The following is a 72,089-nucleotide window of genomic DNA, read 5'->3' as shown; positions in this document are numbered from 1 at the left end:
GCCCTTGGGTTTCTCTAAAATGGCAAATCGAGCATGCCCTAAGAAGAGAGTCATGGACCAGCCTATGACAATACTTGTAGACCTCTCAATCGCGAACGTGTCAGCAGCCAAATATTGTTTGCAAGGGAAGTGTGCTCTCATAACTGGGTCTAAAATCCCACTATAATATGCTAAGAGTTTGTACCCCAATGCCTTTTTCTGTGTAAGCACTGCTGTCATGACTGCTCCATTTGTGTGCGAAAACAAATAACATTCCTTAGCATAATTGTGAATTCCTTAAACCAGGGCTGTAAAAATTGCTTTTTTCAACTCCTCAAACCCTTACTCCATCTCTTCATCGATTCTATTTTTTATTTTCTCCACTTGTTCTTTCTTTAAAGCTTGAAGAAGTGGTCTTGTGTACTAACTGTAATCAAACACCAAGGGTCTAACATAGTTGCATAATCCCAAAAACTGTTGCATCTGTTTCACTGTATTTGGTTTTCAGGTTTTCACAATCTCCTCGGGTCTCTCAGGCATCACTTTCTTTCCTTCATATGAAATCAACTGACCTATAAATAACACCTCTTCTTGACACTATTGTAACTTCTGCGTGTCTACCTTATATCCCTTGTCTGCTAAAATGGTCTTTAACTGAATAGAATCTTGTTGGCACACATCTTCTGTGGTGCTTCAAATTAAATGTCATCTATGTACAGTATCACTGCACTCTTGAGATCAATATTGCCTAAATCCATCTATAAAACTCTATTAAAGATCAATGGGGACTCACAATACCCCTGGGGCAGCCTCGTGTGTTTCAGTTGACTTTGGCAGAACATAAAAGAAGTCAAGTCTTGTGACTCCTTGAGCAATGGGATCGAGAAGAATGCATACTTCGAATCAATCACCGTGAAATATCGAGCTTCCACCGGGATACTGCAAAGTATCGTCGCCGGATTAGGAACAAAAGGAGACTCTGCATCAACAATCTGGTTAATTGGTCTCATATCTTGGATACATCTCCATGATCCACCTTTACATTTTTGAATAGGGTACATTGCAGTGTTACATGACAATTCTGAAGGCACCAGAATCCCTTGTTTCATCAGTGCTGAAATAGTCTGAAATAAACCTTCATCATCTTCTCGAGATGTGGGGTACTGTTTTGCTCAAGGTAAAATCGCTCCTGGCTTAAGCTTTATTTTAACCTCTCTTATTCCCTTTAATAAACCTACCTCATAATTTCCGGTGAACCAAAGGATGCTTGGCACTTTTTCCAAGTCTTCCTGAAAAAATTATGGACGATGCTGCATTATCGCCATTCAATGTGGGACTTCCCTCTTTTCTAACCTTACCCAGTATGTGATGCTCATGAAGAACAACACTTCATCATCTGTTTGGTCTTCCCTGAACATGTTATCATCAATTATGTCAGTCAATCTGTACCCTTCCTCGAGAGCTTTTACTGTTCTCCATGGTCTACCCTCCTCATATACTCCTTCGAGCATTGCCATTTTCCTTCGTACTATGGCTGCTTCTAATTATATAGGGATAGTCAGTCCCCCCTTTTTGTGGTCTAAACAGAAACTCATCTAGTATTCTCCCAATTTTTCCCAGCAAGCCAGGTAGCCATGTCAGTACAATGCTCACTCCATATAGAAAAACCTCTGGATCTACTGGAACGCCTTGCAGAGCCACTTTCCCTGTAAACACCAGTATGAACTCTCCTATGTTTAAATAGTGTATTCCTAGAGTGGTGCACACTATTCCTGGAAAATGAAATTGTCATGTTTAGTTTTGTCATTAAATCTCATTTGTGACTATAACAAAGGAATAGACATGTCACATTCTCCTATATAGACTGGTAATTCATTGGTGAAAGCAACTCTACTTGTAGCTCCAGAGAACCCTTGAGCATTCATGGCAATTCCTGGCATCAGATATTTTCCTTCTCGTATAAATGAACTAGTTTCTCCAGTGTCTACAAGAAAAGAAAAGGATTTGCCTCCTATTGTCACATTGACCTTTGGTCCCTCTTGGGAGTCTGGTGTCACAGATAGTACTGAATGCACCAAGGCATCCTGTGAGCTGTCCTATTGTAGGTAGAGGCTCATCCCCGTCCATGTAAAAGGATTTCTTCCAACCACAGTGACACCTCCTTTTCTGGGTGTCAGTACTGCTGTGTCAGCATGGGGTCTTGTTGCTACTGCCCTTCTGGTGGATTCATTTGCACTTGTTCTTGTTACTGTACCTGCTGTGCTCGCAGTGCTCGTGTCTGATAAAATGTGTGATCCTGGCCAAAACCCTCTCTAGTCTGTGTGCTATATGGTGGAGGATAAGATGCCCTCGCCCCGTTGAAAATGTACCTTTTTGTACATTCCCTTGGCTTCCACATACACGTGCAATATGCCCGGTCATCCCACAAGTCCAACATACTGCCCGTTTGGTTATCCCCTCCTTGACTACTCTGTTTCTCATTCTGTGTAACTTGAAACCCTCCTTGATTATTCTGAAATCCATCTCATCTTCCTCTACTGCGGGTGCCTCTGCCTCGCGGCATAAACCCATATCCTCAGTTATGATCCATCGGGTGCAGATTGCTCACCTGAGTTGAACCCATTGCTTCCTGCATTCAAAATCCTTCTCCGCTTGTCAATACCGCCCTCCTATGGCAAATGTTGCCATTTTTTTCTGAACTAACTTGGCTTCCTCGATTTTCCTATTCTCATCGTTCTTCTTATTTTCCTCTTGTAATAAGCGACAATGATAAACTATCTTCATTTGTATCTCAGCCATAGCTTCGCTTCCATCCCTACTTGTTTTTTCATCTGCTTCTGTACCGGCTCAGGCAACCCCTGGCATAAAATGTGGTAAAATAATGCCACTGTCTTTTCCCACGGCTCACGAGTTTCAAGTTGCCATTCCTCCTGAATATCCTGAATTAAGCAATAGGGTCTTCACCTTCCTTCATCTTTTGTGCCATAATTGCACCCAAATCTGATGTACTGGGGTACATCTGCTCTACAATGATTAAACAGCGCTCCATCATGCGCTGAATTCAGTGCTGTCACATTTCAATATCCTGCTCTTCTCCATATGTCATCAGCCCTCTCTCCAAGAATAGTTGCCAGGAGACCATGTTTCCTCCTGTCATTTTTTGTAATTCTTATTTCCATTTCCCAGTACCTGAAGTCAAATTCAGGAGCTTAAACCTTACATTTTCCTTGTCCATCTATGGCCATGGGATATACTGTGGTCTTGCAGCTCCTTTTTCCAATAAGGGAAACTGAGTGTACACCCTCCCAGAGGCGGATGCCATCATTGATCTATCCATGGCAGGGACGATTGTCCCTGTCTGTTTTCTCATGGGTAACACCTTATCCTGTTCTCATATGGTGGTAACTCTCCCTTCTCAATGTACGATCATCCTCGGGGATGCTCCGGATATGCTATGGGATCTGGCGTCCTATCTTTAAGCTGTTCCAGACCCGATCATCTCACTTCTTTATCCATCTGTGGACTTCCTTCAGGGGCGCACGCTCTCCCTCCTGTTACCCCAAGACTGAATTCTCGTTCCTCGTCCGACATGTCTATTGCCCAACTAGTTTGACTATCATCCCCTTCACCCATATCCAGATTCAGTCTACTTAAAGACAATGCTCTACGTCCATGACTAAACAGATTTTCTTCTTCGCTTTATAATTGAAATGCTAGGGATTGGTCACTCTTTCCTTGAATCCCATATTTGCTACCTTCCTTTAACTGTTGATAGACCTTGTCGATCCTTTCTCCACTGCTTGCATATCAAATCTTTCTTCTTCCAACACTTTTCTAGATGCCGCTGGCATTGCTTTCTTTATCGGAAGGAACTCTTCTATTCTATTCCATCATATTTCTGGGCTTTACCATCCTAGTTCATTTTGAACGAGACAGGTATCAAGACCTTGTTGTCTGTCTCCTTTTTCATTCCATTTCTTCATCTATTTCTCTTTGCTTTCTCGCATCCCGTCAAATGTTTTCTTCCTCTTGCCTTCGTTCTTCTCATCTCCTTATTCCATCCTTTATTTCCTCTTCTTCCCTTCCTCTCTGTAATCTTTTGTCCCTTAATCTTTGTGCTTCCTCCTCTTCTCTCTTCATGTCCCTTCTATCCCTATCTTCTATCGCTCTCTGTCTATTGTGATACTTTCTTTGTTCGTCTGCCTGTTCTTCTTTTCTCTCTTGCTCCTCTGGATACATCTGTTCACGTCGCTCCCTGCTCTTTCTTTTCTGTTCGTACTCTTTCGATCTCTTATCTTCTTCCGTGTTTTTTCTTTCGTGTTGGTCCTTCGCCTTGCCTAACTTCCTTGATACATTTCCCATCTATTTTAAGTAATATCTGTCCTCCCATCCATGCGTTCAGCACAATCACTATCGCGTCAGCTTTATCCTTCTCTCCTTTCCATATCCCTGTCTATTTCTGTTGACAGATTCGACTGCTTACTCCTTTCTACTTTGTCTTGTATGATCTTATAGATCTCTTCTTTTCTTTTATTATCCTCTGGGTTATCATAACTACTGTAATTGGGGGTTCGTATATAGGATTACTATACCCTGTTGCCTGTTTAAACTCGTTTAAAGGATATAACCCTATTTCTTCCATACTAGCACCTTTTGCTTCAGGTGAGGTAAGGGGAGCTGATGGCTCAATACCTTTCTCCTGGCACTGACTAAGCATCCACTCTTCACGTGGTGGATCTTCTCTTTCTTCTTGGTACATCTTCCAAAGCTCTAGAATTGCAAATCTTTTCTCTAATGTCTTCCCGTGTATGCAGTGTGCAATATGTGGTCATGTGTTGCAATACCGTTTTTGACAATTATCCTGCTTGTTGCCATGGCATGAATATTTTATCTGCCATACCTTTCACCCATTCTGCACTACGATGTTTGAGCTTGGGCATGTGCGTTGGTAATGTTTTGCATAAGTGCATAAGAGGAGTGTCTCCCATACTGGCAAGTCTCACTTGACTGTCAATACTTATCAGAGTGTTAAATAACCTTTATACTTTTGCTTGAATCACCACTTTTCAACATTTTAAAACAACAAATATGAGCATGCACCATCAATCGCTGCTCAAGCCTCTAATTTCAACATTTTCCCTATGTTCTTATTCAATATATCTATTTCTTTAATTGGCTATATCAATGCTCTTGATTGGCACCAATCACTTCACTAAACTCAAACAATGTTGCTCCTCAACTTTTTCAATTTCTTGAAAAGGTCTTTCGATCTTCGATAATTTTACTCAAAAAACAACATTCAGACTAGTCGACATTGCACATTTATAAACCCTTTGATCACCTTATCTCTCTCGCCTTTATTTGATACCCTATACAGGGTTTGAGATGTCGCCTTACGTAATGCTGATTATGCGTTTTATGTTTCTGGTCTACCCCGTTGGGATTTGAGACTTCTCCTTCTGAAACTCCCTCGAGTCAGGACTTCTCGGCGCTACCTTTTCTGTTCACAATATTTCCCGTTACTCAAATATTATCACAATCCCATCCCCTTTATTTGCCATTCCCTTAGTTTACTCATCATTTGTTAATTGACTCGAGGCCTTTTGGTATCGACTCCTCCTTCAATCTGACCACTTTGCCTTCCGTCTGCAGAACGCCAGTGGAAACCAGGAAGGGATTTCGTCAAAGGGGGGAGCTGCCAACCTTCTCGGTTCTTCTTGCAAGTTTATTTCTATCAGCCATTCTCCACATGTAAACCCGCAATCTTCTGGCTAATGGCAGAGGAGGCCCGATCATCCGAAATACTGGGGACAAACTAGTTTGGATCTTTTTGAACCATCTGCACTGCTACAACGTGAGCATATGGCCCTTTAGAAGCGTGCATGCAATGGATGGGATCACGGAGTCATTCTGAGTCCAAAAATCAAAACCAACCCAGGAAGATGGCAAAGGTACTGTTTTATTAACAGTTATCTAAAACAGGGAAGTTACAACGGACATCAACAGGCGTTCGCTTAGGCTCTCGATGATTTTCCCATAAAAACATCCTTATATGCAAAAACTCTGTCAGAAGTGATGTCCTACTACGTAGCAAATAATAGAAAACATATCAAAGGCTATAAGGGGAACATCTAAGTATACATTGCATAGGGACTATGATTGTGATTAGCTGCCCACTATCAGGTGTACAACTTATGCCTACCTCTAAAAACATGTCCCCTTTAACACTATTAAGTACACAACTTATCAATGGTCTTCCCACTATAATGCCTTTCATTATATAGCCCTCTACAATTGGTTGGCATGTTTGTGCCATGTCTGGAACATTCGGTTCACATGGCAGCATATAAGCACAAACCCAGGTGCCCAGAGGAGGACAAGACTTTACCTCCCCTCCCAATTAGCCCAACATCTCTCATCACCCATGCCTTCTGCCATGAAGATTGTCTTTGAACTTGGCCTTGCAAAGTATCCTTGTCTGTAGGAATATATGGGAGTGCAGGCTCTCACTATCATTGTGCTAGGACTCCAAGCTCAACTCTATGTCCATCCTTGGCTCACGTGACAGGAGACCACAAGTGGATCCATTTTGCAGCATTTAAATATCTTAAATGAATAACATTGGCACTCTTGGTGTTCTTTCTTTGCACCTTAACAAGGGATGATTCATCCTTCACACACTCACTGCTTTCAAGAATAGATAACCAAACTTATCTGCTTTGTTTTGATACCAGGCCAGACAGCCTTTCCAGGCACTTCCACGATCTCAGGATATTATTGCTGCAACACAACTCTCCGCCTTCCCTCTCCATGGGTTCGGGCTTACTAAATTCATGACACTGATGTCCAGTTCCTATACAATGGAGGCTTCGCCTGCAGTCTAATCACCACGTATAGCCAGCTTCTATGATGACTTAGGGCCTCATTACACGGATGGCGTTAGGAATTTACCGGTACCGGTAAAATACCGGTACCGGTAAATCCCTACCGCCTTACTACGATGTCCCTTTGCGGGTTGGTGGATTTAACGCCTGCTTTTTGCAGGCGTTAAAATCCAACCCACTAAGGGACCTCAGAGCTAATTACGGCACCGCAAAATTGCGGTGCCGTAATTAGCGCCTTCCCCATTCCCATAGAGCCCTATGGGGCAGAAATGGGAATGGGGAAGGGGAAGGGCAATGGCGGAAGGGGGATTTACCGCCCCTCCAACCTTGGAATGGGGCGGTAAATCCCCTTTCTGCCAAGGCGGTGCCAGTATTTTACCGGCATGAGCCATGGCGCTAATAGCGCCATGTCTCACCGCCTTCCGTGTAATGAGGCCCTTAGTCTACTTGCATTTCTGCATCTGTACAGTTATTGAATGGTTGATTTTCTGCAGCACTTTGCACAGGTGCAATCTTCTTTTTGCATATAAAAGTTTATTTGATTCTTAACTTCGTCATCAGTTTCATTAAGATCCATGCATGCTCTTCAGCCAGTTTTCTTGGGGCATCACGCATGTCTCTTGTGATGTCACTAGCTTCTTTTCTTTGCTCCTTTTCATAATTCTTCAGGGAGTTCCTCCCTCAGATTGCCTCTTTGGGGATACATTGATAGGGTGTTCTCAGTGGATACCTTAATTTGAATATCCGCTGCAGTATTGGCACAATCTCAGGCCTCCAACATATAGGAGGTAGGGGGGGGATTTCGGGCAGAGGCATGTTACTGCTCCTCTACACACCCATAAATGCAACACGTTACCCTGGGTCTGTTTGTGTCTAATAATCAAGAAATGGGCAGAAGGACTAGGTATGAAATACACTTATTTAAAATTAGTGAGTACAAGTGTTCATGCAAGTGTAAGCATGGAAGCCTAAAAGCAGGCATCCCTGATTGAGATCTTTCACAAAAGTGTCACGTAGTTCAGACTGTGGCATGCAGAGCTCCTCCACCTCATTTTCTCTCACCCCTGACTAGTTACTCCTCAAATCCTTTACTTTACTTAAGGTTTTACAGCATGCTCACTAGACTCAGGAACACGTTAACACAGATTGTAGTTGACATTGCTCTCTGAAGCTAGCATCATATTTCAGAGCTGTGGGGAGGAAGAAAAAATGCTACTTCAGCCTCACCTTAAGACAGACTTGTGCATGCCAACCCAGAAGCAGTATGAATATGGCACTGGTTCCTTGTGGTACCCGGGTAGCACAGACATTATTCCTGCGTGACTGAAGGAAGCTATAGTAGAAGTGGTATAACACTTAAATCATCCGTACTACGTATGAATATCAACATTTAATGATTGTGTTGCCCTTTCACTGATAGAAGACACCTCCCTGTGTTAGATAGGCATCACGCAAAGCACTCTCTTTAGAAGACTACGGCCGAGAGCTTTAGTTCCTCAGATGCAGGATTTCAGATGTGTCAAGCTAAACTGAGCCCTGAATCAGTGGTGCACCTCTCAGAGTAGCAAGACCCCATGATTACGTGCGCGTGGGAAAGGAAGAAATGCGACCACTTCAGATTCTGCAGTGAAATACATAACCAGATCGGGAAACGATCAAAGGAAGGTTGACCTTGAACAAGAGAAGCTATTAAAAAAAGAAAAGGTCGAATGCAATCTAATAATTAAGATTATCACTCAAAGGCTAATAAGTAACAGTGACTAGGTATGACTTCAAAAGAGGACCATCAGAAACATTCTATCATGATAATGCAACAAAAGATGGATTGCATCAAAATCTGAAATTCAACAAGACAAGACCATCTTCAAAAGGTGCTACATGCGTCTGCAGTTTTATTGACAATTAGGGGGTAATTCATAGAAGTGGCGCACGCGGCTGGCACACAGTGTGCGCGTGCGAATCCCTGCGCCAGCCGCGTGCGCTGAAATCCATTTCCGCGCACAGCGTATTCATGGATTCCAGCCACCAAAACCAGCCGTGGCGCACAGTGGCGCAGCGACCCTGCAGGAGCGCCAGTTACGCCCCCAAGAACGCCTCCCGCGCAGGGAAAAGCCATCAACATACCCAATCCAGCGCAAAGGGCTTCGCTAACCCTGTACCAGCACAGCAAGCGGGCTACGTGTATCACTGGGGTGTGCGGGAAGTACCTCACGCGATTGGCCCCGTGCGAGCAGGGTACGCGTATTTCAGGGGTGCGCGGGAAGTTTTACACGCGATTCCAGCACGGTACGTGTATTTCAGGGGTGCGCGGGAAGTTCCACACGCGAATAGCCTGGGCGCGTGTATTTCAGGGGTGCGCGGGAAGTTTTACACGCGATTTCAGCAGGGTACGTATATTTCAGGGGTGCGCGGGAAGTTTTACACGCGATTTCAGCAGGGTACGTGTATTTCAGGGGTGCGCGGGAAGTTTTACACGCGATTTCAGCAGGGTATGTGTATTTCAGGGGTGCCGGGGAGTCCTACATGTGATTTGACAGTGTGGGTCCTCCTAGGTGTTCCCTGTACACCCTCCACGGCCCCTGCAGGCAGCCCACACCACAGGGGACTACCCTGCATCCCTGGTCATGTCCCGCAGGCAGCCCACCCAACATGGGCATGCCCCCCAGCAAAGGCACATGTCTCCTTGAACTAATGCACACCAACTCATGTCCCCCACCACCCCCACCCCCCAGCACTGTGGGGCACCTGTCAGCAGGCCCCCACCCATGTCCAACTCATGTCCCCCACCACCCCCACCCCCAGCACTGTGGGGCACCTGCCAGCAGGCCCCCACCCATGTCCAACTCATGTCCCCCACCACCCCCACCCCCCAGCACTGTGGGGCACCTGCCAGCAGGCCCCCACCCATGTCCAACTCATGTCCCCCACCACCCCCACCCCCCAGCACTGTGGGGCACCTGCCAGCAGGCCCCCACCCATGTCCAACTCATGTCCCCCACCACCCCCACCCCCCAGCATTGCGGGGCACCCTCCACCAGGCCCTCGCCCATGTCCCATCCATGCCCCCCTGCACCTGGGTCCCCACAATCCCCAATCATGTCCGTAATGGCCATCCTCCCCTGCCAAAAGGCCCAACCAACTATCACATCCACCCACATATCAAAGGCAATTACATTTTACACATCCAATGTAAATAATGCAAATGAACACATGTCTGTCACACACAATGGCTGCAAGTGAATGTTAAAACACCCAACATGACATGCATGAAAGTAATGAGATGATACGACCCATTGAAGGATGAAAATAAAAATGTATTGAAAATCAACTAGAATGGAAATGAAATTAGAAAAACCACAAAGCAAAACAACAAAAAGAAGATGAATGTCCATGAAAAAATCCAAAAAATCAAAAAATCCATAGAAGAACTATATACAAGACAATCCCGGATCCATGAGCCCAACCAAATGAAACCTAACTATGTCAACTAACTAAAAACTGAACTATATACAAAAAAGTGGCGCATTGTCCAATCGCAACCAAATAAAAAAAATAATAATTCAAAGGAAACCTACCACTAACTATATAACTATATACAATGGCAGCGGGCAAGTCCTGCGGCTCACTCTTTGATGTTGCCGGCCAGGGCATCATCGAACTCCATGTCGATGTCCTGGAGGCGGGACTCTGTCCTGGCCCCGAGGTCTCGCAGGGATAACCCCATGTTCACCTCAAACTCCCTGCGAGCTTCCTCGAGGCACTCGGCCCGCCTCAACGCCCGACGCATGGAGAACTCCGCCCTGACCATGGTGAGCCGCTCCTCTTCCACCCGCTGCTGCTCCGCACATATCCGCTGGACCAACTGCTCCCACACGGAAGACACTACCATCCCAGGGTTCTCCTGCCCTCCGGCCGATGCCTGCCCCTCTGATCTTGATGGCCCCGAGCCATGATGCCTCCCACGTCGAGCCTGCTGCTGCCTCCGACGCCACTGCCTCTGCCAGCACGACGGCATCCAGGATGATGGAAACCACCGACGTCGTCGTGCACATGCCCTGCCCGATGATGCCGTCACATCCTACATCTGCTGGGGTCCAGTTGCTGTGTTGTCCATCCCCTGCTGGACCTCGGACTCCAGACTGTGGCAGGGATGGGATCCCCACCGAGCTGGCTGCATTGGTCAGGGCAGGTCCACAGGGGGCCCTGGTGGCATCTGGGCCGGAAGACGGCAATGAGAACGACTGGCGTATAGTCTCCACAGAGGAGGAGAGGGCCGCCAGATTGGCCGACACATGCAGGAAACCCCCGAACATGGCCGATCCTAATTGGGCCACGTCGGCACGGTGCTCTTCGTGATGACGTGTGTGCTCCTCCTGGAAAGCACGCACGGCATCACGAATCACAGCCGTGCTCATCACGACCCCAATCAGGACCTTCTCCACACGGCCAGGGGTCCCCTCGTCGGCAGGTGGAGGGGAGTCAGATGACATGGACATCCCCTCTACCTGCGGACGGGCCTGGGACGGGGCATCCCTGCTGGTGCAAGGTGGTGCACCCACAGGTTCAGGGACAGCGACATGCACAGGCCCCTCCACGGTGACCTGTGCTGTCTCCTGCCCCTGCCCCTGGACTGCACCACTTGCACCAGCAGGGATGCCCCCACCAGGCCCCATGTGCGCCTCAGTGGCGGCCTCCTCCTCCTCTGTGGAAACCACGAACCTGGATGGCTCCTCGCCGTCTACCGCCGTAGCAGGCCCCTGTGGGGGCTCACCCACCCCTTCCGCTGCAGCCGTGGGGGCATCCCCGCCGCCTTGCTCCACAGCGCCGTCTCCGCCCTCTCCTTCACTAGCCGCTGCGTAGAGGGAGACATAGAACACAAGCATCAGGGTACTGTACAATGGTCCCCTAGACAGGAAGCAACAGCAGATGAGTGCCACTGTCAAAGTACACTTCCATCATGTCACACCACAACACATGTGTCAGTCCAGGCAAAACACACACAGTGACAGTCATGGTGCGTGCCATGGACATTTCAATGCATGTCCAATGGACTCTCGAATCATACAATGTAATGGGACTCACATGCATCATGGGTCATGCCTATCATATGCACACACTTCACCTCAGTCACATCCATCTGGCCCCGTACACCCCAATCACAGTGCATACAAGGATGACTAGGCTGCATCAGTGAATCTGTACATTGTCACAGACATGTGTCATGCATCCATGGCACTCACAAGTCACAGACACGCAGGTCAGGCACACAGACATGGATACCACATATGTATCTGGCATCAGCACCCATCCCTCGCCCCCACCCATGTCCAGGAACAGAGACTGCCATGCTCTCATGTGTGCAATCTGCACAGGGCTCCCCATGTCGCATTCAAACACATGCAACAACCGTGCGGTTCACACATTACAGGTCGCACATGCATTCCAATGAAGTCCCTGCACACATACATGCGTACATGGCCTATGTCACACATGCAGGCAAGTATCAGACAACCAGCACACTGCAACATGCCCTGTCTCACACAGCAATGCTTGGCCACTTACCGCTCAACTCCAGACGGGTCTCCCTCTCAAGGACCTGGGCGTGGAGCGCTGGGTGTGCGCATTCCAGGACCCTCAACTGGATGGAACTCATGCGGCCCCGGCCCCCCTCCACGAGGCGCCGGGCCTTCATGAGGGTCCTGGACCTCAAGTCCTCCCAGCGCTTCTTGACCTTCTGGATGGTGCGGGTTGCCACCCCCTCCGCGTTGATGGCAACCACACAGTCGGACAAGATCCTATCCCGTCCTTCCCTGTTGGCGCGGGACGATCCGAAGAGGGCATCATACTGCCCCAGGACTTGCTCCACCAGGACACCAACTTCGGTGGCAGTGAAGCTGGTGCCCCTCTGCCCCTCTGGCCGGGGGTTGCCACTGGGGTCAGATGTGGATGTGCCCGACATGGCAACCCCAGGGGCAGGAGTGGGTGGGCAACTGGATCCTGGGGCTGGGTTGTGGAGCAATGTTATTCGAGTCGGGAGTCTTCTGTACCAGCAGGGGTGGACACAGCAACTGGACCCCTGCAGATGGCTGATGTGCAGGCACCAAATGGCAGGGCACGGTGGCAGCAGGCAGGCAGGCAGGCAGGCAGCAGCAGATGGCATGTGGGAGGCTGCTCGGGGCACTGGGGGGCAGTAATTCGGCCTTCTGGGCAGGAGCGTGGTCTTCCATGTGTTTTCGCATGGCCAGCTTGATACGGAGTGATTTGGCACGTGAAAATCCTGCACGTCAGCGTGAAAATCGAGGAAAGGCCCTTAGCGCGTAAGCGCGTCAGCATGCGTACGCGATTTCATTGGACCAAAGGCCCTTACAGCGTAAGCGCGTCTGTGACGTTTTGCGCACGGGCGTTGCCCTGGCAGGGCTTGGAGATCCCGCGTGCCTTTATGTTCTGTACGTGCTTTTCGTGCGGTGCGTGTGTTTTCCATCCATTGGGGTTCACACGCTATTACTTCACAGCGGGTGTTGGCTACGCGTTCTACTACACGCAAGGCAGACGGTGAGTGGTGCCCCGCTCCCCCAGGCCCGATCGCGTGAGAAAGTTCACGCGAACCCCTGGAATGCACGTAGCCCGCTCCCCCAGGCCCGATCGCGTGAGAAAGTTCACGCGAACCCCGCCCGCTCAATCGCGTGTGTAACTTCCCGCGCAACCCCGAAATACACGTGCCCCGCTCGCACAGGCACTATTGATGTATGTTGCCACTTTTGTAATGCGCAGGGACGCTAGCGCCTGCCTTCGTGTGGCGGACGTGTTTGGGCTTGTGCGTGTCTTTCGCTGTGCGTGGCTTTGTCCTATTCGATTCCATGAATACGTGTGGTTCGGATGCGTGTGGGCGTTCCGTCTGCTTCCCTGCAGTACATCCCCAGTTACGCCCTTGTTTTCGCGAGTTGTTCCCCATTCCGCGCGTTACGCCCCGTGTTCCGCCCACTTTCTAGTGTATGCGCAGAGGTTGTGCGCTTTCACTGTGCGCGTCGCGCACGTCTTTCGGGATGTTGCAGTGACGTGTGCGCCATGCACGGGTTTAGCGCACATCCCGAGGAAGACACGCGCAGGGACTTCCATGAATCGCATGCGTGCGCCTGCGCCTCTTTTTTTCCGCTTGCGCCTGCTTGCGCCTGCTTGCGCGTAGATTTTCGGCGCACGTTTGTTCCATGAATCGGCCCCTTAATGTTACGCTCTAATTCAGAACGTGTGCGCATTTAGCAGGGAGAGGATACACTATCACATGTCTCGGCTTCTTGCCTGGCTGTAATACAGTAATTCCAAGCAACCATTCATCGAGAGAGTTAAATCAGGGCTATACTGCTTAACCCCTTTATCAAATACTATAATGGTAAGTATGTAGAGCGGTTTAACAAGATACAAAGGCAATCTCATTTTGAATGAAAGGACAACTGGTTACTTGGCACAGAACAGAGGATAGCTGTCAGTGCAACTGTGCTCCCAAAAAATAAAACTATTACAAAAACAAAATGAATGATTCTTAAGCAATAGGGGACTTAGCTCGTATCTGTGGATACAGGCAAGTAGCCTAACATCGTTGTGATCCAATTTGTGAGTTGTCTTTTTTAGAGAAATAATTGGTGCAACCAATATGTTGCAATCTGTAATCGATTTAGTGGGTGCCATATGCATACCTGCAACCTTTGCTTTGGCCTCGGTTCAAGAGTGAGGTCTTGAGACATGAGGCTGACGAGAGGTGGTGATATCTAGAAGATCCTGGGCAATATTTCCTTTCTACACTCGTAGTGGCTACAATTCTCTCTGATCTATTGTAATGCACTCACTGCATTTGGAACACTTTATGATATGTCTAAACTTTCCATTCGTTCCTGTAATGTCTTTAAGGAGTGTGCGTGTGCAGATGCCTTTTAAAATGTATATGGAATGCACCATTAAGAAGATAGGATAGCAATTGGATTACACCTCTTGAAATTCCCCAGAGTGCTTCAGACTACTACCCTGATACTATTATGGCTGCGATATTGGTCAACTGTTTTTCTGGCCAACAACATTAAATAGTTACTACTTACAAAAGTAACACATTGCAAGTGTCTAATAACAACTTCACACTAATAGCAACACCTTGGGTGTGGACATAAAGAAAGGATGCCATCATAGTGAATCAGGTACTCTCAGAGTCTGATTTACTGAGGATTGTCCAGGAACCTATGCCTGGAAAATGGTGGAACATATGCCAGTGGACGTCACATGAGTTCATAAGACTCCATATGTATGATTCACAATAAGTCAGAGTGTTCTGTGAGTGTACCTCTTGGTGGAAACAACACCAAGTAACTGAAGATGGCACAATTTCCACCAAGATACATATGGTGTTACTTGCAGTGGGTGTGTTAAGAGGTAATGTTAGCAGGTATAACGTAAACCAGATAATGCATTCCTAAGAGAATCACCCTCTGAGTCCATAGCTCGCCTTCCTTCACACCTTGTTCTAAACACTGCTGAAAACAGGAACTGGTGCTTGGTCTCATGAAGCTATATATGTGCAGTGGAGAGGGAAACTCTAGCACGTAGTTTATGGAGAACACATGCCTGTTCCTTGCCTGCGTCCACAGTAGAGTTCCCAAACAGATTTCATTTCCTGTGCGGACTTGTTCATTTCCTGATGCCATCAACTGGGCTGCCTGTATTCTTGGCCCTACTCTCCAGACCTAGCATTCGATGATATGGGCCATGGGCCTGCTTCGGTTTTTCTGTCCACTCTTTTTATCTGAACTTGTTGTTTTCTATATGTTGTATATTTTCTTGCAATTTTACTTGTTGTCTGGTCCATTGTTTGGGCGTGAACACCACAGACCCCCAGGGCGTAAGCAGTAGCCCTGGACCCGGAGATCTCTCGGAGGCGGCAACTGGGAGGACCCTAGGGAGACGGAAACAACAAGAGGCTATTAGAATCCGGTTGTGGAGGTACGTGGAATGTATTGGCGTAAGAAGTAATGAGTACCAATTTTTTGTCTCGTCAGTTCCTCGTGCAGGAGAGGGTCCTGTCCAATGCCAAATGACAACCAGCCAAGCCTGACGACATGAGGATGACCCCTGACTCCTCCAGCACAAGGACATAGTGAACAGAACAACAATCCAGGTCAGAGTTCCGGTTAAGAGTTCAGCAGACGAGGGATCCAGTGTATTCAAGCAACATTGTCGTGATAAGCTTCTAGGTGCTTGCAGTAACCTGCATTTGCACTGACCTATTGAGCTATCTTGTGTCTCTTAGAGCTTATTCGAAGTGTGGAGGAAAATGCTGAAATCAGCCAGGCCTCTCGAACTGGGTGAGCCTGCATGCTTGTAAGGGGTTAACTGCGAAGGCCCTTCTTGAAGACATAAAAATCTAGCCTTTGCAAGAGGCTCTACGCAGCCCTTGGGAGCCAGGCACAGCTTGGCACAGCCTTGCTCGTCTTCGCTCTGCGAGTCAGGTGCACTGATAACACAGGAATGCCAGGCCTTCCCCAAAACAACGTGCACAAAGCCTGGGAGCCAAGACTGGCTGTTTCCACTCTTGTAACTTTCCAGGTGAAAACATGTTTACTGCCCGGAAGGATGAGCCCAGAAGCTTCCCGAAGAGCTGGTACGTCATAGTGATTGACGTGCAGCCCCTAAAAAGAGAACTATACCTGGGCCAGTGAGGGAAGGACTCATCCTGGGCTGTTTGGTGAAACGCGCGCCCGAAGAGGAACAGTGCCTGGACGACCAGCTATGCACTATCTGGGCCGAGACTTCTAGCATCACATCCCCGCTCTGGTGTAGTACTGTGGGGGGCTTGGCCAGTCCTCCCACCTCTCTAGAGGAGTGCCAGGCACCTGTAGCGGCGAGGGTCCCGGGTGTGATCTGATCATCTACATTTTCTAGGAGCGTAAGACAAAATAATTGCATATTCATCTGTGACTGATAATTGGCATTATACAGCTTGCACTTTTATTCCCATATTATTTTAAATTGCTGCATAGTTCTCACTAGACACTATAGAAATAAATGCAAGCATCATGTATTCAGTGTGATTGGCTTTCATCCAGACTGAGTTCATCGTGCTTCGTATAACCTTACTTGTGTGGGAAGGTGATTAGGGGTGATTATAGCACCAAGGGCTGGCCCCAAGGGAGGGTGCGGGATTCCCTTTTCACTACAAACATAAAAGCCAGGCAGTCTTAGGCGCAATAGGATGTATCCAAATAAATTCCAGGAGAGGGCTAGATTCAGGAGAGTAGGGCATAGGGACCAAGCGGGGCATGGGGGAAGGGGAAACTACAAGGGCATGGTAGTGTAGAAGTACGGGGAAGAAGAGGCACAGAGCCTTAGTTATGCACCATAAGCACTGTATAAAGTGGTGTTGAGGAGCACAGTGTTATTAGATAAAGGCACCTTTAGCACTGCAGCACGTGACTTCTGTGAGGGGACAGTGTCATACGAAGCCTCCACTCATGGAAGCAGTATGGCGTGTGACCGTCACAGCAGCAGCGGTACCTGACACTTGTTTATTTATTCTTTCTGTTTCATATTTGCATCCAGTGCAGGCACCAGCTATTCAGGTATGTAGGAACATTGGCTGAATCTCCTCGCATAAGCCTGTGTTCCTTCCTGAAAGCTGCCATGTTCCTTCCTGGGATTCACCCCGACACCTGTCCCTGCCCCATTGCTTCACTGGACCTCCTGTGCCCACTTCCAACACCCTCGCAATATTGTTCCTCGCCCGTCCTAGAGGCAAATGTCCTCGTTGGCCAATCCCGCCTCTGTACTATTATCAGCACCATCTCTCAAGCCATCGAAATGGAAGAGGGCCCCAAGGCAAACATATCCAAAGCAACCTTTATACATGCCATGGTTTGCATTCATTGAAATGAAATACTGTAGAGCCGCTAACAGTCCAGATCTCTGGTTAAGGCCCTCGTGAATCTGGTCAATTACCACCCAGTGAAGCCTGCCACTCTGTGCTTTATTGCTTAACTACATAATGGGCCTCATTATAACCCTGGCGGTAGCCGTGTCTGTAGCCGTGTCTGTAACACAGGCATGGCTGCTGCCGGAGTTGCATTTGTTCCAGCACCCGTCAATGAGGAATTACCGGGTAATTCCAACATTGCCGGACCCGGTAATTCCTGCATTGCCGGGTGCTGGTGCCTGTCAGTCCCGATTCCCTTAGGGCTTAATAGGAATGGGGACGTCGGATGCGCTCACGGGTGCCGCTCTGCCCACCAGGCCAGACCTGGTGGGCTGACAGGCGACCTTGAGCACAGCTCGTAGTGTGGCAGTCTGGGAACTATGGTACTGGCATGCTTACCAGTACCTTAGTTCCCGGACAGGCATGTTTATAATGAGGCCCATTCAGCGCAAAGAAACCCAGTTGTTGGTAGCTCTATGTCGAAGGTGCCTTTTGAACAAATGCAAGGTGCAAGCAAGATGAAAGAGTTTATAGAGTTGTCATGTCACATCTTCAGTTGAAGTGACACGTTTTTGGTGTTTCAAAAGTAATTATGTAAAATAACAGAATGCCAGTGCTATTATCATAGACCGTTAAGGATTATCAGCACTTCTGCGCTTTAATTGTTAGAATGTATTCACTAGCTGCAACCTATTAGAGGCAACTTGCCAGGTTACAAAGGGACTGTTTGCTATAACAACTTCGTGAATAAAATACCGATGCACAGTGTTCCACAATTCAGAGTTACTGTCACAGACCCAATCAGCTGCTTCTATGTAATCACTTCACAAGCAGTGCTAATATACTGCAGATCAAAGATGGGTGGTGATTGTATCTTGTAAGAATATTATAAATTCGACCTTGGGGCAAAATGGAATGCATAAACAATACAAGCAAAGCACATGTAAATACACAGATGTCAAATGAAAAGGGGGGGGCGATGGCTGACAGAGCGCAGATCTTTGTTTGAATTCTTTGTCATTGCTTCCATCTCAGACTACTTTTGTTGCGTGGAATGAGTCTTTGTGAAGAGATGAAGGCTGCCAAGGAACTAGGACACAAAGGAGCCTTGGAATGCATGCGTGCTCAATGGAGGTGCCTCGCACGTGGGTGCTTGAGTGGATGGCGAGCGTGTTCCTAAACGCGCAGCGGACTGGATATGCAACAGTGACTGCACTCGTTTTATGTAGAGGTAACGTTAAAGTACATGTGTTCTCGCAGTGTGATTAGCGTAAATGGTGTCCATTCGTTTGAAGGTTGGAGTGTTTGCATAAATCCAGTCCTAGAATATTTGTGGAAGGGGCTTGATTTTCATCAGGGTGCAAATTTGACATTTTTAATTGCAACATTATCACTGGGTACCCCAAAAAAGATAGTTTAATTAATGTGGTATTGTGTAAGTGTGAATGCACCTGGCTGACTCAGCCTTTCATCCTTCCAAAATCGATAAATTGAGTGCCATTAAATGCTGATGTAATTTCACCTGTTATTGCAGAGAATAAACTTTGGTATAGTCCAGCATTATACATACATATTCAAGGAAAACACTTTAGTTGCAGGGATGTTTAGGTGATAACGCAACAAAACCCCTGAAATTCAGATAAAGCCACCTTAACTTTGCACCCCTGTTGCACAGCCTATGACCACACTGATGACATCACAGATAACATCACTGATGACATCACTAATTACATTCTGTATGAGAACACTTATAACATTACAAATCATATCACTGATACCATCACTGGTGACATCACTAATTAGATTGTATATAACTGATTACATCAATAATGGAATTAGACATAACATCATTTATAAGTTAGATCATGAAAAGTTTGATTACCTTAATAACAATTTAGGTCGTGGATTTTGCCATGACAAAGGCTGGGTCACTGGTCAGTACCAAAGGCCATAGCTAGTGGTCAGTTTGTGTTAATAAATACCAATGTATATGGTTAAAAGCCATGCCAAGTAGCCCATCACTGTTTTAAAATATACAGTGGGCAACATTGAACGATGTAGTCAGTGGACATGGCTAAAGCCATAGCTAGGGCCCATTAATATGTTACAATATACAGTCGGCACAGACAAAGGCTGTGGCCACTGGCTAGTATTGTGTTGAAGACCATGGGTAGTGACTGGTTAGTGTATATAATATACTGTGGGCACAGGCGAAAGCCATAGCTAGTGGCTGGTTAGTGCTGTCTAATACACAGTGGGCACGGCCAAAGGCCATCGCTTATTGCATTTGTTTTTTTTATAAATACAAAATGGACATGGCGAAAAGATGTAAAAACTGCTCATGGTCAAAGGCCATGGCTAGTGGGCCATTTATATGTTAGAATATGTAGTCGGCATAGCCAAAGCTTGTGGCCAGTGGCCAGTATTGTGCTAAACTCTATGGCTAGTGCCTAATCAGTGTATATAATATACAGTGAACACGGTTGAAAGCTGTATCCACTGGTGAAGGGCATTATCTATGATGGTTGGGAGCCTGTTAGTGTTTTAAAATATTCAGTGCACATGGGTGAAGGTTGTCACCACTGTCCATACCTGAAGGCCATGACTAGTACTCATTCATGTGTTAAAATATATTTGGCCATTCACAATGACCATGGCCGAAGGCCATGCTCAATGCCAGTTACTCTTGTAATTAGTGATGCCATCAGTGATGTGATCTGTGATGTCATCATTGTGGTCATAGTGTAGAGGAGCAGCCGAAAGCCTCTGCAGGAAGTCCCACCTCTATGCTGCCTATATGTTAGAAACCGGAAATTGTGACATGCACAATACCAGTAAGAGTACCTATATCACGAGAAGCCTTTAAGACAAGGTATCCACTGAGAAAACCCTACATGATGTATCCCCGAAAGGATGATTGTCTCCTAGGAGAGATGCCTGAGAAAGTGTGAAAAATATGGAAAGGAGAAGCTGGTGACATCACCAGAAATGAGTGTGACACAATAAGAACGCTGACCAGAGAAGAGAATGGATAAATTATATAGAATCTGATGGCGAAGAAAAGAATTGAGAAAATGTTCAATGACGATTGTACAAGTGAAGAAACATTGCAGAAAATGCAAGTAATTTTATAACTGTGCAGATGCCGTAATGCAAGTAGACTAAGGAATCATAAGGCTGGCTATATATAGTGAATAGACCGCAGGTGGTGCTGCCAATATATATATATGTATATAGCATCTGGACATTCAATGCTATAATTTTAGTAAGCTCAACCCATGGAGAAAGGAGAATTGACAGCTGTGTCGCAGTAAGGAATAAAACGTGGCTCGAAGATGGACCAAAGGAAAACTGCTTGGCTTGGCGTCAAAGGCTAAGAGCAGCCAAAACTGGTTATGAGACCCCGAAGAACAAGTAAGAGTGAGAAGCCGAGGCATCCCTTGTTAAGTTTCAAGGAGTGAACATCCTTAAAGACAATTAAATGCTACAAAATTGGCTGATTCACGCTCTCGGATCACGTGAGTCCAAGATGAGAATAGACGTGGGCATGCAAGTCTGAACCTTCATAAGAACGTGCCCACACTCCCTTATAGTCCCAGAGACGGGAAGCTAATACAAGGCCAAGTTCAAAGACAATATGAATGGCATACAGCATGAGTGATGAGACATGAGGGGCTAATTGGGTGGGGAGTAAGGTCAAGTCTACCGACCAGCACCTGGGATACTAGCTTACATGCTGCTAGAGAATCAAATGTTCCAGAAGGGTACAAGTGTGCCAACCAATTCTAGAAGGCAATAGAACAAAGGGCCTGTTAGTTTGAGAGCCAATGAGGTGTTGTGTTTCTAATCACAGTCGAGGATAACTTGCACCAAGGGAGGGCATACGTTTCCCACCTGATTATAGAGACCCAATCACAATCCTATCCCATACAGAAAGTATACATAGATGTTCCTCTTGAACCAACCACAATCCCCAGTAGGTTTTTGTAGTTTGCCACGTAGAATGATGTCACGTATGATGAGTTTTTGCTATAAAAGTGTAATTTTGAATGAAATGTGTTAAGATCGTGCTGTGTGACGTCCGTTGGGGTCCCTTGTACTCCCCGTTTTAGATAATAGATATTAAAACAGAGCGTTTTGCCCACTTCCTGAGTTGGTCTGCTTTATTGATGTGAGAGTTATTCTCCATCCCATCCATTGTACAATGTTGTCTTGCTTTTTCTTGCCCACTTGTAGGGACCTCGGAACATCCCCCTAGACACTAACAAAACAGGTTATTGTTGGCGCCCAAAACCTACTACTGGTGTAATACAAATGTCTTAACCAGGTATTCCTCCAGCCACTCGATTTATAAACAATATGCATGCCCTTCACTGAAATCCTCTTAAAACAAACATTGGCAAAGCCTGTAGTTTTGGCTTGTATATAGGTATTAGGCATTTGCCAGGTACTGCTATTAGATACCCTGGTACTTGCACCATTCTGCAACTGCTACAACCAATGGCCAGTTAATACCACAATGGCAGTGCATAGCTAATGCCTTTCCCAACAGCCCAAACTGTTGGCATTGCCAATGCTTGTTTTTTTTCAGTGTGTCTGATGAAGAGAGAATGGCACTGCAGTCTGGTGTGTTCTTGGATGATAGCCAGATCTGCCTGCATTCTTTGATAGGATAGATCAATTTCCTGGTATGGAGACTGTTTCGGTTTGTTCGCACAGCTACAGAAGAGGATGAGGGACTAACATGACAGAGCTTTTTGCTCTACGACTGTGGCTGGTTGTGCGTTGGGGGACAATGCAATGGACTTTCACATTGGATCAGGATACTTCAAAGTTTTCTTCTGTGTTCATAACATCTTTATTACTTGTTCAGTAGGGTTTTTGATAAGATTGCATTTCTTGGCTGTTGCTTAAAGTAAAGAAGCTCTGCATCTTACTCACCTCTGTGCCTCTTAATAGAATGTGAACACCCACTCGTGTTAGTGAAGGGGTGACCATTGCTACTGCTGGCAATATGACCGTAAGTACTGCTGCTCGAAGCACGCCAGTCGATTTAATAAGTGCAAGTGCTGCTCTGCTTTATGAAAGGCAAAAGTAGGTACACATGTGTTAAATGTAGCATTCAGCCTGTCAGCATGAAGGCATTTCACAGGGGTGCACAGTGCCATTCGCAGAACCATAACACAAACACAAGCAATGGTTTCCCAAAGCACCAGAAGTGTAGCCTGGCTGGAGAAAGCAAGCCAAACAAAAGGGAAACTGGCCCCGAGCTATGGTGGGCATCCATCTTGGAATTCCTTCGGTTTGGAGTAACTTTACGTTGAGCTGTTAGAAGCTGCCTAAAAAGAGCCATGTGCGCCAAATAATACTGCACCCACAGGTTCATATTGCTTTTGTTGTTAGTGGCTTCAAGTAGAAGGATGCTGCTACAGGGTGTCACTACACTTGATAAGCATGTCCTTGCTGCACTCTTGTGTGTCTAACCTTCATGCCTTTAGTGCTGCCATGTGTGATATTTCACTGCACTTGCCTGTGCCTGCTACAGGGTGCAATGTGTCACTAAGCCCCTGATGCTGCTACAGGGAGTCACTACACTCAATAAGCATGTCCTTGCTGCACTCTTATGTGTCTAACCTACATGCGTTTAGTGCTGCTATGTGTGATATGTCACTGCACTTGCATGCGTCTGCTATAACGTGCGATGTGTCACTAAGCCCCTGATGCTGCTACAGGAAGTCACTACACTCAATAAGCATGTCCTTGCTGCACTCTTGTGTCTAACCTGCATACGTTTAGTGCTGCTATGCGTGATATGTCACTGCACTTGCCTGGTCCTGCTACAATGGGCAATGTTTACCATGCCTACTGCAGCTGCTGTTACCGGGTGTAGGGAGTCACTGTACATTATGGGCCTATTTCCGCTGCCACCTGGGTTGCATCAATATGCCCCCCACTGCTGCCACGTGTGATGTGTATCTACACCCTCTGTATCTGTTCTGGTGGTGTGTGCCTACATGCTCTACGCCTGCAAGCACTGAAGCGTGTGATGTGCCACTCTCCTTCTGCATGCCTGCTCCTGCTGCAACTTGTGCTTTGTCATCAAGCCTGCACTTGCTGGCCGGTGCAATGTGTCACTGAACCCTGCACACAAGTTGCTGCATCTCTGTGTGATGTGTCACAATGCTTGCTACTGCTGCAGTGTGATGTCTAACAAGGGCTTTAAGCGGGCCCGGGCGAGCCAGTATCCAAGCCCCAGCAGTCTCTAGAAAGAATCCTGCATTAAGCATTGTGTCTAACTCTATCTTATATTCCTCTTTCTATGTCAGTGTGTAAAAAGTATCAGATTCGTGCATGTGGATATTTCCTGGCCTTCATTTAGGTTTCTAGCAAAGAGATTTGAGTGGGTATTCACTCAAATTGCTGAAAGTAGGGAAGGAAAGTTGCTAGAGCAGTTGAGGGAGAGTAAGAACATAAAAAAGGCTTTTTCTCAAACTGAAAATCACCAATTGGTTTCCATAACTTACTGTGTGTTGCTTTTCTTTTGTTTGTGGCCTGCACCTTGTTTTCATGCCACGCATAGCAATACACTGCTTAATTGAGTCAAACAATGACTTAGAGCACGCAGCTTTCTCACACCTCGATAGGGCAGGAGAGAGATATAAGACATCTCGCTCATGGCGAGTGTGAGAGGATTGAGCAATGCCGAAATTTAGGGTGCCAACACATGTTTGGGTGGTTGCTTTCTCCCCTCTCGTCCCCCTGCTCCTTTGGTCAGTTGCGGGAGGATTAATCGCTTTGCTGCCTTTCACATGATAAAACCGTGTGCCCTTGCACACAGATCTGCAGCAGGTGTTTCAACCAACTGAGTTACCTTAAACATTATGTTTTAGAAGAGAGAGTCTATGGGGTCGCCTACTGAATGATAGCTGAAAAAATAAGGCTTAGTGCATGAGAAATGTATTGGTGTAGGGAAAACAATAAAAAGAATGAAAGGATTTGAATCATGACGAGTGACATTTCTCTGGACAGCCTTCCCTTCCATCATTGTTCAGCTCACCTGAAGCATTACAGAAGGGGATCAGACATATGCAGACCCGTCTTAGTCCTGCCTACAAAAGGATGAATGCAGCCTGAACTGCTAGGTAGCCCCCCCTGGCCCCCCCTTGCACAGGAGCATACGCAAATCTAGCCATGGTTTGCATTACCTGCCAAGACCGCCGTGATTAGGAATCCAAAGGCCGATCACTGCCGAGCTGGGCGCAACAGCTTATTCAGATAATAGACCAAAGCAAGCCAGCACCCGCGATGTAGGGCGGTGCACTGTAACAGTGGGTTCTCACCATCAGTGTTCTGGTTCAAATCCCCACCCCCCCCTTCCCAAAAGGTGACCTACCCTCTTGTCCTGGAACAGTGTACCAAGTCACAAAAAGTAAGGGCCTTTAGTTCCCGCCCACTTCGACCTCTGGCATTACATTGATAACAAAACCCAGACTGCTGTCGCACCTGGCTGCCCCCTTCTGTCATGGCACAGATGGGTTATCGTAATTGTGATATAGAGGTTGCCCAGAGCAATGCCAGGGGTTACGATGCATTTAAAACCTTCCACCCAACACTTTTAAGCTTGGATGGTAAGCAGAATGTCATTAAATAAGGAGCCCATCCAACACATAAAATAAATACATAAATCCCCTTACGTGCTCATTTCAGCACTTTATTTATAAATGGCAGATTAGAAGCATGCATCACACAGACCCGCGTCCCCTGATAGACCCACCCCCACTATTCCAGCGCCATTCGGCCATGCACAGGGACATCCAGGTGCCGCAGTCCTGGCCCGAGCCGAGCAGCTGCTGCTCTCCCAGCTCTGAGGTGCACACACCACTCTGCAATGTCAAGCCCCCACTCCCACTCGACTTCTCCGGGCGCTATTTTAGGACCGGGACCACCCACGGCGGCTGCCACCTTTTCACCTTTCCTTTCCAGGGAATCCTTGGCGGCTGCTGACAGGGCAGGCACTGAGAAGGGGAGGAGGACGTGCAGTCACCCCTTAAACCCAACCCAACCTGCAAAGCAGCATGTAATCTGCGAACTCAATGTAGATTAGCCTTTCTCAGAAGTGATTCCAATATTGCTGCACACCCAAGATGAAGGGTCAGATCGCAGCAGGAGGCAGGGAGCAGTAATAGTCTCTACTCACTCTCAGAAGCCTAGCAGCATGCGTCTCTGCCTGCTGCTCTAGTGGCTTCTGGAAGGTGAGGAGGAGGAGGCTGGCAGGTTGCGCAGCTGTGCAAAGCGCACTCCAGGCAGGGCTGGCCTAGCACGTGCCGTATTTCCCGGGGGTGGGGGAGGAGAGGAGCCTGGTCCTGCATAGGTCCCCCCCCCCTCCCCCACTGTTGTTGTAACTGTAAACTGTACAAGAATTGAAGGATTCCTCCCGGCCCGTGCCTCAGAGTCACTTCAGAGCCTGAAATTTGCACGCATCAGTGCACATGCCACATGCTGTCTGCAGAGCAGACTCCAGGACACACAAACTGGGGGGGGATAAATGCCATTGTATCCCCCCACTTAAGATTGTGGGGGGATTTGTCCCCTCCATCCCCCCCATGTCCTACGTCCATGCTGGAACGGGGTGTCCTCCCTCTCAGCGAGACTGCATCACCCGGGTGTCCAGTTCTATCTGTCTTCCCAGGAGGAATACCTCTTCACTTTATGGGGGGGATCCCCGCCCCTCATTGGTTACCAGACTGCCCTCGACCAAAGACCAGACAATAAGCATGAGGAGCCAAGAGTTGAAAATTCCAGCTAGAAGTGGAAAAACCCAGCTTCTCTTCCTTGCCTTCTTTCCCAGTACCCCTTATCACTGTACCTTCAGAATGCCCCGACTCCATTTCTGGCTCGTCCTTGGGCGGACAATAAAACAACTATTCTCCACAGTTATTTCAGCTGACATCACTATGTGACCTTGCCTCTGCTGCAAAAATGCATGTCTACTTACTGAGCCCACGAAACCGTAGGCTTTCATTGTGGTAATGGAACTGAATGAACAAAATGGCCGTGCATCTGCACCATGTCCTTTTTAGCTCATTTTGCAGACACGCATTACAGATGTGTTACCTTACTTAAAAGGACCATAAGGGTTCAATAGGCTGCACATCAGGGGGTGCAAAGTTAAGGGGCTTTAGCTGAATTTCAGGGGTTTTGTTGCATTAAGTTCTCACCTTAACGTCCCTGCAACTAAAGTGCTTTCCTTGAATTTAAAATGTTTTTTTTTTACAATGCATTGCTCACATTAACGTCACTGCAAGTAAAATGTTTTCCTTGAATTTCAAGGGTTTTGTTATTCCATAGATTTTTAGCATGCTTCCAGACCCCTAGCATGGTCTATGGCCAGGGTCAGTGGGCATGGCCTTTGGCCGTGCTCACTGCCCATTTTAAAATGCTACCAGACCACTAGCCACAGCCTTCGGATTGCAGGCCATTCTGCTGCAATGCCCACTTCGGTGTGCCCTTTTGGGTGCTGTTATTTTGACGTGAGGGATGTTTGCACATGGCTGACATTGCTGCCACATCTAAACGCCCTCATGCCAAATACAATCACAGGACTGTACTGCAACAAACCTTGCCACCTCCCAGTTGCATTGCTTTTCTTTAAATAATGTTTTTTAAACATACAGCCTTGCAACCTCAATCCCTTCCAGAACACTTGGGCCCCATTCATGGACTACGCAGACCGTTACCCGGCCCTTACACTAAAGCCACCTAGCGTCCGCTGGCTGAACTGAACTTCGCATGGACGCGTATTAGTCCAGTATACAGATATCCCCCCTCTCGCCATTTTCCTGCCCAAACGCTGCTATGAATGAGTTGCATGCTAAATTCCCTCTCCTATCATCTATTCCTTCCACTGTAATGAACTATTCCACCACAATCATGCGCTCACTCCAATGGCTACTGTTTAATTTGTTTCTTTCTTGTTGTCACTGATTAATACCTTAATAAAATGTTTATTTTGAAAAAAAAAAAAACATACATCCTTGAACCCTGGTCTGCCAGAGTTTAAGTCTTAGCTTTTAACCACTGGGCCACAATGGCTTGGTGCTTGATAAGGCATACATCTCATATTTAGCCTATAATTTAAAATGTTCAATGATAAAAGGCTAGGTATGAAACTTGTGAGAATTCAAACAATAACTTCATTGTAGCATAATGGTTAAGTGCTGTGTCTCAAACTTCTTCAGTCCAGGGTTCTCCAATTTCAGGATAAATGTGACTTCCTTTTTAATTCTGATTTGCAATGTTGCCCAGAGACGGTGTAGTCCTCTTTTTGAATATATGTGCAGTGTAAGGGGTAATGTGTGGATTGAGGGTGTGCATGTCATCTCAGAGGGTGTGCATGCAATGTGTATGTGTTTGGTGTGAGTGTGTGTGTACATGATGTGAAGTTGTTTGTGAGGGATTTTGCATGCATTGTGCATTTGATCCATGAAGGCGCGTGTGAGTGTGTGCGCACGCATGTGCACCCGTGTATCTATGTGGGCATTGTGACACATCAAGTGTGAGTTTTCAGTTTCACTTTGTGTGTGTGTGTGCATGTCTCCATGTAATTCGGTAGATGCACATCCAGGCCATGTTGCTCAAGGTTATCTTGTAACTTTGCTTCACTAATTAGGCACCATGGCCTTAGGGTACTGGCCTTTTCCCCACTTCGAAGCTAAGCAGAGTCACTCCTTTTTTACTGCATGTATAGGAGGCCTGGTTCACTAGTGATTTTTCACCCTCGATGTCACTGTAGCTGTAAAAATATCTATTTTTTTATTATGTATAAAAGATTGTAGGCTTTGAGAACTCCCAATGTTTTAGTTAATGTACCTGTGTGATTAAATTATTTGCCGAGGATCACACGCTTTGGTTAAGCAGCATGCTCCAAGCCCCTTGTTTTATGGCCGGTCTCTTGGTGACTGTTGTGATACATCGCACAACCCCAACAAACCAGATTTAGGCAGCACAAAAAGGGTAAAAAATTATCAGCTTCAAAATAACCTATGCCCAGGTACTTTTGTCCCCTTAGGGAAAATCAAAAGCTGGCACCCATGAATATACGCACAGTAAGTGACCATATATTTTAAAGTGAAATATACAAATGTAGTTCAATTTACCTTCTCCTTAGAAGAAAGAGCGCAAGACAAAATAGCATTGGGCTTTAAAAAAATGTAATCAACACCAGAAAATTAACCTGAGAGAAGAAATCATTGTATAAATATGCTAGTGCTCACCATTTAAACCTAGCAATTTGTTATGAAATATTCCATTGAAAACAAAATCCCAATATGAAGCAAGCGCTTGTGGTCTTATGGGAAAGTGTTTGCACTAGGAACATGACAACCTGAGGAGAATCCTGATATCCAAATACTTGAGCAACCTTACCAACCCCAAACAAAACCCAAGGGGTTGCACCCGCCCTCTGAAAAATGTTTTGCTGCCCACCCACATGTGTCCTTTACTGGTGCCCTGAAAAGCAGCCGCAATCAGGGCAAAATAACTGCACCAGTGTCCAGGATTGCAAACTCTCTTGCCACATTGTGGGCAATACTCATGACCTACTTGCCCTCTCATCATTTCCCCCTCCTCACCTCCATGGCAAGCTTTCAAGAATGCTCTGATTTATAAAGCTAAATTGAAAAGTACACATACCCTAGTGTCACTCAAATATATAAATCATTATAGAACTATAATAGGAGAAAGTGTAAAAGTGTGGCATTATTCCCCCATCTTCACTGTGAGACTATACATAACAGAATGCAATTCAGCAAAAGGCAAAAAAATAATCTCTGAGTGTAAAACTTTCAAAGACGGACAGTAGCACGGTTTAAAAAAATATTACTGTGCATGCCTTGTGTTATGAGATATTTAAAACTAAAAAAACACATGGCATTCAGTACTGTGGACTATCTGCTGTCATCCATGCAATAACCAGGACCAACACTGATTAGTTTCAAAGCAAGGAATGATCCAGCATCCTTAGACCATGTTTCTCTAAGTGGTCTTGAAAGGTAGTCTCATATTTTAGGCAATGTGGCCTTAGGGGGATAACTCCTTCCTCACTTTGAAGCTTACCAGGTTTTGTCCCAGTTACTGCAGGGATGCAAATCCCACTGTTGCTGTAAAAATATCTATTTTTTGGTTATTATTCTTGATTGAGAGACTATAAATACCAGAACACAATTCAGCAAAAGGCAAAAAAATGTCCCCTGAGTGAAAACGTTGAAGGACTGATAGTAGCACAGTTTAAAAAAATAAATAATTCAGATGCCCATTCATGCAGTAAATGGGACTGACCCCGCTTAGCTTTAAAGAAAGGAAAGGGCCGGCCCGCTCCTCTAGTTGGTCTTGTAAGTTTAGCTCATTTATCTGCCAACTTGGCCTGAGGAGGCTGGCCCATTTCTCCCTATGAAACTAAGCAGAGTCTTTCCTGATTACTTCATGGATGGGAGACCTGGATAGCATTCAAATCTCTGGCAGTGGATAGTAATTTTTCACCCCTGACATCACTATACGAGTAATAATATCTTTTTTTTAAAATGTAACCGCGTTAGCAAATGATTTCCTGCCTGCTAGCACCTAACAAAATGTCGGCCTTATCTGTGCCAGCTTCCTCTGGTGGCCCCCTCACCTCCCCTGCCCTCTCACCCCCTTCTCTGTCAAATATTTAAATAACTACTGTTCAAAATAACCCCATACCAATCAAAGCACTCTTTTGAATGCTTCATCCCCAAGTTGTTTCAGACCTGGTCCAAATCCTTCCAGCGGTTTGGGCTGTCTGCTTTGGCAAAAATTGACCTTTTTTATTCATGGGAAAATGAATGGGAAGTAGGCTGCACTTTTGGAGAAAAAAAAAATGTGATGCCGCTTAAACGCTTAATAACTTTCTTATGTTTTAATGAATCATTACGCATACTTTTTATCACTTTCGAAGATTCTGTCAAATCCGTTATTCGAATCAAAAGTTCCTATGCGTCTCCGACTCACCTTAACTATAGGGTGGCTACGGCCACCCTATAATATATATTCAGTGAAAAAACATTGTTAAAGGGATGTTATGGTTAAGTTGCACTAATAAAAAAAGAACTACGAAATTCAGTGAAAATGGTTACAGTAAAACTGAAAACCCCCATAAATTTGAAAGTTATGGTAAGCTAAGCAACCATAGCTCATGCCAACACTGTGCACTCCTAAGAACAGTCGTATAGACTTTCGACATGATAGTCCAGACGGTTCCTCTGAAGGGACCCACCCATTACTTTTAGTCATTCTCCACCTGGCTATCCAGGAGAGAGCACTTACAACCTGCTCCAATGGCATCTGTCATGGCCATCGCTCCTTCCCAGGGGCCTCCACCACCTGCTGCAGGACCTGGACAGAGGAACAGGCGCAGTGATGCTGAGGATGACTAGGAACAGGAAGATGAGGTAGAGTCATGTGTGTGGCAGTTTCTTATCACCGTTGGTGGGGTGTACCGAAGGCTCGGCTGCCCAGGTGAAATGCACTGAGTGTGGGGGTCATACTCAGTCACAGGCAACCTGGGCAGTACTCTTTCGGGACCACATCCATGGGCCACCATACTCGCTCCAACCTCCCGGGTCGTCTGAGAAAGGCTGTTCCTTTCTCAGGGACAAGTAGGTTATCTTCCTCTACCCCATCTCCCTCAACTGCCCCTGCCACCACACAGAGGATCCCACCGGCTGTTTCGCAGGCTGTACAGAAGGCTGTGGATGCTTAACTTTCGAGGGTCACAGTTGTCGGTATGTACTGCGACACACCGCTCTGCTCTGCAGGGGGGGATCAGTTTCTGAGTGTTTTAGAGGCATTGGTCAAGGAGCACGAAAAACACTGGCCGCTATCTTAGATTTAAGGCACACCCAACATCTTCCCCTGTCCACCTGCCCCTCCATATCTGTGGTTTATGTATTTATTGTTCGCTTGTTAGACACTTATACAGTAAGTACATTCTGTTTCAAAGTGCCCACTTGGCAAAAGGGAGGGAACAAGGGAATGAAAACACATTAAAATGAATGGACAAACCTATGCCTTGTGAGTATTCAGAGCGTGCAAGTGCAGCAAGGAAGAGGGTAGTGCGGTAGGTGCTGGGGTGTCCGTGCACATGGGTGAGCCATAGTTGAAGAGCAAGGTATGGTAAGTGCTGCATGACCTGGAGCACCGTTGGGTGGAAAGTGCGAGACTCCAGGGCTGAAGAAGTGCCAAAGCAAGTGTTAAAGGTAGATAGAAGCAGGGTGATTGGGTATGGGAGGTCAAGGGCCCAGAGGGTGCATAAGGGGCCTGGATACCAATACAGTAACTGTGAGATTAGCAGAGGATAGAAGAAGGGAAGGAGGAGGTAAAAAGGAAAGTCTTGAGGAGCTTCTGGAATTTAAGAAAGTCCTGCTCAAGACACAGTGGGGGGGGGGTTGTTCCATAGGAGGGAACCAGTGGAGGAAAGCGATCAATCTCCTGCCCTCTGTTTAGCGAAACCCTTTACACACAAAGGGCCAAATCAGGAGTTGGGTGGTATCCCAGCTGGAATACCACCCAACAGTAATAGCGTTAGCACCAACTGTTCTTTCGTTATTACCACCAGATCACGAGTTGGGCGGTAATGGTAAATCCCCATCCCGCATTGGGTCCATTGGGAATTTTCAGTGCAAATACTGCACGCTAACACAGCCGCGGTAATTATGCTGAAAACATGGCCTAAATAGGATTTTCACCTCCAGGAAAAAGCGGGTGGAAAAACAGCACATTTAGTGCCCAACTCGTGATAGGGCCAGCCCTTAAATGTGACGGTAATAACATTACCACCGCGTTTAAGGGCTACCACCCAATTCATGATTAGGCACAAAGAGTTGGTGCCAGAGGAACGTAGAGATCTAGATGGAGAGTATTTAGTAAGAGCGAGTTGCAGATAGTGTGGTTGCATCTTCCATCATCCCTGACTGCCTATATGCCAGAGTGAAGGGAAGAAGGAGGGAACATCGATCTCAATGGGAAATATATCAGTTTTGCTGGCATTGAGGCTAAGATCGTTGGAAGTGCACCAGAACTGGGTGGCAAATGGTCAGTCGGGGATGAAGGAAGGTGCAAGAGGGTCACCAGGAAGTTTGAAAAAGAGTTGTTTGTCATCTACATAACACTGGAAGTTGGGAGAGAAGGAGATGAGGAGTGCCAACTCAGCAAGGTAGATGTTAACGAGCCAAAGCAAGAGGCTAGAACCCTGGGGGACACTACAGGAGAGAAGGGGCACAGATTGACTTGGGAAAAGCAGTCAGTTAGAAAGGAGGTCAGCCAGTCCAGTGACCATTCTGAGATGCCAATGGTATCGTAGAGCATTTGTATGAGGATGGAATGGTTGACCATTTCAATGGCAGAGGAGAGATTAAGAAGTCCTCTTTTTATATAGGGGGCTATGTGGGAGACGACAGAGACAGTTCAACCAACATACAGGTTCCACAAATAGCTACCCAACTTTTACACACTCAGGTCGTGGGGAACTCCCCAGTCAATGTGGGCATATCTGTGATACCAAAAAGAGAGGGCCAATGAATGTACATTGATTTGGTACCAGCTTCTCACCTGTGTTACTAACCTCACAATTTTATTTTTCAAACAGCAATAGGAAAGAGATGATATTTTGGGTTCATGTTTGAAGCATCTGTCCGACATGGTCTGGTGGGTAAAATGATCTTTTGTGTATATTTTTTAATCTCTTTTTATGTGATTTTTATATTTGTATAACAATTATGAGTATCATTTCACTGACCCGTTGCACTGCTGTTTAATTTAGTTAATACAGATGTGTACAGTTTGACTGGGTAGTTTCCCATGACCTGAGTGTGTAAAGGTTGGGTCGCTATTTATGGAACCTGTATGTTGGTTTTCCAGAGATGCAAGCAATTCTTTATGGGTGTACAGAAGAGCAGTTTCTGTGCCTCTAGATGCACAGAATACAGATTGATGGTTGTGGTGTCCACCAACAAGTTCAGCGTGTGAGTTGAGTTGGGAAAGGCTAGCTTCTCCGGCCATTTCCACAGGAAGGGGGTGATGGAAAAAGGGTGGCAGTTGGCCAAACATGTAAGGTCTGCTGGAGGCTTTTTCAGGAGGGGCCGCAGAAGGGAGTACTTGTGGGAGGAGTGGAAAGATCCAGTGGTGAAAGAGCAGTTGCAGAAGTCAGCAAGTGCAGGGGCAAGAGAGACAATGTTCTCCTTGAGGTTCTGTATGAGTAAGGGTCAACCTGTTTTTGAAGAGACCTTCATGGAGCAGACAACTCTGGAAACCTATTCAGGTGTGACAGGGGTGAAGAAGGAGAAGGAGGAAGGAAGCGGGTGAGGGGCCAAGGGAGGCAAGGGGGTGAGGGATGGGTTGGGTGGGTAAGTAACAAGGGTGTTCAGGATGTCCTGAGTTTTGGTGACAAAGTGTGTGGCCAGAGCTTTGCAGAGGGCCTGGGAAGGAAGAAGGGGGGAGGAGACTGTGGAAGGGTTGGCTATTTCCCTGCAGATTTTGAAAAGTTTTGCGTGTTGTTGGATGCACCTGATACCCATGCCTGATTGTGGGCCCTTTTCTTGGCATGGATGGAGTGTCTGTATTGCCTTTGGAGTAGGCGACAGGCCAGTTTGTCAGAGGGTCAGCCTGAGATTTTCCACTTCTTTTCCGCCGCACTGCAATTTCGTTTCAGGGCTGCAAGTTCCCAATCGCACCAGGTGTTACACTTAGAGGCGGGTTTCAGGCGGATCCGTATGACTGGGGCAAGAACGTCAAGAATATTGGTGATAGCCAAGTGGAAATTGGTGAGAGCAGAGTCAGCGGTAGAGTCTAAGATTATGGGGAAAGGGGAGATGAAGGTGGGGCAAAGTAGGCTGCTGACACTCATTTAATTGGGCAAATGTTCATGAACCAGGTTGGCAGGGCTTTTGGGGGGCCGTTCGAAAGGCCGAAAGGACCCATGTGGCAGGAGAGGATGGCCTGAGCAAGAGAGAGGGGTGACCAAAGGGGGGGGGGGGATGGGAGTGGATGAGGGCACCGAGAGTGTGTTTAGCCAAGTGGCTGGACCAGAAGGGAGAATGGAGAGGGATAGAGAGGTGTAGAGGTCAATGAAAAGAGTGGATGCTGTGACAGGGGAGTCCTATTGGATGTTGATGGCACCCAAGAGGAGGAGATTGCAGGTGGTTGAATGTAAGGAAGAACATAAATCAGCCCATTCAGAGAGGAACAGGGTGGTAGCACTTGGAGGCCAGTAAATGGTAGCAATGGTCAGGGTGGAAGAGGAAGAGATGACCAGCTTGCATACCAGGCTTTCAAAGAAAGAGAACTGGGTGGATAAAATGGAAGAAGGAACCCGTTCAGGGAAGATTAAGGCAACCCCACTGCCAGCACTGTGAGGATAAGGGTTGAAAATGATCTTGAAGCTGTCAGGGAGGAGGGAGTCAATTGCAGTGATTGAGCTGTCCTTGAACCAAGTCTCGGTAAGAGCGAGAATGTCGAGCTCAGTGTCTTCAAGAATGAGGCAGATGTTAGCAGAGTCTTTGTTGGCTGAGCAGGCATTAAGATGTGTCAGGTGGAGGAGGTCTCTGTCTTTGAAGATTTTCTGAGGTGGAGTACAGGGGTGTGGTACTCCATTCAGAGGGGAAGTGGGGGAGTGGTAGGGGGAGAGGCAGGAGAAGGATGGAAGTTTATGAGGGATGACAGGATCTGGTCAAAGAGAAGCAGGTTGGGTTCAGGGCCCTGAACCAGGATAGTGCCTGTGTTCTAGAGATTAAAGATACAACGTGATGAAGTGAAGCCAGCCAAGGGGACTTTCCACTTGGTGCACCCATTAATGGGAGAGGATGTGAAAGAGGAGAGAGTAGAGATGAGATGAGGAGTCCATAGATCTGGAGAGAATACAGAGATAAGGATTTCAGTGAAGAACTCTCTGGAAGATGGGCTGACATAGGTGTCTACGATGGGAAGGCCAGGGTTTGCACTTAGGATGTCTTTTTTGTGCTTTTACCTGCCAGACTTCTTGAATGAAGGAGGATAGGTAGCATTGTATCAGTTAGAGAAGATATGAGAGATGGTGAGTGTCATAGCAGTAGCAGAGGATAGATGAAGAAGGAAAGTAGAGGGGGGGTCTGTACTGCACAGACCTGGCCCGTTCTCCAGGGTGACCTAGTAGTTAAGGAGGGCACAAATGCAGAGCAATAGGTGGGGATGCAAACATCGATTTCAAAAATGGATCACAAATGAATGCAGTGCACGAAAAGGATGCAATAGGTAAAGAACACCCACCTAGATACAATTTTAAAATGGATCACAAATGAATGCAGTGCACAAAAAGATGTAAAGCACACCCACCTATATATGATTTCTGTTGTTTTTTTCTACTAAATGGATCACAAATGAAATGCAGTGCACAAAAATGATTTTTTTAATTTTTATATTATTTTTGAGGAACACAGAATGAAATGAGAAAATAGGGTGGCTAAGGTAGAAAGGCAGAGAAGGGTAGGTACAGTTATGGGTAAAACATGATAGGGTGAGGAGCCAGTGAAAGGTGCAGCATCACTCAATGAGGAGCAGTAAGGAGCATGACGGAGTATCAGTCCAAGTTCAAGGAGAAACAGGTTGTACTCAGAAGGCTGCATTATGGTTTGTCGATGGGGAAGGAGATGAAGGACCTCCCATGACATTCCTGGCCCGGACAGGCACAGACAGGGCATTTTGTTGTGGACCTTCTTTGTGGGGGCTGGCACTACAGCCTGCTGGCTTCCGATGGCTCCTTGAAGGAGCGCAGGCCCAATCAGCTGCAGCAAGTATATGTTGTCATGGAAACCCTAGGAGGCCCGTTGCGGTCGAGGAAGGGGGTGTCCAAGTCAACACAGATGTTTCCCAATCTTTTCCTAGTTTTCACACTCTTTGAACGAGAAAACAGGCCCTGTGAAAGGGCCTGACAATCAGCCCCTGTGCCACGATTCTCAGGCAGTCAACCGCCAATGAATAGAACAGGTGGCAGGTGCCTCACTCAGGCATCAAGCTCCACAGCGCTCCTCCATGCACCCCCAGGGAAAATGGGGGGTGAGGACCAGAGCGCTTTCCAGCACGCCGAGGTAGCTGATGATCTCCTTGTAATGCTTGCAGCACAGACAGGTACATTTGTTGTGGGCCTTATGTGTGGAGGACAGCACTACAGCCTGCTGGCTTCTGATTTTCTCCTTGAAGGAGAGCGGGCCTAATATGCTGCAGCATGCCTACTTTTTTATCGATGCTCCCAGATGCCTTTTGCGGTCAAGGAAGTGGGTGTCCAAGTCAACGCGGGTGTTTACTGCTCTTTTCAGAGTGTTCACACTCTTTGTAGGAGAAATCAGTGGCTGCGAAAAACAATATTGCAGTTTTGCCTTGTCTACCTAATAACCCTTTTCTGCTAACACAGTCAACAATTGTATGGAGTCTTCGCTGCACTGCTCTTCTCTCTTGCTACAAATCAAGATGTCATCTACATACTGGATAATCATGCTGTCCATATGTATGTTCTCTAGGTCCATCTGAAACACCCTATTGAATATGGAGGTTGATTTACAGTATCTCTGTGGAAGTATTGCGTGTTCCGCCTTGGTGCTTCTATATATAAACAACGTCAAGTCTTGTGACTCTTCATGAAGTAGGATAGAAAAGAAAGCAGTCTACAAATCTTTCACAGTGAAGTGAGTAGCTTCCGTAGAAATGCTACATAATATTGATGCTGGGTTGTGAACTAGTGGAAATTTTGCCTCAACAATGTTGTTAAAAGTATGTAAATCCTGGATAAAAGGGCATGATACCACTGTCGACTTTTCACCGGGTACACTGCCGTGGCACCAAAAATCCTTCCTTTATTAATGCAGAGATCATCTCAAAAATGCATTTGTCTGCCTCCCTAGACAAATTATATTGTTTTGCTCTCAGTAAGAATGCCCTTGACGTGAGCTTGATCTTAACAGCTCTGATTCTCTTCAACAGGCCCACGTCATATGGGCCGTTGGTCCAAAGAATGCTCCACCCTTGTGCTAAATCTTCATCTAGAAATGGTGCTGGGCTTTTATCAACATGCACATTCACTGCAGTACTTCTCTATAGTGAATTCTCACCCAGTAGGTAATGCTCATGCAGAGCATTGTCTCTAAGTTTGAGTAGTCATCTTGGAATACCTCTCTGTCGGTCATCAGTTAGTCTGTGCCCTTCTCCTACCACGATTACTGTAATGTTTTATGCATTCATGCAGTGAATTCCTGGGGTCGAGCACACTATCCACTTTTCTGTAAATTACATGGGGCCTCATTACGACCCAGGCGGATTTCGCGGTGCTAAATGCACCGCGAAGCATGGCGGAAAGCCGCCGATAGCGCCATGGGGGTTGGCGGATTTACCGCCCCATTCCGACCTCGGCGGAGCGGTAAATCCCCAATCCCCATTCTGCCCTTCCCCATTCCCATTTTTGCCCCATAGGGTATAATGGGAGTGGGGAAGGAGTTAATTACGCCACCGTAAAATACGGTGGCGTAATTAACAACGAGGTCCCGTAGCGCCATGGTTTTCTCCGGCTGGTAAAACCAGGCGGAGAAAACCTCCATGGCGCTACGGGAACTCGTAGTATGGCGGAGAGGTACGCCATGCACTACGCTGGCGTAATACCCTCTCCGCCAGGGTCCTAATGAGGCCCATGGTCTTGTTGAGTCGGCTAATCATGTCTCTCACAATTATGTTAACTGGTGTCTGTTGGGAATATAACAGTGGTATGGTAAGGTCATGATCTCCTATATGAATCGGTAGTTCATTGGTAAAAGGAATCAAATATGTTGCCCCAGAGAATCCCTGGTGCATTCGGGGCAATGCCTGACATTGTGTAACTCCCCTCCCTAACACAGGATCGAGTCGCACTGTATCAACAGGAAAGGGTTGCCTCCTATCACAGTCACCCCCTAGTTTCCTTACTGGAGTCTGCAGTGTGGGGTCTGTGGGTCTCGTGGCTATGATGTTCTGCTGTACCAGTGCGGGCTGAGTTGTCTGCAATGGCTGTGTGCATTCCTGTCTCTGCAGCTTATCCCATGTGCTATTGTTGCTGTGCTGATGTTTACTGTGCCGGTGTCATTTGCAGCACGTATGTCTGCATCTGCTTGTAATCCTGGGCATAATAGTGGGCCTGTTCAGTCTGGTATGTCAATTGGTAGGTCACCCCTCCATTCTGTCTCCTGTCCTGCATTGTCTCGCTATGTAACCTACTCTACCACACGTCTAGCAATTTGGTCGACCCCCCATTGGTCTCGGCTGCATCAAATATCGGAACCCTCTTCCCCGGGTAATCCTTCTTCCCTGTGGCTATTGACTGATATCTCTCCTTTCAGCAAAAGTTCCTCCTGCCATCTTTGGTCAGTTCTGTGTATTCTGATTGACTACTTCCTCCACATCCATCAACATGGCCCCTTCGATGGTGTATTTCGATTGCTTCTTCTGTACTAATGTTGCCTCTTCTTGTTTCCTTTCCTTGCGTTTCTCACAATCTCCTGCATTAGTCGGCAATAAGGAACTATAGTCAACTGAATTTCTGACTATGGCTTCGCTTCCAGTCCCACTAACTTCTTTAATAGTTTCTGTGCATGCTATGGTAGCCCTTGACTCAATATATAATACAATAACCCCACTGTGTTGTCCCACAGTTCCCTTGTCTCAAGACGCCAATGCTCTATTATCTCTTAAATATACTGAAGTGGGTATTCATCCTCACACATTTTGCATGCCATAATCATGCTTATGTCTGATGTGTCTAGATACTGTACTCTCAGAGTCTGCTATACGACTGCTCTGCAGTTGTTAAATAGTGCGCCATTGTGCCCCGTATTTATTTGGCTGTCACTCCACGATATCCTGTGCGTTTCTGCACATTGTCAGCTACCTCCCCAAGAATGGCTGAAAGTAAGCTCTTCCTGTCACCCACTGCTAGTCTTATTCAAGCAGTCAGTCTTTCTAATTGTATATACATTTCCCCGTTCCTGCGGTTAACAAGGGCAGCTTGCACCTCAAATTATCCTTATCTGTTGGTTGCCACAATATATATTGTGGTTGCCCGCCACCCTTTTCTAACAGCGGAAATTGTGTTAGATCTACCACCCTATTGTGCTTCAATATGTCTTTAGTGGCAGTGAATACTCTCTTCATACTCTCTTCATACTCAACTTTCTGCATCCGGGTAAGACTCTTAGCCTCTGTGCATATGGATTTATTTTGTCTGCACTATGCAATCTATCTTTGGGACGCTTGAGGTGCCCCTTGGATCCTGTCTTATTATTCCCAATGTTTTCCAAGTGTTTTCCTCTCCGCCCCATATTGTCTCCCACTCAGGGACTATCTTCCTGGATTGGGGGCATGGCCTTCTCCCATTGTCATTGTCACTTGCCCCTGTATCCTCATCCAAACCCATTTTTCTCCCCCACTATTATTGTTGTCCCCTTCTTCTTCATCTTCAAAATTAAGTCTCCTTATAGGGTGTTTCTCCCATTGTTTCTCTGCTACTCTATCTACTGAGCTGTGGTCCCCCCTTAACTGAGAACGTGCTTTACTTCTGGTTACCTATGGGGCAGACGTGTTAGCCATCCCGCTCCTATACAGTATCACTATTCACATCTCTATCCCCTCTTCTTCGTCTTCATTGTCATTTAATTGCGTTGGTCCTTTCATAATGTCTGCAACTCCATGAGGTGTCTTTCACTGCTTATCTCCAATTCCGGTCTTCTGTCCCTTTCTTCTTAATCTCTATGTTGGCTCTCCTTAAAAAGCCTTTTTAACCTTCCTTTCACTTTTTTCACCTGCAATTGTCTGTCCTTTTCTTTGTCTGCCTTTCTCTTCACTTTTTCCTCTACCTCTTTCTCTCTCTTCCTTTCTCTGTCCTCCCTTTCCTTCTGCGTTCTCTTTTTCCCTTCTCAGTCGCTCTTGTTCGCCTCTCTCTTCCTACTCTCTTCATTCTACTTCCTCCATTGTCCCTGCCCATTCTATTTCTTCTTCCTCCTGCGTATCTGACCTTCGTCTTCTGCGCTTGTATGCTCGTGTGTGCTCTTTCTGTCCAATTTGAGCAATGTCTGTTCTCCTTTCCTCTCATTTCAAGACACAGCCATTTTATAATTATAATTATAATTATAATTGTTCTTTAATAACATGCTTAATACCCACGAGTGGTTTCTAAGCGTAGGATTGGGATTCAAACAGGTGCTGCGATGGGTTGTCTTGCTTCCAAGACGTTGCCCCTGAGCTATCCTTCCTCCCCATTTTGCTATCCCAACTTTTTTTGATGCCCCTCTTTCATTCTTTACCAATTTCATTTGCAGCTCACTGCACTCCTTGCACTGATCGCCTATAGCATCTGTTCTATTGCTCACTTGCTTTGCACCACTAAGTGTGTCCTCAGTGCTATACATGGGTGGTGCATAACCAGGATTGGTATACCCTGCCACTGTTTTTTAGTTCCTTGAAGTGGTAAAATGCCTGTCTTTCTGTTGTGGTAACTATGGCTTGAGGATGTGGAGGAGGAGTGGCAGGTCCTTCGCCACCTGCATTGCACTGGCTCAGCATCCACTCCTTGAGTAGTGTGTCCTCTTACCTGTCCTCAAACATTATCCAAAGTTCCAGTATGGCTAACCTCTTACTCAATGTTTTCCCCTTACACGTGGCATGTAAATATGTGGTCATATGTTGCAGCACATATTTGGAAAGACTGCTGCCTCGGGCCATGACTTTGCCATTTTGCCCACTGTATCACAAGACGATTCCACATTATACTTGCGCATTATGCCTTGATATCATGGGAGGGACTTGCACAAAATCTGAAGGCGGTCCCCCCATGTCGGCACATCACTTTCTAACTGCTGATGCTTATTTGACCTCAAGTTGATTTTTTGACACAGTTTAACACATTACCGGTTTATACATTTTTCAAATGCCATCAATGTTCAATTAGCACTCTCAAAGCCAACATAAATCTCTACAAAACCTCCAACAGCTTCTCCGGTTCACCACCATTAACAAAAGTGTGCTCTGCACACAGCCCACAGTGTGTTCTTTGCCCTTAAATGCCAACCTACAATTCTTTAATGAGTTCATCAAGCCTCGCCCAAAAGGGTACAATCCTCTATGACAACTCGAGCATCATTTTGTCATGTTAAAAACCATCACCTTTTGCTTTTGAACTCCACTATCACCATATCTCTGTCCCACTACGGGTCTTCACTTGCACAACAACTCTCTTTGTCCTATTTATGATCCCTCTATGTGATATCACAAATGAAAGGCAAAGGTCTTGATACTTCAAAATACACCCCAAAAAGTATCACAATACTTCAAAACATGACAACTTGAACAACATATATACGGCTGTCTTCCTGCCTCAACCAGCGATTTCCAACATATACGTTGTTCTTCTTCTATACCGTCGCATGGGAAAACATTTCCATGATATAAACTAAGAAACCACATTCTGCAACCTAAGGGAGAACGCTCCACATTTAAGTCTTCCGTAACTAAGCTCTCTGCCTAAAACGGGTAATCTTTTTTGTCTTTTCTCATTTATCTTCCATACATAAAGTTAGCGCCTAGAATACAGGGTTTCTTTTCTCTTTTCTTCATTTCTCTTTTCATATGTAAACTTAAGCTAACTTCTTGGAAATGGATTTCTTCACACAACACAAAACAATCAACAAACAATCCCAATATTTACTGTATGGAGTCTATACTTACACTCCGTTTAATCTGCTGAAGTCCTCGGGCACAGTCTTTCCTATAATCTGCCACTCTGCCGTCCACTCTGCTTGGCGTCCAACAGGGAGTGTGCAGGAATTTCTCCAAGGCAGCTCCTGATGACCTCTTCAATATTCCACGCATAGTCTTTTGGGCGGATCCTCGCTGGTCGTGGCGCAGCCCTTCGGGCACATGGTGGGCCAAAGTGGTCTTATTGCTGAGGGTTCTTAGCAACCATCCTCTCGCTACCACCTGTAAACGAGGTTAGGGGTCTATTAGCAGCCTCCCAAAGTACAGACAAAAGAAATTGGGACCTGGAAATCCCCTGCACCAAAAACAGAAGACCCAGCCATAAAGCAAAGTTCAACTATCTTTATTATGCATTCAAATTACAGGGATTGCAGCATGAACAATGTAACATTCTTCAAACTCACTCTCAGCATATAGGTAGTTGTCAGCTGGTTTTATTCACAAATGAAGTCACAAAATGCACTTACATCCCAGAAAACCTAACGTGACATGTGATAGGTCAATAAGGTTATCTACATACACTTTTCTATGTTAGAGCACCGACTGGGTAAATATTTCTGGTGGCTCCTCCTGAGACCACCTCCAAAACTATCAAATACAAAGTTGCAGGTTGGTGAAAGGTGGTTGGCTGATGCAACACTGTATAAACTCATCAGAGTAGGTGAATAGGGATTGGACAGACAGGGTCTTCTCAGCCTTGGAACCTTGGACATGTAACAGGCCAAGAGCGACACTCAAGGTAGTGGGAATGACTGTGATGGCGCTGCGTGTTCCCAATAAGTTACCTTCTCTGATCTCCTGTGTCTTGAGAAGGAACATTTGTCTTTGAATGTGTGCTACATTTGTATCTTCCTGCAGTTAGTCTGGTGGGATCAGCAATCTTTACCTAGCTCGAATGAGTAGGCACTGTTTAGGAGGTTCAGGTCACGTGCGTAGGGACCACAAAATGTCTCTTTTCAGTCTGTAATTACGAGGATTTTCTGCTTTGGCTTCTTGCAGCTGCCCTGTGGTTTCTGCTTATCTGGCAATGTTATTTGCCCCTTTGTCCTTGGTTATCGGTGCACATTAGCTGTGCTTGAAGCCTACTCAGTCAGCTTTAGCTGACTCAGTCCATCAGCTTCCTCTGTGTCTTGAATTCTAGAAGCTTCTCCCATTCACTAGTTTTGTCGCGGTTTATTCTGTGGTCACCCTCAACTCAGGGACTTCCTTTACCCACAATCAAGGTGGCACACAACAAATCACTCTTGTTTTGATTCAGGTTCACTTTGTTAATGCCTCCAACAAGTCTTGCACCAAACCCCAACTAATACCCAGTGCCATAATGGATTCGGAACCAGCCCAGTGTGTAATAGGAATACAAATGTATTCATTTATTTAAATCAAATTTGACAAACAGATTAGCATCTGCCACCAATGCTGTGGCAACACAAGAACAAAAATGACTTATGTAATGGCACCAACACAGAGTTAATGCTTTGATATGCAGTCACAATTTCCCACAACTTTCTTTTCAAACCACCCACCAATACAGGAAAAGAACAATTCAAGACACACAATGATTGCTGATTTGGTTACAGTACTTTCTCCCAGCAATCCCCACCTTCCAAACATCAATTAGACTTGGCCCTCTGGATTGAAGGCCAGTGGCTGAGGGTGGGAACACAATTGGACAATTGTTTTGGGGTTCTGATAAAAATGCACTCTTTGCAAAGGGGATTCAAGGGAAAATCGTTTTTTCACTTATTACCACAGATGCAATATGAGAGAAATTAAAGCAATTTTAAAATGTGTTTTACCACACCTAAAAAGAACAGGCACATCTTTGTGGTTAGGGTCAGAGCACAATGGGAACAAAGGGGCAATTTTGTTTTTTCCTATCACACATGCAAAGGAAATACAAGGCTTCATACTCTTTATGTCTATACCAGCTCAAAACATACTTAGGAGGAGCTTGTTAGTTATGCATGCTAACAAAACACATCCTGTGATTTCTATAGAAAAGGGGAATTAATTGATTTACTTTAATTAAATATGCTAAGGATCTACACAGACAAACAGGATATTTTGCTATGGGGGAATACTAGAACAACACTTGAGAAAAATGCAGGGCCTACACAATTTATGGCTTTGGGTGTTTCGCTCACCTGGCTCCCACAGGGGCATCGATCTGAACTGGACAGCTGCGGTCTCCACCAATGTCACGCATAGTGCCGAGATGACGGACTGGACTGGCCCACCCAGCTTTGTTTGCTTGGCCCGTAGGAATATTCTTCTGCAAATGGAGAAAGGGAATTAACCACCCATGGAGTTGAGCGTTAACCCCCCCCCACGCCTGCTGTTATCCCCACTGATCACCTTTGGTGTCCCCTCTTATAGTCTCACCTGATGGTTTGGAAAGATGAGCTCTCCATCCTGCATTGAGCGCAGGGGCACGTAGATAACCAGTTGCTTCACTGGCTCGAAGGAATTGGGGAGTTCCAGAACAATATTGACTCTGAGATTCCCGGCAAGACTCCGTAAGTATGTAGTTCGTAAGAGTTCAAATGTCTGACTTTCACTCTTGTCTGATTCCTTGCAGGTTGCAGCTTGACCCTAGCGAAGAGTTCCTCATGGCAACCGGTAATATTCAGGTAAGAATTTGTATTATCCAACACAGTTCGATAAAATACTGTCAATATGTAACCTGTTGCCTTCTCCCTTATTCAGGCGCTGAGAGAAAGTATGAAGTCTCGGGGAATAATGCCTCTGGCGGTAAAATCAGTTAAGTCTATTGTGGTGAGGAGGTTTTCCCTTGTTTGTCACTTTGTTTCACCTTGCTGTCCTTTTGTTTCCCCTTAGGGGCCGGGGTTCGGCGAGAATGCAGTGGAAGCTGCGCCGACCCGTGAAGAGGAATAGTACCCCCCGGTGGTAAAATCAGGTAAGTCTATGGGGGTAACTAATATTGACTCTGTGTATTCCCTTGGCTCACCTTGCTGTTCTTGTCTTCCCCTTAGGTGCCGGAGTGCGGCGGGAGCATGCAGAAGAATGCAGTGAGTTCAGTGCGGTGCTGCTGCAGGCGAGGCGACGCGCATAAAATAACTTCTTTCTTCCAGCTCGAAGGCGCGATGGATCGGGAATTCAGGTAAGGATCAAAGTTATTGCTCTTGTTCTAACCTTTTCTCCTTCTCTCCCCTTTTTCTAGGAGCTCCGGACTCGAGGCGGGCGTGGCAGAAGACTGGATGCAGACTTGCAGGCACGATGAGCGTTATGCTGCTGGATGCAGAATAACGCGAAGCGTGTGCTCCTCTTCGGGCGTGGTTTAAATAGCCTCCAAAGTAGTCCCAGGTAAGTATTCCTCCCCAGCCCCACCCGAGTAAAAAATAGTCCCTTAGGTAAAGTAGTCCCTTCCAAGCCTCCTTTGGCTTGAAGCTCTTGCAGCATGGTCTGCATCAGGTGAGTTTGCAGCATGGTCTGCATCAGGTAAGTTTTAATTTATGAGCCTGGCGCCAGACTGACTCTCCATATGAGCCTGGTGCCATAGGCGCCAGGACTGCACCCAAATAGCCCCTAGCAGGGGTTGTTGGGTTTGCTTAGTATAACTTGATGCCTGCTTCCGGGGTTGCTGGACTTGGTCTGGGTCCCCGGGGGTAGGCATCTTGACAGCACTCCCCCCCAAGGCCCCTCCTAAAGTCATTCTTCCCTGTGGTTTCGGTTTGTCTGGGAAATTTCGGTGGAATTTTTCCACCAATCGGGGTGCATGAACGTTGTCACTAGGTTTCCATGATCTTTCCTGTGGTCTGTAACCTTTCCAGTTGATTAAATAAAAAAGTTTTGACTTTATCAGCTTGGAGTCAAGATGTTCTTAACTTCAAATTCGGGTTCCTCGTCTACAAGGATGGGGTCTGGTGGCTTGGTTAGTCTTGTCCCTGGTTGCACTGGCTTCAAAAGTGACACATGAAAGACGGGGTGAATTTGCATATTAGCAGGTAAGTCCAACTTGACAGCCACTGGGTTGTTAATGGCCTTAATAGAGTAAGGTCCCAAATATCTGTGTTTAAAGGTCTGTGTTCCCTTTAGAGGTATATGTTTTGTGGCTAACCATACTTGGTCCCCTATCTGGTATTGTGGAGTATCAGCATCTTTCTTGTATTTTTCTTTCGCCCTTTTTTAAATGTTCAGTTGCTTCCATAAAAGCTTGTGTAAACGTAGCATGCAGATAGTCCACTGCGGGCATTTCTAAGTGTTGGGGTGAGTCAAGGTCTGAGGTTCGAGGATGGTGCCCATATAAGGTATAAAAGGGGCGTTGTCCAGTTCCAGAATGTACTGAATTATTGTATGCATATTCGGCGATCCAAAAAATGTCTTTACAATTACTCTCAGTCTGATGTAACATACAACGCAGGTATTGTTCGAGAGTCTGGTTGGTTCTTCCCATTTGACCATCGGTTTGGGGGTGGTGACTGGTCGATAACCTCACATTGATTTGCGGCAATTGACAACATTTTTTCCAAAAATGTGAAATGAAGTGACTGCCCCGGTCAGAGACCAACACGGACGGAAATCCATGTATGCGAACAATGTTTTTGAGGAACTCCTTGGCCAGGATTGAAGCTGAAGGTAATCCCTTTAAAGGAATAAAGTGGGCCATCTTGGAAAAAAGATCCACAATAACTAGAATGGTGTTAAATCCATTGAATGGGGGTAGATCAGTAATAAAGTCTAACGATAAGGTGTGCCATGGTGTAGGTGGAATGTCTAAATGTTGTAAGAGTCCAGCTGTTTTTTTCTTTTGACTTTTGTTTTGGGCGCAAATGCCACAAGACATCACAAATTATTTAATATCCTTTCGCCAGGTTGGCCACCAGAATTGTCTCTTAATCTTAGCTTCAGTTTTTGCAATACCTGGGTGCCCCTCCATTAGGGTATCATGATAACGAGAAATGACTAGCTCTTGTATTTCATTATGTGGCAGAAATAGCCGCCCTTGCTAATAAGGCAGGTCATTGGTGACAGAGTATTCCGGGCCTTTCTTTACCCAGTCCTGCAGGGATGTAGGATCAAAGAGTTGTTGAATCTTTACCTGATTGTCCTCTAGTGTCTGTAGAGTTGTCATGCCAAGAATCCTTTGTTCGGAAATTATAGTTACTGGTTCTGGGTTCACTTCTGCCTCTCCCATCCCTATTCGGGATAAGGCGTCTGCTTTACCATTCTTACAACTTGGTCAATAGGTTATCACAAAATCTAACTCGGCAAAGGACAATGCCCATCAGAGTTGGCGTGACGATTGGGCCTTGGCTGTCTTTAAATACTGTAAGTTCCGGTGATCGGTGATCACAGTAATGGTATGCCTGGCACCGAGAAGATAGTGCCGTCAAGCCTTGAAGGCGGATTTAATGGCTAATACCTCCTTGTCGGTAACTGCATAGTTTAACTCGGGTGCCGAGAACTTTCTGGACCAAAATGCTACTGGGTGAAGCTGGCCAGTTTCAGGGTCCTTTTGAGACAGGATAGCTCCCATGGCTAGACTGGATGCATCAGTTTCCACTATGTATGGAAGTTCAGGGCGTGGGTGCTTTAATACAGGTGCAGACGTGAATTTCGCTTTCAGCTCTTGGAAGGCATTTTCAGCTTCTTCAGTCCACATAAAGCATTTTTCTTTCTCGCAAGAGTGCTGTGATGGGATGTACAACATGTGAAAAATCTGGGATAAATCTGCGGTAGAAATTGGCAAAGCCAAGCATGCTTGGTACTCCTTTAACTGAACTTGGTGATGGCCACTTAAAAATTGCGTCCACCTTTCGCGAGTCCATTCGGACTCCTCTTGGGGTGAGGATAAACCCAAGGAATTCAACTTCAGTGGCATGAAAAACGCATTTTTCCAGTTTTGCATATAGTTTGTGCTGGCGCAATTTCTCTAGGACTGCTCGGACATGCTTCACATGGTCAGATTCTGATGAGGAGTATACTAGAATATCATCGATATATACGACAACACAAACGTCAATGAGTTCACGAAGGACATCGTTCATGAAGTATTGGAAGGCTGCTGGTGCATTGCATAACCCGAAAGTCATCACCTGGTATACGAATAACCCATACTTAGTGCGAAAAGCAGTCTTCCATTCATCGCCCTCTTTTACACGTACCAGATGGTATGCCCCCCGGAGATCTAGCTTAGTGTATATGCAAGCATCCTTCACTTGGTCCAGTAGTTCAGGGAAAAGAGGCAATGGGTATCAGTTCTTAACAGTTATCTGGTTCAATGCGCGGTAGTCTATGCACGTTCTGAGGTCACCTTCCTTTTTGGGCACGAAGAACAAAGCTGAAGATGCAGGGGACTTGGATGGGCAAATGAAGCCATTAGCAAGGTACTGGTCTAAGTATTGTCGTAGGTGAAGGTTCTCAGGTTCGGTAAGGGGATAGATCCTGCTACAAGGGGGTTGTGCACCGGGTATGAGATCGATTGGACAATCATACAATCTGTGAGGTGGTAAGGTGTTTGCCTGTTCTTTTTGGAAGACATCCTGGAATTCTTGGTATTCTGGAGGTAGTTGCACGACTGCTGTGGTTACTGGGGCAAGGCCTGCGTTCAGATTTTTCTTTGGGTAACAGGTTTGTGCACAATCCGGGAAGGTTATTCTCTTCTCTTGCCAATCAATACAAGGATTATGTGTTTCCAACCAAGGTATCCCCAGTATTATTTGGAACTGTGGGGCTTTGATTAGATCAAACACAATAGTCTCTCGATGCCCATCCTGACCCAATAGTGTCATCTCTGCAGTGGAATGAGTTACAGGCCCAGAGGCAATTTCAGTTCCATCGACTGTGGTGATGACATCTGAGGTGGTTTTTCGGCAGAGAGGTAGATTCATCCTGGAAGCCAATTCGTAGTCCACATAGTTTCCTATGGCCCCGCTATAAATGTATGCCCTTACTCCGTGCACACGCGATGGCTGCCTTGGATCTACGAGGACCATTGGTATGATGAAATGCGAGGTCTGAGTATCCTTCTTCAAGCTCGGCAAGCGGACCTCTACGCTTGTCGGTTGTGGTCGTTTCCCGAGTCTGACTCCATATGGCTTTTATCAGCAGCTCCTACCACCTTCTTGGGTGGTTTTACAGGGCAATCCCGTAGAAAATGCCCAGAGGTTCCACAGTATAGACACAATTACATTTGCTGTCTCCTTTCTCTTTCCTTCTGGGTTAAGGGTCCTTTAACCCCTCTGATTTGCATGGGTTCTGAAGCATCTGCTCCTTTGGGGTTAGTGTGGGTCTTGACCAACACCCGATTCTCAAACTTGGCTCAATCAGCCTTTCTGTTCTGAAGTCTGTGATCTAACTGGACCACTAAGTCTATATATTCAGCACAGTCTTAAGGTGGGTTCATGACTTGAGCCAAGACATCCTTGAGTTCTCCTCGAAGCCCTCGATGAAATAATGTGATTCGTTTTACCTCAGGCCATCCAGTTTCCACTATCAACCTATTAAAGGTTGCGATGTAGGATAGAAGGTCCAGGTTACCTTGTCGTAGGGACAAAAGTTTGTTATCCAGGGCATGTCCTTGTGAATGCCGGGCAAATAGTCTTTCCATGCTCATTTGAAAGCCCTGAAAATCCCGAAGAATTGGGTCATCCTGAGTAACTAGTGTAATTGACCAATCAGCTGCACTGCCGCTGAGATATGACAATACGGAGGCTACCTTGGCTTGATCATTTGGGAAGGCTCCAGGTGTGCATAAAAAGTGCAAGCAGCATTGGTTCATGAACACGGCAAACCTTTTGGGATCTCCGGCAAAGCGTTTGGGCGGAGCTAATGGAATATTTCCTGATAGGTTTATTTGCACAGGGTTACTCGATGACACAAGAGCTGGATTCCCCCCGGGATCTGGTAGGTGTGCTTGTCCAGCCTGGATTTGCAGTAGTTGCCTAGCAAGGTCATCAGTTCGCTCCTTTGACAAAATTAGTTCTCTCCTAAGGGCATTGGTTTCTTGACGGGCGGAATGCACTTCAGCCCTCAGTTCACCTAGTAATTGGGCTAATTGGTCAGTTTCTGAGGTATCCATAACGCCCGGGTGGGAATTTGTGGGTAGGCTTCGCGTTCTGTTACACTCACTTGGCTCCCACAGGGGCGTTGATCTGAACTGGACAGCTGCGGTCTCCACCAATGTGACGCGTAGTGCCGAGATGACGGACTGGACTGGCCCACTCAGCTTCATTTGCTTGGCCTGTAGGAATATTCTTCTGCAAATGGAGAAAGGGAATTAACCACTCGTGGAGTTGAGCGTTAACCCCCCCCCGCTGTTCTCCCCATTGATCACTTTTGGTGTCCCCTCTTATAGTCTCACCTGATGGTTTGGAAAGATGAGCTCCCCATCCTTCATTGAGCGCAGGGACGCGTAAATAACCAGTTGCTTCACTGGCTCGAAGGAATTGGTGAGTTCCAGGACAATATTGACTCTGAGATTCCCGGCAAGATGCCGTAAGTATGTAGTTTGTAAGAGTTCAAATGTCTGACTTTCACTCTTGTCTGATTCCTTGCAGATTGCAGCTTGACCCTAGCGAAGAGTTCCTCGTGGCAACCAGTAATATTCAGGTAAGGATTTGTATTATCCAACACAGTTCGATAAAATAATGTCAATATGTAACCTGTTGCTTTCTCCCTTATTCAGGCGCTGAGAGAAAGTATGAAGTCTCGGGGAATAATGCCTCCGGAAGTAAAATCCGGTAAGTCTATTGTGGTGAGGAGGTTTCCCCTTGTTTGTCCCTTTGTTTCACCTTGCTGTCCTTTTGTTTCCCCTTAGGGGCCGGGGTTCGGCGAGAATGCAGTGGAAGCTGCGCCGACCCGTGAAGAGGAATAGTACCCCCGGTGGTAAAATCAGGTAAGTCTATGGGGGGTAACTAATATTGCCTCTGTGTATTCCCTTGGCTCACCTTGTTGTTCTTGTCTTCCCCGTAGGTGCCGGAGTGCGGAGGGAGCATGCAGAAGGATGCGGTGGAATGTGAAGATGCTGCGAAGGCCGGTGAGTTCAGCGCGGTGCTGCTGCAGGCAAGGCAATGCGCATAAAATAACTTCTTTCTTCCAGCTCAAAGACGCGATGGATCGGGAATTGAGGTAAGGATCAAAGGTATTGCTCTTGTTCTAACCTTTTCTCCTTCTCTCCCCTTTTTCTAGGAGCTCCAGACTCGAGGCGGGCGTGGCAGAAGACTGGATGCAGACTTGCAGGCACGGTGAGCATTACGCTGCTGGATGCAGAATAACGCGAAGCGTGTGCTGTTCTTCGGGTATGGTTTAAATAGCCTCCAAAGTAGTCCCAGGTAAGTATTCCTCCCCAGCCCCACCCGAGTAAAAAATAGTCCCTTAGGTAAAGTAGTCCCTCCCAAGCCTCCTTTGGCTTGGAGCTCTTGCAGCATGGTCTGCATCAGGTGAGTTTGCAACATGGTCTGCATCAGGTAAGTTTTAATCTATGAGCCTGGCGCCTATGGCGCCAGGACTGACTCTCCATAAGAGCATGGCGCCATAGGTGCCAGGACTGCACCCAAATAGCCCCTAGCAGGGGTTGTTGGGTTTGCTTATTATAACTTGATGCCTGCTTCCGGGGTTGCTGACTTGGTCTGGGTCCCCGGGAGTAGGTATCATGACATTGGGATAGTTTTACTTATAGGAGAGGCCTTGTAATGGGCATCAGGGAAACACAGGGCACCTCTGGGACAGCATGGGTGTCAGCCAAGTATAGTCCCCGCTGGCTCCTCCAAGGGGTCCCAGTGAGCTTCTATGTCTCCTGGTCCATGTCTCCAATGCAACATTTGAGGCCTCTCTGCTTGGGTGTTTCTCACAAGAGTTCAGCAGCAGGTTACCTCCCGAAAAATGGAAAAAAGCCCAGTTCTAATGCAAACTAGTCTACTTATAGGGCAAATCACATCACAAACTTGTCATGAATCCAGCAAAAAGGATTTGTTGTTTTTCTCTACCCACCTCCCACCTGTGTGCTAGTAGGACAAGGAGATGAGCGGTGTGAGTCAAGAAACCTGTGGGTGGAAAAAGCTTTGTCATCCCAAATTGACATGTGGGCTTGCCCTGTTTAAACTCTGGAAATCTATCAACATGGCAAGTACCCTCATTTTTCTAATCTTTACATGTATGGATATATTTTAAGAACTACATTTTAAGGCAAATCAGATGATGCGAATCTGAAGTCGGCACACCCTTCCTATGCAGAGATAAGGCATTACTTCATTTACTGAGAAGCTGTATCAGCGAAAAATATGCCACTTGATAGTTCCCATGTTAATTTTGTCCTTCACCCTCACACCAACTTTCAAATCTCTCGAAATCAAATGAAGGGCCAAATCAAATTTTCATTACTAACTTCTGTTATGTTTAATGCACAATAATTGTTTTGGCATTGTTCAAAGGGGTTTACTGTCACTTTTAATAAAAGTCTGGAATGACCATTGTGGCATATACACTGCCCTTTTTATGCAATCATATGTATTTTTCAATTAACGAAACTCCAGCATTTCCTTTGTTCTCTTAAGTTGCATTTCCATGTAAGCATATGCTCATCCATAGGCTGGCTTGTGTCTATCATTGCCCATCCCTTCCTGGCCTTGTAATAGCCCTGGCTGTAACTCCAATGTATATTTTATGGGAGTTGTGTCCTCAAGGTCACTTCTGCTGAGAGAACAGGCATGGCTTTATCTGTTTCCATCATGGTTTAAATCTAGGCAATTTATTTCTTTATATTATTTTAAGCAATGGACCTGATTGATGATTGACAACCAGACCTCCCTCCCCAGGACCAAAAATAGAAAAGGTCTTGGAGGTTAAGTTTCACTTTCAGGAGCAATTCTCAGCTGCATGTAAAATTCTGCAAGAAATGGCTTTTAAGCTCACATGCAAATCATTTTACATTAATCATTTTATAAGACATCCAGGGCCTTTTTTACCTGTGTAATGTCTTTCCTTTAATCTCACAGTTGACAAAGACATGAGTATCACTTCTGGAGTGTCCATATGTATAGGGCAGTTATATGAGAAAACCATGCCATGTTATTTCTGGAGAGGGGCACCTGCTACCATTTAAAGGGAACTTGGCTTTGGTCACCCAGAGTTACCTGGGGGAACCCTGACGTGGACTCCTTGCTCACTGTGCTCAGAAAGGCACAACTCCAACTCACTGATGAGGCCCAACCAGGCTGAAACACGTGTATGGGGTTGCTGTTGGTTCTCTTGTTCAGAAAGGAATTGCCATGGTATTTTGGTGCTGGACTGCCCCTATGGGTAGGACAAAGACTGATATGCAAATGGATATTTCGCATCTGTGAAAGGTACAATGAGCAAAAAGCAGATGGCTGCGAACTTTCATAGTGGAAAAAAAAACACTGAACAATTATCATGCCGTGTTCTTTCTGGAGAGGGCCGCCTGCTACCATTTATAAAAAATATATGATAAAACCATCTTCACCTTGAACCCAAGTGAGCACGTCCCTTAGCATGCTATCATTTTGATGAGGAAAAACACAAAGGAAATTATTTTATTTCTTATAAGTACAAGAAGCTTGGTTTCAATTAAGATTTTGGGATCACGGTATCATGTTGCATATAGATATTGTACACGCTGCTATATGTCTTTTTAAGTAAAAAGTGTAGCTTTCCATGGTTTTAGTAAAACAACATTGTCAGCCGCATGTCTTTTCTTTTTCCTAGCTGAAATGCACTGTGCACATCTTCACACTTTTGATCTTCCCAGCCTATGCCTCCTTCATTTGAGATTTAGGCCTGTCTTTAGTTCAATAGGCCTCATGTCCGAAATCACATTTTCTGTGTTGTCTTTAGACTGCAATCGGACTTTACAAATCACTCTGGCCTCTTTATTTCTGGCGTTCAGGGGCTATATTTCGTGACACAAAATGTACCTCTGTCATCCATCTTTAGATGCATGGCTGTCCCTCTTAGTTGCATTAAGCTTCAGCAAGCTGTCCATTTGTATTCTTATGCATCTTGTGGTTTTCTGCATAGCGAAAGGTGTTAGTGTCTGTCTCTAACTATGTGGGTCATAAGCATATCCTTTGTGTCTATCAGCAATAAGCTAAAAGGTCTGCATAGCTTCATGCACAATGTACACGTGCTTCATGCCTAACACATCTATGTCATGATGCCAGTCATGATGTTAGCAGCTTTATGTGGCTGAAGTCAGTCGACTTACTTGATAAATTGCAGGCTCGTCTCTTCTGTGACATCATCAGGATATGGTCTAAATGGCTGTCTGCCTGAATAGCGTCTCTCACACCTGTGATACATGATCAATTAAGGGGGTCACAAGCGATATACATCTATTGTTTCTTTGTCGGCGGGCTGAGAGAGGCGTAGGTGCAACAAGGGCAATGTTCAGATCTCCCTCTTCAGCTCCAGGACCTATTTCTCTTGCTTCTAAGCACTGTAATGGCATGGTTTACTATTGCAGAATATAATGGTTCTCAATGTGCTATCTTTGGTAAAATGACAGGCTGAGTTGGCCCTGGCAAGCTGTTTAAACTTGCAAAGTTTACCAGGAGAGCGGTCGCCGGTAGTCAAGAGGGAACTGCAGGCCAGGAAGCCCTGCCTGGCCTAGCGGGCCTCTGTGAGTGATTTTCTGTGTTTTTTAAAAAATAGTTTTGCATTTGCGCTCCGAGCGCGTTGTTGTGCCTGCTCTCCCCTCCCCTCCCACTTCCTGGTCCTCCTCTCCCTCCCGCCTCCCTGCCCGCCCACCCCCCCTCTTTTTGGCTGTCTGGCTGCTTCCCTTCTGGGCTACTCGACGCCCGCTCCCCCTGCTCGCTTCTTTGTTGAGCTGAGCGTGGGAGAGCGGTCGCCGGTAGCCAAGAGGGAACTGCAGGCCATGAAGCCCAGCCTGGCCCTAGCGGGCCTCTGTGAGTGATTTTCTGTGTTTTTAAAAAAGAATTTTGCATTTGGCTCCGAGCGCGTTGTTGTGCCTGCTCTCCCCTCCCACTTCCTGGTCCTCCTCTCCCTCCCGCCTCCCTACCCGCCCACCCCCCCCTCTGATTGGCTGTCTGGCTGCCTCCCTTCTGGGCTACTCGACACCCGCTCCCCCTGCTCGCTTCTTTGTTGAGCTGAGCGTGGGAGAGCGGTCGCCGATAGCCAAGAGGGAACTGCAGGCCAGGAAGCCCTGCCTGGCCCTAGCGGGCCTCTGTGAGTGATTTTCTGTGTTTTTAAAAAAGAATTTTGCATTTGCGCTCCGAGCGCGTTGTTGTGCCTGCTCTCCCATCCCCTCCCACTTCCTGGTCCTCCTCTCCCTCCCAACTCCCTGCCCGCCCACACCCCCCTCCCCTTCCTCTCCTCCCTCTTCTATTACCACCCTGCTCCTGGGCAGCCCTCTGCCCGGCAGCCCCCTGCGGCTAAGGGCCCCAAGGCCAAGGGCGACTCCTGCAGTTGCGGCTCCCTGTGTGTCTGCAGGTGTCCGCAGTAAATTTCGCCTTCTCCACCTTCTCCACCTTCTTCCTGCCCACCCCCACCCACGCCTGGCCACTGCATTCGCACGGTGTCTTCACCTCACTGTGTTCCACAGTTGTGGTAACTAGGGTTTTTCTCTCCTCGCAGGATTCTCAAACTTAGGTGGCCTCTCCACTGTGTTCCTAAAACACAATACTGTTGTTGTTCTGAAATGTGGTAACCTGTCTTGCCGTTTCTTCCTTTCTGTGGGCTCTCGCATCATCTGTCTCCCCCCCCCTCCCACTCCATGGTGCTCTCTATCTCGCCTATCTTCTCTAACTGCTTCTCTATTGACTATCCTGCTCTCCTCACTAAATCTGGTAGGAAAAAGTTTAAAAAGGACATCCTGGTCTCCAACCCAGGCCTCCCTATCGCTGACACCTACACTAGTGCCTGCTCTAAGGAAACTCTCACTGACATCCTCTTTTTCGTGCCTTCCCCTGACCTATGGACCCTTCATATGGTCTCTGTGCTCTCTCCTTTTTCCTCTTCTCCCATTAATGGTGGCACCCGTTGGGATGTCCTCTTGGCCCCCTTCCGCTCCTCTAAGGCCATCATTAATGTCTACGCTAATGGGACCGTCTTGGTCCAAGGACCTCAGGCCAACCTTCACCTCTTTGATAGACGCTTCTCTCGCCTCATCAACTTCCTTTCCTCCCCTGCTGTCCCCCCCTGTCTTCGGCTACCTTGCCTCTACCCTCCCTCCCTGCCCCCTCTCGCACTCCCTCTTCACCTCCTTCTTCTACACCTCCGCAGGGCGTACCTATGATCTGTACCCCTCCCCGGAAGTCCTTCAAGGATGGCAAACTTCTCCACTTTGCCACTCTTAACTCTCGCTCTGCCATCAAGCATTCCTCCGATATCTGTCGCTTTCTTGAGGAACTGGACCTTGACGTCCTCGGTCTCACTGAGACATGGTTCACAGCCAGCTCTGTCATGAGCTTTGACACACTCTTACCTGAAGGTTACAAGATCCTCTCTGTGCCCAGGACCAACCGTGCAGGGGGGGGGTGTTGCCCTTATCTTCCCTGAGTGGATTCCTGCCACTGTCACTCCTACGCAGACCTACTCCTCTTTTGAATGTCTTGTCTGCCGACTCTCTCTCTCCTAGCCATTCCCTTACCGTGGCTACTATCTATCGGCCACCTGGTCAAATTTACACCTTCCTCTCTGAGTGGGCTGACCTCTCCTCCTCACTCCTGTCCTCTACCACTCAACTCCTCTTTCTTGGGGACTTCAACATCCACCTAGATGACTCCTGTCCCCCCACTGGACTCTTTCGTGACCTCTCCGACTCTCTCTCACTCTCTATTCTCCCGTCTGGGCCTACTCATTCTGCAGGGCACACTCTTGATGCTCTGATCTCTTCTGACCTTCCCCTCTCTCCACTCCTCTCTCCTGGAGTGATCACTTTCTCCTATCCTCCCACCTCACCCTCCCTACCCCACAGGCAAAGCCACCCTCATCATTGCCACCCACCTTCTCGGTCATCTGACCCATGAAGCGCGTGTCAGTTGCGGTTTTCGCTGCCACCTTCTCGTCCCCCCTCCCCCTTCGGCTGACTCCCACCCTGACACAGCCCTCTCCTTGCTCCACTCTGCTATATCTGATACTCTTGATATCCTTGCCCCTGTCATGAAAATCCGCCTGAAGCCCAAAGCCAAATGTAACTCCTGGTATGATTCAGATCTCGTCACCCTAAAACGCAAGTGCAGGGTGGCAGAGAGGAAATGGCGTGCTTCATGTTCATCCTCTGACAAACTGGCCTGCCGCCTGCTCCAAAGGCAATACCGTCTCTCTGTTCTCACCAAGAAGAGAGCCCTTATCCAAGCCCGCATCTCTGCGGCATCTAACAACTCGGCTGAACTCTTTAAAATCTGCAAGGAGCTTGCCAACCCTGCTGCAGTCTCTACCTCTCCTGTCCCCTCCCAGGCCCTCTGCACTGCACTGGCCTCCCACTTCATCTCTAAAACTCAGGACATCCTGTCCTCACTCTCCTCCTATCACCTCCCCCCCTCTCTTCCCTGCTCTTCCTCTGGCCCTTCTGCAGCCACCCCTCCTCCCTCCTTCTCTGCCTTTCCCCTTTTTTCTGCTGACGAGGTTTCCAGACAAGTCTGATCTATGAAAGTCTCGTCTAAACAGATTCACCCCTGTTCCTCCAAAACTATCAAGGACCACATCGACTCCCTGGCTCCTGCCCTGGCTGACTTTTGCAACCACTCCTTCGCCTCTGGAGTCTTCCCATCCCCCCTCAAGCACTCCCTTGTGCACCCTCTCCTTAAGAAACCCTCTGCCGACCCCTCCTGTCCGGCTAACTATCGCCCAATCTCCATCACTCCCTTCCTGGGCAAGCTCCTGGAGAAACTGGCCATCTCCCAGCTTAACCTCCATGCTGAAGCTGTTGATAGTCTCCATGACCATCAATCTGGCTTCAGAGCGGCCAGAAGCACGGAAACTGCTCTCCTGAACATCCGTGAGGACCTGCTCTTGAACCTCGACTCCAACACTCCGTGTGTTCTCATTCTGCTCGATCTCTCTTCTGCCTTTGACACTGTCAACCATGCCATCCTGCTCAACCATCTCTCTGATAACCTGGGTATCACTGGTCAGGCTCTGGCGTGGCTGACCTCTTTCCTTTCCAATCGAGCCTCCCAGGTCCAACTTGGGTCCTTCCTCTCTGACATCGTCTTCTCCACCTGTGGCGTTCCCCAGGGATCTAATCTCTCTCCCTGGCTGTTCAACCAGTATCTGGCACTCCTTGCCCACCGCATCGCCGCCCTCTGCCCCAACTTTCAGTGCTATGCGGACGATACCCAGCTCATTTTCAGGCTACCCTCGGCCTCCTCCTCTCCCTCCCTCATCTCTGACTGTCTGTCTGCTATCCAGGAATGGTGTGCTGCCAATGACCTCTGCCTTAATGCTAGTAAGACTGAGATCCTACTCATCGGCACACCCACTCCCTCCTTCCCTGCAGCTCTCTGGCCGGCCTCTCTTGGCCCTCTTCCTGCTCCTACCTGCAAGGCAAAAAACCTCGGGGTCATCTTCGACTCCACACTCTCCTTCTCTCCTCATATACCTGACGTCTCTAAGAAGTCACGCACCTCCTCAGAGGTATTCTTCCCTTCCTCTCCTTCCCCCAGAAGCTCACTGTCTCCCGTGCCCTGGTTCTCTCGAAGCTTGACTACTGTAACAGCCTCTATCTTAATCTGCCTGCCTCCACTCTCCGCCCTCTGCAACTCATCCAGAACAGAACTGCGAGACTTGTCCTTGGCCTCAAGCCCAGGGACCGTATCTCTCCAGGACTGAAATCTCTACACTGGCTCCCAGTGGCTGCAAGGATTAAGTTCAAAACCCTCTGCATTGTCCACAAGGCCTTCTGGGGCCTGGGGCCTAAATACCTTCAACTCTCTCTTCCTAAATATCCTCCTTCCCGAGCCCTATGCTCATCCGTCTCCAACTCCCTCAGGGTCAGCCGCTTCTCGAAGCAACGAGCTGGGGGTAGATCTCTCTCCGCGGCAGAGGCCTCCCTCTGGAACAGCCTTCCTGCCTCCCTGAAACTTGAGGAGAACCATCTCCGGTTCCGGAAGCACCTCAAAACCTTCCTCTTCACTTCTGCTTTCTCTCTCCCTCTCCCCTGCTAAATTCTTCACCTAAACTGCACTGATTCTGCAACTGGGCCACTCTCACCGACCTCGGTCCTGGGCCCAGTCACTCTTCACTTGCACTGCCTCCCTGGCAACCCCTGCACTGCGGGACTGTCTCTGTATCCCTACAGCCCCCCCACCCCAGCACTTGTCTGCACTTACCTTGCACTTGCCACCAGCTGGCCCTATTTATTTATTATTTTATTTCTATTCAACTTATTTGTACTGCACTCCCCCCCTCCCCCTTCCCCTTGCACTTTTTCCCTTCGCCCTACCCATGCACTTGCGCGGTCTGAATGACACCTGGCCTAGTAGGATCGTTGTCTGTCTTCCCCTTGTTCCCCCCTCCCTGCCTCGTCGCGCCTTGAAACACTTGTGTATAGGCGCGTTACAAATGCCATATCATATCATATCATATCAAAGTGCAGTGAGGCTCCACTGCTAAGAGGAGCAGATCAATTGTGAGCTGTCCACCCCAAAGTGCTTAAAAAATGATTCACAAGAATGTCACAAAGGTTTTCATAAACAATTTCACAATAGGGATTGCAGGGACTTCACAAAACTAGTGAACAAAAACTAAAATCTTACAAACAGGGAATCCCAATGCTTATTATAAAATATGTGAAGGACAAGGTGTCTTGTTTTCTGCTCATGTTGATAGGCCATGTTAGCCCTTTTCCTCCCTTCATCAGCAAAGCACAATACACAGAGAAGCGGGAAGTGGACTTCACCTCTTATAGGACCACTGGTTCTCTTTAAAAAGTCTATGGCCCTGGTTCATGGCAATTATTAGCGTGTTGCAAAGTGACTTTGCACTGTTGCAAAGGGACGTTGGACTGCCAACAAACACTCTGATTCACAGTGTCTTGCAATGATTATTACCGAAGTGCAACATCGCTTTTGTAACTGCTGTGTTACTGCTTCTAATGAACCCTAATAAATCCTTGCTCAACATTTACTTCTCAGGCCTGCCTTATGTTGACTCCACTCTGCTTTGAGAGTAACCATATTTTTTGTAAACTTTCTATGATTTCTTTGGGAGCCATTTTCACAAAAATATTTTTTTTTTAGTTTCATTGTAAAATCTATAACCAGATATGTTTTTGTCAAGTTTGCCCCAGCATTTATTCTCTTTGTGTAGTGCACAGTTGTATGTGAACTTGTTCCAAAATATATTATCTTTAGATTGTTATTGGTTTTTTGTTTGTGTTAAGCACCCGTTCATGAAATCTGTATTATTCCAGCAGGTTATAGGTTTGACTTCTGGTTTGGGTTGACTCAGCTATCTATCTTGCTAGTTCAAATGTAATTGCATCCCCTTGTATGTACAGTGCGAATGGCAAAATATCCAGTAGCAAGCACTATACACAATGCAGCACCCATTCAACTTGAGACATGTCTCTTGATATTGTGTAGATGCCTCCTACACAAGTGGAAACTGACATTGACGTCAGGTTGCATTTTGATGTTCGTTTTCATATATATATATAAAAGGGATGTAAGAGTTGTATACTTTGCACATGCAAGCCACTTGCATTCACTGAAAAGGGACGTCAAAGTCCGTCCTGACTGCCATCTGAGTTTTCAGACATATATTAGTGTACATCTATGAAATGTCAATTTCCCACAGTTATTGTGTAAAATGTACATTCATTCTGCGCATGCCTCCTATACATATAAAAGCTCACATTAAAGTGAGATCTAACTTTGATGTGAGTTTAAATACGCATTAGAGCCCCATATCAGTTTTACAGTTCGTACATGTATGCCATTTAAATAATCTGAAAACTCACAGTAATCGGTAATTCCACTGCGGGAAGTAAAGTGAAAAGTTTACTTCTAACTGTAAACTGGAGGTGAATGCCCTATTTTACCTCCAATCTTAGAATTTGGTGATGCAGTAAAAATGATAGTAATTCCTGTACCACTAAAAAAATGTTGTTACCGAATTACCAGCAAACATGTAACACATTATAGGTTTATTTTAGTGCATATGCTAAATGGCACACTTTACTGGTCAGGGATATGGAGGAGAAATTCTTCTCACTTTTAAGTGCTGAACTGACATACTCTGGTGCCCACAGACATAGGGGGTCATTCCGAGTTGGGCGGTAAGGGTTTACCGGCACCGGTAAGGATGCCGGTGCCGGTAAACCCTTACCGCCCAATTCCGAGTTCCCTTAGTGGGACCCGCAAAGGACGTGTGGTCTGACCCCGCTAAGGGACCAGGGCGCTAATTACGGGCCCGCTATTTGCAGGCCCGTAATTAGCGCCTTCCCCAATCCCACTGAGCCCTATGGGGGCTCAAATGGGAATGGGGAATGGTTTACTGAATGGGGACTTTCCGGGTCCTCCAAGGTCGGACTGACCCGGTAAGTCCCCATTCAGGCAGACCGGACCCGGGTTTGGAGGCAACCCCATGGTTACCTCCAAACTCGGAATGAGGGCCATAGATGCGGACACAGGATCATGCATATCCATGAGCAGACCCAGAAAGCTGAAACGGATTACAAAGTTAGCAATGCTACTTCTAACAGGTTCTGGGACTGTGGAGCACTGCATATGTTTTTTTTTTAAGTGTAGCAAAGTGAAAAATAGTGCTAAACTTGTGAAGAGGTGTTTTATTAACATTAGTTGAAGAGTTGCCTTCCATAATGAAACATGCAAGACAAGAAACAACAAGTCCGGGAGCTCCGACACCAAACTTGAACATCATTTAAAACTAGCGAACTATCCCTGCCATCGTCTGACTACATGTCCATTGTCCGTGTTGAAGTCATTTTCCAAATTGCCTACTTGGTTGCGTTGTGAGCTGTGCATATCAGGCTACTATTGTCATGGGAATTGAAGATAGAAAGGAAAAGGGATGTCAAGCAGGACACACATCAAGTCGGTGTTGTTTGACTTTTTAGCCACACATTGATCACCCATGGACATCGCCATCCTAATCCCTACGGCAATTCTTTCTCACTAGCTGCCCTTCCCCATCCTAAGTACATACCCCTGGGATTTTGTTGAGCTAGTGCTGTGCATTTATGGCAATACACGTGTTATTCTAAGCAGTCTTCTGAATGGTCGGGGCTTAATTGAAGATGCGAACCAGTTCCTAGTGAAATAATGTCTTAACGAAGTTTGCGTTTAGCCACTTGATTTTAAGCAATATGGGTGTCCTTACAGATGTGCCTTACACTGAATTCCTATTAAAAGCACTGGCAAAGACAACTGCGTTGGCTCTTGAGTAAGCATTAGGTAGACATTTGTCAGGCACTGCCATGACATGCCGATGGCCATTATATGCCGATGCACTAATAGGGCTGTTACCATGTTTCGGCCTAGGTGGCACCATTATGGCAGACCTGTCAAAATATGTAACACAATCCTACGCAAATGCCAACACTGTTGGCTATTCCAATGCCTCTTTTTTATCTGCTGCATGAGCTCTAAGTGATAGAACCTGAAAATAGACAGAGGCTCCTGCATTTGCTCCAATTTTAAAACAAGCATTAACAATATTCTGTTGTGAAATGCTGTGCTCTGTGAAGTTCACGTTGCTGTTGTGTTCAGACATGTACTGTACCGGGACCATTGTACTATACAATACATAAGGTTCACATTGATTCGAGCTACAGCTGTACCTTGGTGCAATTGTCCTGTACTATGCTATCTTATCTTTTCACAGTACTTCACTGATATTGTGCCACCTGGAGAGGAAATGCACCCCTCAGTGCTATTAGCATTGCATTCTGTTTCAGATAATCGAGGGTCAAGCTTTCAATTAATCCATGAATGTTCTTACTGTGCTTGACTAATCTGATAAGATTGGTCAGGCAGCCTTCACGTGCAACTAGCGTTGGGTTTTCAGCATGTAACACAATAGCTTCATTATTGATTGTGCTTAGGGTCAGTTTGTCTTTTTTGTGTGATGGGATGTTTGTGTCCCAGCATAGTCCTACATTTATATGGGTTTCAGAACATTTATAGAAGCAAGGTTTCAAGGGTCATCTTTCAGAGACGCAAGTGAATCGTTTTTTTAAAAAAAAATGTATTATTATAGATGTGATTTAGTTTAAACATTAAACTTTACATATCTTGATAAAACCAAAATTTACATTCATAGTTTTATATTACATTCATCTTTAAAAAAGAACAACACCATTAGTATCTTTTAAAACTAACACCAGACATAAAGCTAGTGATCAGATTGCAAAGGCAACTCTATATCAGACTAAAAAGCGATTATATATGCTTCATAATTCATACAAATATTGTCTTGCTGAGGCAAAAAGAACTACCTGCTTTTCTTAGTATCACTGCAGAATTCTTTGTTACTATGGCCCCGATAGCAGGCAGTGTAAGGGGTGCCTGTGTTATTTTGGAGGCAGTTCTTTTCTTTAAAGGAATATGTCCATATTTAGAGGTCATTTCAGTTTGGGAGTGTACGTAATTACAGTTGTTAAGGCTGTTATGGTGATTAGTATCCACTTATTTTAACAACATTGTTTGAGATGAGTGGAGGAGCTGAGACATTACAGGGCCTTAAGGATCAGATTCATTTATCAAAAATGTCCCTCAGTTTAGTGCTCATCTCTGGCCTGATCATGTTGTGCATTGGGCGGTGCCAAACCATTAGAGATTGTATCAAGTTCATGTAACTCATGAGATACAGATACAATACGCATTGAAGGAAAGTGCTCATCTAGAGGGTTCCTTTAAAGGCTTGATTGATTGGGAAGAGGGGGTCACAAGGTGTTCCAAGGACTGGAGTTGAATTCATCAGCTGAGCACCAGAATGGGTACAGCATTCAAGGCTTGACACCTGAAAAATCAGTGTCGCAAGGTTTTTGCATTCTGCTGAGACTGAAAACACCCATGTGAAAGGTACAAATTAGAACCACAAAAAAGGCTACTTGCCACGCAAGGTCATTGCGGTGCTGTGCACAATGCAGGCGGCTAACGCAGGATTCCACATCAGCAGGTGTCACCTTGTTCTTCTGCGAGGATTTCTGACTGCTTTTGAACCCCAATTTACATGAACCTCCCATTCCTGTGTTTACATGTCGCAATCGTGAATCCACCAAACACACTCCCTTGACATGAACATTGCCACAGTTAAATGCAGTTCTTTGGGGACATCTCTTCAATGTGGGAACATCCTGAATGTTTTAGACTGAGTTAGTTTCAAGAGTACACGTCCCAGAATGAACCCAATATGCTGCCTCGTTGTACTTCGGCTCATGCGCCATCCTCCGCAGCTTCCTGTCACCTTGCCCTTCTTCCCAGAGTTATGACCTTTGACCTTCCTCTGCAATTTGGCTCAAGTCAAGGGTACACATGGCGGGACGGAGTCCATCCACTTCATTCAGAGGGTTGACTCAGTCCCCCCAGCTAAAATGAGAAACATTGAATGTCCTCTTCGAATTCAAGCCAACCATTAAATAACCTGATCAAAAATGACAAAGAACTAAAGGTGAAATGTCGTATTTCGGTACTGCAAATCCCAGGGAAAACATTTGTATTGATTATTTTAACGTTTTCAAAAACACTATTAGAAGAAAATATCCTCTCTGGGTTTTTTGTGTGTGTTGATTTTATGAGAGGCAAATGCGATTCGTTCTTTGCAATTTGGGTGGTTATGCAAAGCCAATTTAATGAAATGTGCATATTTCACCTTGATATGCTAATTTCGGGCGACGTCGTATCCCATTGCGTTTGTTGATGAGTCCCCCCACTTTAAATTTTAGGACTTGACCCTGGTGCTGACAGTCGATTTTAAAATTCCACAGCAATATGTTTTTTGGATGCAGCAAACTTAAAGAGACATCCATTAGGTGGAGCGCTCTAGAGCATCTTGCTCGTCTTGAGCGGGCGCCCAGCACTGATTGTGTTCAAGCCAAATAGCACTGCAATGTATTCCCTGTGTGCGCCTTGGTGACAAACAAGAAGGTGATACATTCTAATGGCGACTGACAACCACTGTGTGCAGTGAACGTCACCCACTATTTACTGTGACATGTAAGATACACATTGATCTATAAAGAGTATCAGCATCCACTGAAGCGGTCTTCAAAATGAACATGCTCCTTGTTTTGTGTTAAGTTCAACAACATAAAACTCTTGATACAATTTGAATATTCCTGCACACAGTACTACGAAATAAAACATTTTAAATCATTGCAATTTCAGTTTACTTCTTACATGTAACAGCATTATATCAATAAGTATCTTCTATACATAACAGTGCCATCATTTCTGCCATCTTACTGATCAACAGAAATAAGCAACCAAGCTTGTGTTCATGGTCGCTCATTGCTGACTTGTGTACTCAGATAAAACACACAATCTTTCCAGAAATGTAATATAATGCTATAATTTAAATGGTATTAAATAAAGGCACGAATTTCATAGGTAGACCTGGACGTACTGAAAGTCTTTTCACTATGTGTGAAATGGTGAAGCTACATTTGAACATTTACTAACACTATGGGCCTCATTACACGGACGGCGGTAAGGGTTAACGGTCATCGTTAATGGCAACGGTGACCGTTAACCCTTACCGCCGTACTACGAGGTCCCTTAGCGGGTTGGTGCTCTAACGCCTGCTTTTTGCAGGCGTTAAAAACCAACCCGCTAAGGGACCTCGGAGCTAATTACGGCACCGCAAAATTGCGGTGCCGTAATTAGCGCCTTCCCCATTCCCATAGAGCTCTATGGGGCAGAAATGGGAATGGGGAAGGGCAATGGCGGAAGGGGTATTTACCGCCCCACCGACCTTGGAATGGGGCGGTAAATCCCCTTACCGCCAAGGCGGTGCTGGTAATTTACCGGCATGGTCCAGGGTGCTAATAGCACCCTGGATCACCGCCTTCCGTGTAATGAGGCCCAATGTCAGGCATGATTTCTATTCATTACAGGATGGCATCACTGTTAAACAAATTAAGTTGTAATGTTGGCCGTCATGCACATACATGATGGCAGGCATTAAAGCTTGTTAACTAATCTCGGTGTGAAAAGGCAAGGTAACCGGTTATAGGTGTTTACTGAACATTTTTATTTTTCACTGCAGTGTCTTTTGCTGATTTTTCTTTTTTGTCAACATGTAGGGGGAGGACCTCCCTACCACTATCCCCCCTCTGCACCCTGCATACCTCCTCACTGCCTACCAATGCCTCATCCAAACCCCTCCTCCCAACCCCCACCCCATTTTCAGCAAAATAAATTAGTAAAGAAATCTGGTCATAAAATACTGTGGTGAACCATATTGGGTACAAAGACTGGGACCTAAGCTAACACAGGAACCAGACAGATAATCATGCTGTCCATATGTATGTTCCCTGCGTCAATCTGAAACATGCTATTGAATATGGAGGGTGATTCACAGTATCTCTGAGGAAGTCTTGTGTGTTCCCTCTTGGTGCTTCTATATAGAAACAACGTCAAGTCTTGTGACTCTTCATGAAGCAGGATAGAAAAGAAAGCAGTCTACAAATCTAATACTGTGAAGTGAGTTGCTTCCGTAGGAATGCTACATAATATTGATGCTGGGTTGGGAACTAGTGGAAATTGTGACTCAACAATTTTGTTAAAAGTATGCAAATCCTGGATAAAACAGCATGATCCCACTGTTAACTTTTTCACCGGATACACTGCCATGTTACACTTTGATTCTGATGGCACCAAAATTCCTTGCTTTATTAATGCAGAGATCATCTCAAAAATGCATTTGTCTGCCTCCCTGGACAAAGGATATTGTTTTGGCCTCAGTAAGAATGCCCTTGGCATCAGCTTGATCTTAACAGCTCCTTTTCCCTTCAACAGACCCACGTCATATGGGCCGTTGGTCCAAAGAATGTTCCACACTTGTGCTAAATATTCATCTAGAAATGGTGCTGGGCTTTTATCAACACGAACATTCATTGCAGTACTTCTTTATAGTGAAGTCTCACCCAGTAGGTAATGCTCATGCAGAACATTGGGCCTCATTACGACCAGGTGGTAGGGGGTTAACAGCTCAGGTAGAGCTGCCGGTGCCGTTAACCCCCTACCTCCTATTTACGAGGTCTGCTCACGGGTCCCGCGAGCAGACCAGGATGATAACAACTGGCCCGTCATTAACGTGCCCATTGTTAGCATCCTCCCCTATCCCATTGAGCCCTGTAGGGGATCAATGGGAATGGGGAGGTACCGGGTCTGGGTTCCTTGAATGGGGAAATACTGGGCCCTCCAATGTCAGAATGGCCCAGTATTTCCCCATTCGAGGAACCCGGACCCGGTAACCCATTTGTAATTTGTAATGAGGCCCATTGTCTCTAAGTCTGAGTAGTCATCATGGAATAACTCTCTGTCAGTCATTAGTCAGTCTGTGCCCTTCACCTACCGTGATTACTGTTCTCCATGCCCATCCTGAGTCATTGGTACCATGTAATATTACCCTCTCATCCGTTACTATAGCTGCATCTAGTTCTAGTTGGAACACCTGTCCTTCCTTCTCGTCTAAGGTGATTTCGGGGCTGAATAGAAATTTGTTAGGTATGCAGAGCTTGTATCCCTGGAAGCCATGCTAATAGTACCTCCACTCCATATTGAAATAACAGTATGTTCACTGGCACCCCTCTCTGCACAGTCTGCCTACAAAAGGCTTGAATAATGTTTCATGCGTTCATGCAGTGAATTCCTGGTGTCGAGCACACTATCCACTTTTTTGTAAATTAGATGGTCTCATTGAGTCGGCTAATCATGTCTCTCCCAATTATGTTAACTGGTGTCTGTTGGGAGTATAACAGTGGCATGGTAAGGTCATGAGCTCCTATATGAATCGGTAGTTCATTGGTAAAAGGAATCAAATCTGTTGCCCCAGAGAATCCCTGTGCATTCATGGCAATGCCTGACATTGGGTAACTCCCGTCCCAAATACAGGATCGAGTCACCCCCGTATCAATGTGAAAGGGTTGCCTCCTATCACAGTCGCCCCCTACTTTCCTTACTGGAGTCTGAAGTGTGGGGTCTGTGGGTCTCGTGGCTATGGTGTTCTGCTGTACCAGTGCCTGCTGAGTTGTCTGAAATGGCTGTGTGTATTCCTGTTTCTGCAGTGTATCCCATGTGCTATTGTTGCTGTGCCAATGGTTACTGTGTCAGTGTCCTTTGCGGCATGCATGTCTGTATCTGTATGTGATCTTGGGCATAATAGTGGGCCTGTTCAGTCTGGTATGTCTATTGGTAGGTCACCCCTCCATTCTGCTGCATTCTGTCTCCTGTCCTGTACTGTCTCACTATGTGACCTTCTCTACCGCACATTATCAATTTGGTCAATACCCGCATAGGTCTCGGCTGCATCAAATATCGGAACCCTCTTCCTCGGGTCATCTCTCTTCCCCGTGGCCCTTGACTATTCTCTCTCCTTCCAGCAAAAGTTCCTCCTGCCAACTGTGGTCGGTTCTATGTATTCTGATTGACTACTTAATCCACATTCATCAACATGGCCCCTTCGATGGTGTGTTTAGATTTTTTCTTCTGTAATAATGTTGCCGCTTCTTGTAGCAAAACAGAAAGTTGATGGCTGGAAGGTTTTGAATTAATCATAACCACGGGCAAAGCTCTGGGCAACCCTCCAGTCCATCGTTTTTCAGCCTGCCAAGCCATTACAGAAGGGGAAAAACCATATGCAAATCAGGCTTGGTCCTACCCCAAAAGGGGCAGTCCAGCCCAAACTGCTAGGTCACATCCCTTCTGCACGAGACCACAAGCATCCCCAGACATGTTTCAGCCTTGTTGGGAGTCATCAGTGAGGAGTAGCTTGGATCTCTAGGCCCGGCAGACTCGGGACCCACGTCTGGGCATACCCGTCCCACTCGGGGTGACTTTAGCAAAACAGAAAGTTGATGGCTGGAAGGTTTTGAATTAATCATAACCACGGGCAAAGCTCTGGGCAACCCTCCAGTCCATCGTTTTTCAGCCTGCCAAGCCATTACAGAAGGGGAAAAACCATATGCAAATCAGGCTTGGTCCTACCCCAAAAGGGGCAGTCCAGCCCAAACTGCTAGGTCACATCCCTTCTGCACGAGACCACAAGCATCCCCAGACATGTTTCAGCCTTGTTGGGCGTCATCAGTGAGGAGTAGCTTGGGTATCCTTTCCTCGCGTTTATCACAATCTCTTGCATTAGTCAGCAATAATGAACTGTAGTCAACTGAATTTCTGACCATGGCTTAGCTTCCATTCCCACTAACTTCTTTAATAGTTTATGTACATGCTTTGGTAGCCCTTGACTCAACATATGATAAAATAACCCCACTGTGTTATCCCAAGGTTCCCTTGTCTCAAGAGGCCAATGCTCTTTTATCTCCTGATTATACTAGAGTGGGTATTCGTCCTCACACATTTTGCATGCCATAATCATGCTTATGTCTGATGTGTCTGGATACTGTACTATCAGAGCCTGCCATATGGCTGCTCTGCAGTTGTTAAATGATGTGCCATCGTGCCCTGTATTTTTTGGCTGTCACTCCATGATACCCTGTCTGTTTCTGCACACCGTCAGCTACCTCCCCAAGAATGGCTGAAAGTAAGCTCTTTATGTCACTCACTGCTAGTCTTATTCAAGCTGTTAGTCTTTCTAACTTGTATATCCATTTTCCCACTCCTGCGGTTAACAAGGGCAGCTTGCACCTCAAATTAGCATTATCTGTTGGTTGCCACAATATATATTGTGCTCGTCTGACAACCTTTTCTAACATCGGAAATTGTGTTAGTTCTACTCCCCTATCGTGCTTACATATGTCTTTGGTGGCAGTGAATGCTCTCCTCATACTCTCTTCATACTCACCTTTCTCCATCCGGGTAAGGCTTTTAGCCTCAGTGCATATGGAGTTATTTTGTCTGCACTATGCAATCTATCTTTGGGATGCTCGCGGTGTCCCTCGGATCCTGTTTTATTATTCCCAATGTTTTCCAAATGTTTTCCTCTCTGCCCCATATTGTCTTCCGCTCAAGGATTATCTTACTGGATAGGGGGCATCCCCTTCTCCCTTTGTCATCGTCACTTGCCCCTGTGTCCTCATCCAAAACCATTTTTCTCCCCCACTATCATTCTTGTCCCCTTCTTCTTCATATTCAAAATTAAGTCTCCTTATAAGGTGTTTCTCATGTTGTTTCCCTGCTACTCTATCTACTGAGCTGTTGTGCCCCCTCAACTGAGACTGTGCTTCACTTCTGGTTACCTTTGGGGCAGAGGTGTTAGCCCTCCCGCTCCTATACAGTATCCCTATTCTCATCTGTATCCCCTCTTCTACGTCTTCATCATCATTTAATTGCATTGGCTCTATCATAATGTCTGCAACTCCGTGAGGTGTCTTTCACTGCTTCTCTCCAATTCCGGTCTTCTGTCCCTTTCTTCTTCACCTCTATGTCGGCTCTCCTTAACAAGCCTTTCTAACCTTATTTTCTCTTTTTTCACCTGCAATTGTCTGTCCTTTTCTTCGTCTGCCTTTTTCTTCACTTTTTCCTCTACCTCTTTCTGTCTTTTCCTTTCTCTTTCTCCCTTTCCTTTTGAGGTCTCCTTTTCCTTTCTCAGTCGCTCTTGTTAGTCTCTCTCTTCCTTGTCCCTTCATTATACTTCCTCCATTATCACTGCCCATTATCTTTCTTCTTCCTCCTGCATATCTGACCTTGGTCTTCTGTGCTTGTATGCTCGTGTGTGCTCTTTCCGTCCAATTTGAGCAATGTCTGTTCTCCATTCCTCTCATTTCAAGACACAGTCATTTTATAATTATAATTATAATTGTTCTTTTATAACATGCTTAATGCCCACAAGTGATTTCTAAGTGCAGGATTGGGATTCAAACAGATGTTGTGCTGGGTTGTCTTGCTTCCAAGACGTTGCCCCTGAGCTATTCTTCCTCCCCATTTTGCTATCCCAACTTTTGTCTGATTCCCCTCTATCATTCTTTACCAGTTTTGTTTGCAGCTCACTGCACTCCTTGCACTCATCGCCTATAGCACCTGTTCTATTGATCGCTTGATTTGTGCCACTAAGTGTGTCCTCAGTGCTATACATGAGTGATGCATAACCAGGATTGGTATATCCTGCCACTGCTTTTAGTTCCTTGAAGGAGTACAATTACTTTCTTTCTGTTGTGGTGTCTATGGTTCGAGTATAGGGAGGAGGAGTCGCAGATCCTTCTCCACCTGCATCACACTGGCTCAGCATTCACTCCTTTTGTGGTGTGTCCTCTTACCTGTCCTCAAACATTTTCCAAAGTTCCAGTATCCCTAACCTCTTACTCAATGTTTTCCCCTTACACACGGCTTGTAAATATGTGGTTATATGTTGCAGCACACATTTGGAAAGACTGCCGTCTCGGG

The sequence above is a fragment of the Ambystoma mexicanum genome, chromosome 10 (assembly GCF_040938575.1).
Source record: "Ambystoma mexicanum isolate Mex_15411 chromosome 10, UKY_AmexF1_1, whole genome shotgun sequence".
NCBI lineage: Eukaryota > Metazoa > Chordata > Amphibia > Caudata > Ambystomatidae > Ambystoma > Ambystoma mexicanum.
The sequence above is the reverse complement of the archived record's forward strand: the minus strand, read 5'-3'. Positions refer to the sequence as shown.